Source organism: Nuphar pumila, chromosome 14 (assembly GCF_984573655.1).
Source record: "Nuphar pumila chromosome 14, dmNupPumi1.hap1.1, whole genome shotgun sequence".
NCBI lineage: Eukaryota > Viridiplantae > Streptophyta > Magnoliopsida > Nymphaeales > Nymphaeaceae > Nuphar > Nuphar pumila.
Window position 1 is genome coordinate 71,286,675 of NC_143262.1, and position 72,089 is coordinate 71,358,763.

A 72,089-nucleotide genomic window follows, 5' to 3' on the forward strand; every position below is an offset into this window, starting at 1 on the left:
CAATATTTAACTTCATGGAACAATATGAATTATTTGTAGACGGTCTTAGACAAAATGAACTTGAATAAGATGTGAAATGCTTAAGCACCTACCTTATAACTTTGGGCATGAAAATATTGACACGACCTGCAGATTTGTATACACTAACTGTATTTAAATGGACTAATAAGGAGGTTATACGGGTCATGAATTGTAACATAGAAGGACGTATGCAATATGAGAATATGCACAAATACCATATTGTATGGGAGGGCGAAGTGCATCCAAAAAGGAAAGAAGCACATGTTATATATAATGTTAACAATTGAACAATTGAATGTATGTGCAAAATATATGAATTCAAAGATATTTTATGTCGTCATGCATTAAAGGCATTTAATCAAGAGAAGATACAAGAAATACTTAAGTCATAAATAATGTGAAGATAGACGAGACAAGCAAAGATTGAACTGCTGGATACAAATAATGTCAGTCCATCTGGTGTTGATGAGAAGTGCCACATAGCCTCCTGTTACCAACAATTATGTAGGTCACTTATGCATGTTGCAGATTTGGCATCGAAAAGCGAAGAAGCCTATGTATATATGAGAAAAGTGTCAAGGGAATTACTTAAAAAAATACAGTTAATTCACCATGAATCTGTTGCAGTTCATGAAGACCAATCTAAGAAAACAGAATCGAACAACGTAGGTGAAAATCATGCTTCCCCTGACCCTTATGAGAAGTTGCATTGAAGCGTAAACATCATCTTCGATAAGTCAGGAGTAAACGTTGTAAATTATGATGAAAATATTCACCTAGCGAAGGGTATCAAAAGGAAACATGCCTCTGATCACAATCGTCGGAGGACAAAGGGTGCACTAGAATTAGTTGGCAAGAAAATGTCTAAGAAACAATCAACTCCTAAGCAATCAAGCCTCTCGCATGAACATGTATATAATACAGTATATTGCTTCCCATGTAAATTGTATTACATGCAAATTATCAATATCTAACTTGTGTAATTTCTAATATGCAGCAATACCCTACAGACGTGCACTATAACGTTGGAACCTGCAATCCTCTTGACCTATTTGAGTGGAACGATGGCATGAGTTTGACAAGTCTTTTGGTATGTAACAATTTTGGGAGGATATTTGCATTTCTTATTTAACTTAATGTAATGTCTGATATTGTTCTGTTTCATGACAGGCTCAGTTCAATTCAAAAGTGATCAACGCAACATAGGAATCGCGTGGGGATTCTTCAGCTATAAAATAGTTGTAGCATTTAACTTTCATTAATGTAAATCATTGTAATGTTTAATATTATATAATTCTTTGTTGTAATTCTATAATTCTTTAATGTAAATTGATAATTCTTTGTTGTAATTCTATAATTCTTTGTTGTAAATCGATAATTCTTTGTTGTAATTCTATAATTCTTTATTGTAATTCTACAATAGAAATCATACTATAAATATCATAAAAATCGACACGAGAAAACACATAATATCTTACAAATCGATATACAACAATTGAGCATAATATATTACAAATCGATACGGTAATTCAACATAATAGCTTACAAATCGATATTAACAAACAAAACAATATTTCACAAAAATCAGTAGAAATGATTTGTCTTATCGCGATTTACATAATGACTGATAAAAGGCAAAAAAGAGAAAGAAACAAAAAATTGACATGATGTTTATTGATAGCAATATCTTAAATCGATTTGTAAGCTATTATACTGAATTTTTGTATCGATTTATAATATATTATGCAATATGTATATCGATTTATAACATATTATGTCTTTGCTAGTATCGATTTGTAAGATATTTGTATTATGATATTGAAACATGTATGTGCGGCATTTACATTATTGCGCGATTGCGGTGGCGATTTGCATATTCAAAACGTTGTTCATTAAATCGATGTCACGTGAATCGCTATCGTCAACACACATATACAATAAGTCATTTCTTTTATTGGCACGATAAATAACAACTCGATGCATAGTATAGTGTGATGCAACTGACGATCATGACAGATAACATGAAGAATGATGTGCATGTAGATTTAATTTTGTATGATTGACAGAAAGAAATCCTTTTGCCTTATAAGTGCATGTAGTTTTCACTCTCCTCCTCATTCTTCTATTGCTTTTCCTTTTCTTTGTCATCCTTCTCCCCTGCGATATAGCCGTTACAGACAGAAAATAAAATATTATGGCTTTTCTCCCCTGCCAATTCAAAATTTTAAATCGATGTCTTGTTCTCAACAGGCAACTGAAAAATGATGTCACCCGTCGTCTCAGTGGAGAAATTTTAAATCGATAACTTATCTTACAAATTGATATAGAAATTCCTATTGATAGCTTAGAAATCGATATTAAGAATCTGCATACAAATCGATATTAAGAATCAAAGCAATAACTTAAATCGATATAATATCCTATAAATTTATAGCAGACATCGTGTTAAGGAAGCAATATCTGCAAATCGATGATAAAATATCATAGAAATCAAGAGGGAAATTCCTATTAATAACTTAGAAATTGATATTAAGAATAAGCATATAAATCGATATTAATAATCAATTTTTAGTTTATTATGCAATATTATATTAATTTATAAGATGTTATGTGTTTACTAGTATCGATTTGCAACAGATTTGTATTATTATTTTGAAACATGTGCCTGCAAAATTTACATTGTTGCGATTTGCGTGCTTGAGGTGGCGATTTGCGTATTCAACACACGTGTGTCAGGTGCATAATTTTGGTTTTTGGATCAATGTGAATTTTGTACACAGTCTTACAAAATTTGTATACACAGTCTACAAAATCTGTTACAAATGTTTGTACATAAAAAATTTGTCATGTTCGGGAAATTGAATGTTGAACCAAAAATATCTATATCTCTCTCTCTCAGCAGTAGAACGTAACCCTCTTAACGTTATCCTTGAGAACAGGTAGATGTTTAAAACGACTTCCTCTTACTTCTGGGGGCCTCACGTCCTTCGTTGCTTTCTAAATAATCTTGCAGTTTGGGGTTTTTTATTTTTCGTAATTAGAAAATCCATCAATTTTTTGCATAGTTCTGTGCGGAATCCAGGTATATCATCCTAAAAAAAAATGAAATTCAACCAATATAGAAACCCTTACACTAATGATATAGGACAATAAAACATGTTTAAGTGTACAGCATACAACGGTGAATTTTGGTTCTCGTCCATAGTATATTGCTTCAATATACTTCATTACAAAAATATCATAATCGACGTCATTATTTTGTAAAGGAGCATCATTTGCGACGTGAAGCCTCCATGGGCCAATGTCGACACCCAACATGTCTCTGAAAAATCCAACCTGTGGTTTATACAAAAGCAAGTAAATTTTGAGTTACGGTACATGATACAATAATCTTATAGATAAAAACTTACCAAATGCATAATGTCATGGTCTATACCAATGTTATAGTCCAAGGAGTTGTATAACCATATTTTTTGTTTGAGTACATCCAACACGTATAAGACTCAATGCTTTTCCAATTACCACAATATAGAAATCAATATCTGCAAATTGATTATAAAATATCTTACAAAATTCATATGAAAATTTATATTGATAGCATAAAAATCGATGTTAAGAATCAACATATAAATCGATATAAAGAATCAAAACAATATCTTAAATCGATATTAGCATTCAGCATAGAAATCAATATTACGAATAAGAACAATATCTTAAATCGATATGAAAATTCCTATTGATAGTTTAAAAATAGATATTAAGAAACAGCACATGAATTGATATTAAGAATCAAAATAATATCTTAAATCGATATTAAGAATCAACATAGAAATCAATATTAAGATTCAGAACAATATCTTAAATCAATTTGAAAATTCGTATTGATATCTTAAAAATTGATATTTAGAATCAAAATAATACTTAAATTGATATTAAGAATCAAAACAACATCTTAAATCGATATGAAAATTCCTATTAATATCTTAAAAATCGATATTTAGAATCAAACAATATCTTAAGTCGATATTAAGAATCAAAACAATATCTTAAATCAATATTAAGAATCAAAACATCTTAAATTGATATGGAAATTCCAATTGATATCTTAAAATTCGATATTTAGAATCAAAACAATATCTTAAGTCGATATTAAGAATCAACATATAAATTAATATTAAGAACCAAAACAATATCTTAAATCGATATTAGGAATCAACATAGAAATCAATATTAAGAATCAGAACAATATCTTAAATCGATATGAAAATTCCTATTGATAGCTTAAAAATCGATATTAAGAATCAAAACAATAACTTAAATCAATTTAGAAATTCCTATTGATATCTTAAAAATAGATATTTAGAATCAACATAGAAATCGATATTAAGAATCAAAACAATATCTTAAATTGATATGCAAATTCTTATTGATAGCTTAAAATTGATATTAAGAATCAAAACAAGATCTTAAATACATTTAACATCTTACAAATCGATATGGTCACAAACCTTTTCACTTGACCAAAAGTCTATCATTTGGTCATCATTACCCCAGTATTGTAGTTCGTCTAGAAATCCAGCCACGTATGGCATTCAGCGGATAATACTTTGTTGAACGAAATAGTAATAATAGTAACTTTAAAACATAAAGGTACATTAGTAAATCAAAAAAGAAAATAAACATATAAGATAACCGATATACTATAAAATAGGGAGTGATGACATAGACCGACATGGTTGTTCCCTTGCTTTGAATATACATGATGAAATCGTGTATAGTCTGTTTACAACAAATATGCACTTGTTAATATATATACCCATGGCATACATAAATGTATAACTAATAGTGGTTTCATATGTACAAAATTACTGATAGTATTTTCTTCTGCAAATTCATCTTGCATCCGGTCGATGTTCTCTTCGAGCACTTTACTGAGTTTTCTGGCACCTTGTTTTATGGATATTGCACTGAAATTAACTGAATATTCAGTAAACAAACTGTAGCATTATATTCAGTAAATGAACTATAAACGACATAAAAAAAAGATGAAGCAGGTTAAAGGAATCGAAGGTACCCTTTTTTTGGATGTTTGATTGAATCGCATCATCCTTCTTTGACATCGATACAACTTTTGCGCTGAATGAGGTTAAAGCAAACATTGGTTTTTCTGTTTGTTGCTCATGAAGCAGGTTATAGGAAAGGCTCTGGTTTTTCTTTAAATAAAATGTCGCTTGTTTCATGCTCTTAAAGGAAACGTCTTGTGTTCCTTGCGGAACACACTACTGAAGTTATGTGACACTTCATTCATTTATTCTTCACATCATTTCACATTCCACCAATTTTTAAAAATCATGCCCAAAGAATATTAACAAATAAATAAATTATATTGTGCATTAATTAAAAGACATCCTTTCATTTGTTAGTATCATCAAAACGATGTTAGTACGTGTAAATGAATGACACATCAGTACCGTGTCAGATGACGTTTCCCTAAACTCTAGACCCTAAAGCCTAAACTAATCTTATGCGACGTCCCTTGCACTTAAAGAAAACACTATAAATAATAAATCTTAAACCAGTAATCGCATAACGATTGAGCAAACCTAAGTACGAATCGTGGTAATTTCATAATCACTATACCTAGTAATCGCTATTACATGAATCACTATACAAAATAAACTCAAAACTAGTAATCACTATACAATTTAGCAAACATAAGTACAAATCATGGTAACTTCATAATCGTTATACCTATTAATAGCTATACTAAGTAATCGCTATCACAAGAAATGCTATAAATAATAAACCCTAAACCAGTAATCACTATACGATTTAGCAAGTGTAAGTACAAATCATGGTAATTTCATAATCACTATACTGAGTAATCACCATATTAAGTAATCGCTATCACAGGAAACACTATACGTAATAAACCTTAAACCAGTAATCGCTATACAATTTAGCAAATGTAAGTACAAATCAAGGTAACTTCATAGTCGTTATACTCAGTAATCGCTATTACAGGAATCACTATACATAATAAACTCAAAACTAGTAATTGCTATACGATTTAGCAAACGTAAATATAAATCATGGTAACTTTATAATCGTTATATATAGTAATCACTATACAGAGTAATCACTATCATAGGAATCACGATACATAATAAACCCTAAGCCAGTAATTGCTATATGATTTAGCAAACGTAAGTACAAATCATGAAAGAATTATATAATTACAAACCTAAGTTTATGTAGTCTTGTCAAATTTTCAGTGGCACTTCTGTGTTACACTTATTAAGGAAAGAATTATATAATTACAATAAAGAATGATAGAATTACAATATAGAATTATCGGGATACACAAATCACATAATATGTTTATTCACTAGCACTTGACAACTCGGATAGACATAAAAATCGTCTCTTTCTTTGCCTTGGTGGAGTCTCTATATTCGGTGGCCTCTTCGTTCCCTTGATCTTATTAAACCCACTGGTAATCATCTCAATCAGTGACTCAATTTGTCTCCCGAAATGTTGCACGTCCTTCCGTAACTCCTTATTCTCTCTCTTCAGCATCACTAACCTTTTGTCGAACAATACATTTTCCTTTGGGAGTTGTGTTTGCTCCTTATTGTGTACTACAACAGAGGGAATCATAGTATCTGCCAAAGGGACACGATGGACATTACGTCTATGCTGGAAGACGACATACCTCGGGATAAGAGTGTCCTTACTTTCAGGTTGCTTCTACTCAATCTGTCGATTTCGACACATGGGTTGTCAATATTGTTTGAAATAATTGGGGTCATATTTTCGTTCTTTATAATCATATGGTATGGCACAAACACCTCATTTCTTTCAGCTATCCAATTATTTTCTGAAGCGTTTGTGCCAATTCACGTTCCATGCCCCCTCACTATTCATCTTCCTTCTCAATAGCACAAGCACTTTTGGTATCGATTGTCCCAAGCCAGCTTGTAGGAGTACTTGACTACCATGATGCAACTCGACTTCAAATTTGCTAAAGAGTCAAATATCGCAGACAGACAATAATCGCTATACATAGTAATCGTTATTGGAGTAATCCCTATTGCAATAATTGCTATACAGAGTAATCGCTATACATAGTAATCACTATCACAGTAATAGCTATACAAAGTAATCACTATTCATAATAATCGCTATACATAATAATACCTACCACAGTAAATCGCGACATTCAGTAGCGATTAACGTACCTTGGTCACATTTTTTTCATCTTCATCCCCTCCCTTCCTATGATTTTGTACTTCTTCCTTTCTTCGCTCTTTCACGTCCATCTTCTATTTTTTCCTTTCCCTTTCCTTCTCTTCCTCCTCCTGCTTTTTCCTTTCCCTTTTCTTCTCTTCCTCCTCCTGCTTCTTCCTTTCTCTTTCCTTCTCTTTCTCGTCCTCCTTCTCCTTCTTTTGTTTTTCCTTCTCTTTCTCATCCTCCTTCTCCTTCCTTTGTTTTTCCTTCTCTTTCTCGTCCTTCGTCTCCTTCCTTTGCTTGTTCTTCTCTTCGTTGTCCTCCTTCTCCTTTCTTTGTCTTTCCTTCTCTTCCTCGTCCTCCTTCTCTTTTCTTTGCCTTTTATTCTCTTCCTCATCCTGAATCTGCTTTATTTGCCTTTCATCTTCCTTCTTCTTCAATTGTCTTTGCTTCTCTTTCTCCTCATCCTTCTTTTTCAACTGTCTTTGCTTCTCTTTCTCCTCCTTATTCTTCTTCAATTACCTTCGCTTCTCTTCCTCCTTCTCTTTATTATTCATTTGCTTTTCCTTCTCCTCATCCTTTATTTTGCCTTCACTTCTCTTTCTCTTCTTTATTTTTCCTTTGCTTTTCCCTCTCCTCCTCCTCCTCCTTCTTTTGCCTTCGCTTATCTTCCTCCTTCTCCTTATTTTTTCATTGCTTTTCCCTCTCCTCCTCCTGCTCCTTTTGCCTTCGCTTCTCTTCCTCCTTCTTCTTATTCTTTATTTGCTTTTTCCTATCCTCCACCACCTCCTTTTTTTGCCTTGATTTCCTTTGCTTTTTTTTCATTATCCGTCTCATTCCTTTTCTTTTGCGTCTCTTTGTCATCCTTCTTTTTCTTTTTCATTTGTACTTCTTCCTCATCATTCTTTGTTGGATTACCATCTTCAATATCTGATGAATTAGGCTCTGCTCTATACTTTACCAGCAATTGCTTCCTTTCTTTATCATTCTCAAACATCATTATTTTGTAGTATGCTTTTAATTGCTCATACAAAGCATATTGTTTGACGATTTTGTCAAGAGATTTCCCCTCTAACGCCGAAGTGTTTCTTCTCTTACGAATGTAAGCCATTGATAACCTGCACAACACAAACACGCACCAAGACGATAAAGGGTGATCCGGCTAAGGAAGATGAAGTGTTAGATTTTTTGTGCAATGTTTAGGGGAAAATATTGCAAGGAGCTCCTTTTATAGCAGAGGAGTTTAATGCTTATGGGACCCACCAAAGATTTTATAATAAAATTACATATACCTTTAAGCGGTTTATATTTTAAGCAGTTTACGCAATGACATCTTTATCGACCACAAAGATTTGCCTTTGTTACAAAAATATTGTCATAATATAACGCAAATCGATGATTAAATATCATACAAATTGATATGAAAATTCCTATTAATAGCTTACAAATTGATATACAGAATCAAGATAGAAATCGATATTAAGAATCAAAACAATATCTTAAAACGATATCAAGATTCAACATAGAAATCGATATTAAGATTCAGAACACTATCTTAAATTGATTTGAAAATTCATATTGATATCTTAAAAATCGATATTTAGAATCAAAACAATATCTTAAATTGATATTAAGAATCAAAACAACATCTTAAATCGATATGAAAATTCCTATTGGTATCTTAAAAATTGATATTCAGAATCAAACAATATCTTAAATCGATATTAAGAATCAAAACAATATCTTAAATCGATATTAAAAATCAGCATAGAAATCGATATTAAGATTCAGAACAATATCTTAAATTGATTTGAAAATTCATATTGATATCTTAAAAATCGATATTTATAATCAAAACAATATCTTAAATCGTTATTAAGAATTAAAACAATATCTTAAATCGATATGACAATTCCTATTGATATATTAAAAATCGTTGTAATGTTAGGTCAATTTGCCTTTGTTACAAAAATATTGTCATAGTATAACACAAATCGATAATCAAATATCATACAAATCAATATGAAAATTCTTGTTGATAGCTTATAAATCGATATACAGAATCAGCATATAAATCAAGGGTTTGGGGTTAGGATTAAAGTTTAGGGTTTATAGTTGAGGTTCAGGTTTTAGGGTTTTAGGGTTTAGGGCTTAGGGTTAGGGTTTTAGGGTTTAGGGTTTGGGGTTTAGGGTTAGGGTTAGGGTTTTAGGGTTTGGAGTTTAGGGTTAGGGTTAGGGTTTAGGTTTAGGTTTAGGTTTATGGTTTAGAGTTTAGGGTTTAGGGTTTAGGGTTTAGGATTAGGATTTAGGTTTAGGGTTTCGGGTTTAGGGTTTAGGTTAGGGTCTAGGTTTATGATTTAAGGTTTAGGGTTAAAGGGTTTAGGTTTAGGGTTTAGTAATATATTAAGGGTTTAGAGTTTAGCGTTAGGGTTTAGTAAGATATTAAGGGTTTAGGGTTTAAGTTTCGGTTTAAGGTTATGGTTTAGGATTTAGGTTCAGGGTTTAGGGTTTAGGGTTTAGTAATATATTATGGGTTTAGGGTCAGGGTTTAGTAAGATATTAAGGGTTTAGGGTATAGGGTTAGGTATAATAATATATTATGGGATATATGTACCGATTTGTAAAATATTAAGTACTTTCCAGTGTCAATTTGTTAGATATTATGGTATGTAATTGAAAAATGTGCATGAGGAATTTACATTGTAGTGACATGAGGTGGTCATTTGCGTGTTCAAATCGTTTCTCATTTAGCGATTTCTATGAAAATCGCTTCAAATCTTCATACCTGTAATTAAATAGTTGTCACGTGAATCACTATCTTCAACAAGTATAAATCGCTATTTCATCAAATGTATAAATCATTCTTACTTTAAACATATAAATCAATGCTTCAAACGTACAAATCAATGTAGAAATCACACCCTTCATAAGTACATATCGTTGTAACGTTTGGGCTTCAACAATAAACGTTGTTCCACATCCCGCTCATTGTTAAAAATCGATATGCCTTGTGAGACCTGAATTCTGATTGACAATTTATGCGATTTACGCAATGACATATATGTCGACCACAACAATTTGCCTTTGTATAGAAAATATTAGAATAGTATAACACAATTTGCTGTTGTAGTAACATATTATCGATTCACGAGATATTGTTTTGTTTGCTAATATCGATTTGTAAGATATTATACTGAATTTTCCTATCAATTTGTAATATATTATGCGATATGTATATTGATTTGTAACATCTTATGTGTTTGCTAGTGTCGATTTGTAAGATATTTATATTATGATATTGAAACGTATGTGTGTGGCATTTACATTGTTGCGCGATTGCGGTGGCGATTTGCGTATTCAAATCGTTGTTCATTTAGTAATTAAAATTGAAATCGCTTCACAACGTCGTAGTTGTTATTAAATTGCTGTCACATGAATCACTATGGTCAACACACATATAGGATAAGTTATTTCTTTTATTGACACGGTAAATAACAGCTCAATGCATAGTATAGTGCGATGCAACTGACGATCATGACAGATAACATGAAGAATGATGTGCGTGTAGATTTAATTTTGCATGATCGGCAGGAAGAAATCTTTTTGCCTCATAAGTGCGCATAGTTTTCATTCACCTCCTTCTTCTTTTGCTTTTCCTTCTCTTCGTCATCCTTAGTTCTTTCTCATCTTTCTTCGTTTGCTTTTCATCTTCAATATCTCATGGATCAGGCTCCGCATAATAAATATCCAATAATTTGTTTTTGTCTTTTTTATTCTCAATGTTTATTATATTTTGGTACTTTACATAACCCTCATATATATCAGATTGGCGAATGATTTCTCCAAGAGCCATCCCCTACAACGATGAAGGCTTTCTTGTCTTACGAATTATAGTCATTGCTAACCTGCACAACACATAAATTTAACTGCATCATTATATGTTACAACCACCTCTCCAAGTATATATTATTATAAATTATCACATTCGTTACATAATCACCAACATTACAAGTCATCTCAATATTTGGCTTCATAAGTAAACATCGTAGTACAGTTTAACAAAATTTAAGTATAATTTGAGGTAACTTCATAATTACACATCGCTACTACATCAAATGTATAAATCGTTGTTGCTTCAAACGTAAAAATTATTGTAAAAATCGCACTCTTCATAAGTACATATCGTTGTAACATTTTGGTTTCGTAAGTAAACATCGTAGTACGATTTAACAAACTTAAGTATAAATTGTGGTAACTTCATAAATCATAAATATACTTGTCTATTGCTTCAAACGTATAAATCGTTGCTACATCGAACGTACAAATCGCTGCTTCAAACGTACAAATCATTGTAGAAATTGAACCCTTTACAAGTACATATCGTTGTAAATCATAAATCGCTACTGCATTAAATGTATAAATTGTGGTTGCTTTAAATGTATAAATCATGAATCATAAATCGTAAATCGTTACTGCTTGAAACATATAAATCGTTGCTGTATCGAACAAATCGCTACTGCATTAAATATATAAATCATTATTAAATTCAAACTTACAAATCGTTGTAGAAATTTAACCCTCATATCGTTGTAATGTTTGACCTTCATAAGAACAAATCGTGCTAATTATTTTTCGACGCATAGAAGGTGGATATGTACAAATCAATTTGTTTCAGTATGAAAATAAGTGTTATTTAGCATGAATAGTATAATCAGTTATAAGATTTAGCATTCAGATTTACAAATCGATTTGTTTACATAACAAAACCTTACACAAAACTCACCGAAAGGACACAAGTTTTGCTAATCCGACAATAAAGGAGAAACACCTAGAAGGTAGATGCAGCCGATGGTGGCAACGATGCACCTACTACGCTCTGACGGTAGTAGATGATGAAAAGGGGTGCTCCGACGATAGCAGACAACGACAAAGGGTGATCTCGCTGCAACAGACGACGTCAAAGGCTGCATCGTCAAAGGGAGCTCCTGTTACAACATATGGTGCATCGTCAAAGGGTGAGCCATAACATTTAGGGTGACATATTGCGAGGAACTCCTGTTAAAGCAGAATAGTTTACTCATTTGGGCGAAAATGATGATGATTTTAACCCTTTCTTCTTGCAACAAGATATTTTTATCCATTAATGGAAACATCATTTCATGACGCTATTGGTGAAAAATGGCACTTAAGTCTTTGCAAACAAACCAGACTCTAATGTTAAGTGATGACACACGGGAAACGAGCCCCATCTGCTTACAAAAGTGACGCTCATTCATACCCGGCAACACGCACCTGCCTATGTGTTCCGGGGGAACATATAACCTTGCTTTTGTTCCCGTCCATTCGTGCTCGTTAAAGAGAGAATGAGGATCCGCAAGAAATCAAGCTGGGAGAGAGAGAGAGAGTGTGGCGGGAAATTCGAAAGAGGAGAAATTTGAAAAAGAAGTGAGCGTTCCCGCCCGGCTATTTCTCTCTCTCTCTCAGTGTGTGTGTGCCATTTTTCTGTTTTTCTTGGCTCCGGTTTCAGAGTGCTGGAAGAAATTCGGCAGAGGAGGGTTTCCGATCTCCGGTAGCGAGGATGTACGTCGTGAAGAGGGACGGGCGGAAGGAGGCCGTGCACTTCGACAAGATCACCGCGCGCCTGAAGAAGCTTAGCTATGGCCTCGGCGAGAAACACTGCGACCCTGTTTGCGTCGCCCAGAAGGTCTGTGCCGGCGTCTACACCGGCGTCACCACCAGCCAGCTTGATGAGTTGGCTGCCGAGACCGCCGCCGCCATGACCACCAATCACCCCGATTATGCCTCTGTAAATCTCTCCATCTCTCTCTGTCTCTCTCTCGAATTTCCTCTATTTTGCATATTCTTCAATCTTTCTAGGTCTTGATCTGACGGTTTTTTTTTTTTTTTGGTATTGGTTATATGAAGCTTGCGGCCAGGATTGCTGTTTCAAATCTGCATAAGAACACGAAGAAGTCCTTTTCCGAGTCGTGAGTCTTGCATTTTTTTCTTCCGTTATTTTCAAAATTCTGATTGTGATTCCTTCGGTTGTATCGGTTTGAATTTGTGGTGGGTGGCTTAGGATCAAGGAGTTGTACAATCACGTAAATCAAGGATCAGGACAAAGTTCTCCATTGATTGCCGACGATGTGTATGAGATCATTATGAAGGTTGGTTGGTTGAAAATGCGTATTTTCCCTTTCCTGGATTGTACTTGCTTTTTGCTTAAATTGATGCCTACTCATCATGATTTTTCTTTTTATTAAATTGGTAGGAGTACACTAATTTATCTACCATTATTGTTATGCAAAAAGAGAAAAAAAGGTTTCCGTTAAAATTTATTATCCATTTCTCATTAGTTCATGGGTTTCAAATTTTGGAAACATGGGGTTCTTTCTAATTATGAATACATAGCTTATGCAAATAATGCATTTTTGGAGAACCCATAACGTTTTGTTCTGGAATCATTGAAATTGGTGGGCTATGGAGTAGTGATTTAGTTCCAATAGGGCTAAAATATGCTAGAATTGGCTGATCCTTTTGATTTGTAAGTGGGAAATGGTAGGGTTAGTTAATTGTTCGGTTGTGAAGTGGTTTGGTTTGCTGTATTGTCTCTTGGGTGAGGCCTCAGCTTGATCAGATGATAGACATAGCAAGTTATTTACTGATAGTTGGATTGAGGACGTGCACTAGAAAACATGTTTTTAGCTGCTTGTGCTCGTGCGTCTTACAGTGGCGTTAGTGGTTTGGTTTGTCTTGTTGCAATGACATAGAGCTTCTGCATATTGATTGGCATTTAGATTTTTAGCATCACACATTCTAGTCCTGAGGCAACTGAAATGGATTGAGCACTGCACATTGGTAATCAAATGTTGCATTCAGATTATGCTCTTATAGTTGCAGAATCAATCTTTCTGCATGATCCTGGGTATCATCTATATTATCATTCCTATGGCATCATTTGTATTTTAACACACTCCATTGTGGATTTTTATTAAGATTGTTTGTGAAAAATGAAGTTTTTGAGGACTTCCTTTTGATAATTGGACTCCTCCGGTGATTTTTTCTGGATAAAGAGAATTGAAGATTGTTCTCAATGCTAGTCATGATTTTCTATAATTCATGAAGTCAAAATACAGGCTTGTACATTTATCCTTATTGTAAAAATAACCTTTTTTGGTTGTTTATTGATAAATTGAAATGATATAAATAGCAGCAAAGTGGTTTTCCTAACTGTCTTTTGTATTGTTCTTGTTTCAGAATGCTTCTCTTTTGGACAGCGAAATCATATATGATAGAGACTTTGACTATGATTACTTCGGCTTTAAAACTCTGGAGAGATCATACCTCCTTAGAGTTGCAGGGAAGGTTGTTGAGAGGCCACAACATATGCTGATGAGGGTTGCTGTTGGCATCCACAAAGATGACACTGAATCACTTCTGAAAACATACCATTTGATGTCGCAGTGCTGGTTCACTCATGCCTCTCCCACACTTTTCAATGCTGGGACGCCAAGGCCCCAAGTATGTCATTGCAAAATTTACTTGGCTAATGAACAAATCATCCCAGCTACTTTATTTTGTTTTGTCTTCTGGGCTCTCAATCTTTAAGCTCATGATCCTCTTCATAATCATAATGGACTCTTATTTGTCAGTTGAGTAGCTGCTTTCTTGTCTGCATGAAAGATGATAGCATTGAAGGCATCTATGATACACTGAAGGAATGTGCTGTTATTAGCAAATCTGCTGGGGGAGTTGGTGTTTCTGTTCACAATATTCGTGCTATGAGCAGTTATATACGTGGCACAAACGGTACTTCAAATGGCATAATTCCTATGCTGAGGGTGTTTAATGACACTGCCCGTTATGTTGATCAAGGGGGAGGCAAAAGGAAAGGTGAATGTTTTCTACTTCTCTTTGTTGGCATTGTTCTTATAGGTGTTGAATGGTTTCAGAACTTGACGAGGCATACTGAAGTTTCTTCATGAAGTTTTTGTAAGGAAATAGATGGCAATACAAAAAACAAGTGATAACACTTGAAGGTCCAATAATGGACAAGAAATCACAAGCACATAAACTGCAAATACACAAACCCATTAAGGAGAAGTCACAAGCACATAAAGTGCAAATACATAAACCCACTAAGGGAAAATGCCAAAAGGCAAAAAAGAATTAATATTATTGAGAAGAGGTGAGAGAACAACTACATAATGTGAGGGGAGCACCCTTTTATATACAAAGCAAGAGAGAGAGAGAGAGAGAGAGAGAGAGAGAGAGAGAGAGAGAGAGAGAGAGAGAGAGAGAGAGAGAGAGAGAGAGAGAGAGAGAGCATTGGTGCTCCTCACAAAAGAGTCTTTGAGGATTCCTAACGGTCATATTTTTCACCGTTGGGGACCCCAACGACTTCCTCTGTGGGATCCCCAATGATCCAAAAAGAGAAAAAAGAAATGGAAAAAATAAAATAAAAAAAGAAAAAACCTAAAATAAGTTATTTTCAAAATAACATATATTACATGTAAAAAGTCAAAAATACCCCTATTGGATATTTTGGATAAAACATAATATATATATGTGTATATATATATACATATATATAAATAACATGTTCCTCAGACTTTATGGGGGAGAGAAGGGAAAGTTTGGAAATACTAAAGGAATGACTCCAAGTCTTCAAGAGTCTTTAATGGAAATCACCATCTTTATAACATATCAGAGAATTTTGCAAATGTCAGCCTTCAACTGTCTTTAATGGTGATCATTCCCAAGCACCTTCATTGATTGTCTCTATGATGTATCAAAGCTACTCTTCTATCACATCTTAAGAACCTTTAGAACATACAGAGAGCTCCAAGTGTACAAGAAAAATATCCTTGCCGAATAGTTATAAAGTTTTAAAACCAATATATTTAAAACAAGAATAGACTTTTTCAAACAAGTCGTTGGGTCCCCAACAAAGATAAATTCAATCATAAAATCAACTCATTTTTTAAGAAATCATAACATTGATTATAAGAAGATTTGATTATTTAAAGAACATATGATTCATTAAGAAGAGATAAACAATCATGCATAAAAAATGTCTTAAGCATTTCAATCAAGCACCATGTGAAAATGTCTTCAAACTTTAAAAAGAATCAAGTCCGAAAAATGACTTGATTAACCCACAACAATCTTAATGGAAGATATGTGCACAAAGATATAAGATACCACACACAAAGGAGCACAAATGCACAAAGGTATGAAAAAGAATATTTATTTAGAGAGCTTAAAAGCTTTAGAAAGAGCTAATTAATTTCATGTATACAATTATGTGAACCAAGCTATTATACATATATGCATCATGCAATTAAAGCATTTTTAATGCGTATGAAACAACAATAAAAGAATAACTATTTTTATCAATAAAATGCACATAACAAGCATGAAAAGAATAAAGTACCTTCAGTTGTGAACCAACGTCAATACACAAGTGTTTATATAAAGGACATACTCACAAAACCCTCAAAGGGGTACAAAATAAGACTTATAATATAGAGTATGCGAAAATGCTTGGAGTTTTTATCTATAAACATCTTTTATAAAAAAAAAGGTTTAGAAATTTCAAAGAGAGATTTTAAAAATCTCATATAACAAAAAAAAAGGATATTTGCATATTGACACCGATTTGTGAAAAGTATAAAAATTAAATTCTCACAAATATCAAGTGATATTTTGCAAACTTTAACAGTACAATGCAAAATGCATGAAATTATTTTAACAATCATTTTTTATAGGAGAGAAGATGAATTTAGATAAATTACGAATAGATTAAAAATTCTCAAACATCTGAATGAATTTTTCAAATTAGAACATCATTTAACCATCACAAACAATGACCTCCTAGTCCTTCAAATCTCAAATATCAAGTGTATCAACGACTAGATCGAGAACATAAATAACATGCCACTAAAGCACACACAAAGGTGTCTAAAAACACCTCTTGTCTTGTATCAACGACTAAAACAAGAGCATAAAGTCAACAATGGGCTAAAAATCACTCACTAAAGTGTGAACACACATCTCTTGTCTACATATAATGACACTTAAAAACAAGTGTATCAGTGACTAGAACAAGAGTACAAAGCCAACAATAAGTTAAAAAATCACACACGAATGTATGAATAAACATCTCTTGTCTAAATATAATGACACTTAGATAAGAAGCATAAAAGAAGAAGACACCTCAGGTAAGAAGGTTTGTAATAGAAACACATTAATGCAATCAATATTAATTTTAACCATATTTTGAAATATCGTGGTTTCAAAAAAATAGATAGCCATCACATAATTGTCAGTTATAATAAAACTACAAGTTGACAATCTAAAATGACATAGAATGATGTGCACACAACTCACCCCAACAAACATCTCTGATTTAACAATAATAAGGCCAAGAATATTGATGCATCATATAAAAGTCTATGATGAAAACACAAATGCTATAAGAAGGCAATAAATACTCACGAAAATCATTTTTCAAACAAGTGAGTTCAAATACCGATTTTAAAAACACAGTTTCAAATCAAATTCAATAATGGTAAATGAAAAACTTGGACTCATGCTCATGCAATTATAAGTATTGTTAACATAAGCAAGCTATATAAAGAGATAACTCAATCTAGTTTATAAAAAAAACTGATTTGAAAATATAGAGTTCCAAGTTTAAAACTTTAATAATGAAGATGAAATCTTAGAATGAATGCAGTGCAATCATATGTCCAACAATATGTCCAATGACAATTTTTACGATCTTTAATAAGCAAATAAGAATCATGCTTATTATAAGCAATTCTTCAAAAATGAATTCATGAATGCATTAATTAAGAAATAAGTGCACCAAGGCATATCACATACAAATGATCCAATGACTCTCAAAGAGAAGATAAAAAACAATATATATATATATATATATATATTATCTAGAAAGAAGCTATTTAGATTTAAATCACAAGTCTACTATGCGACAATCAATGTCATTAAAGAGAACCAAAGCATATATAGAGATTCTCTATCATACAAAAAACCAAGTGCTTACATTCTCACAAAGAGATTAGAAGAACTCATGTATATGCAATAATCTAAGTAACTTAAAGCCATATATCTCGTACAAACGACATGCATATGAACAAATTTAAGCATATATGCAAGTGATGGATTTAAGGCACTAAAGGCATCATATAAAAATTTATATTTTAAGTATACAATGAGTCAAGAGTTTTAAACATGAACACGCATGTCCAACAAGTATGCAACACAATATTTAAATCATATGCAAGGCATGCAAGATAATTCCATGAGATACCTAATATCATCACTATTGTTATACACACAAGTTTATTTTGAAATATTACACTCAAGTTCAAGTAAAATTATACTTTGTGAAATACATCATTATTTTGAAATATCAAATTATTTTAAGATATGTATTTATACAAACATGATTGACTTTTATAATCATAATTTGTTCAAACGAACCAACTAAGGCTAACAATACATGCTCAAACATACATGTATATATATATATTAAAGTAAGTTTTTGGGAAATTTAAGACTCAAACATGATTTAAAGACATACATATATCTAGTTTGCTAAAAAAATAACAAAAAATGATAAGAAAACAAGTTCAATGATGATTAAAATACCATTTAAAGATTTCAAAACATACACATGATTTCAAAACATACATTTGTTTTTATTTTATTTTATTTTTAAAATAACATAGAAATATATGTGTGTGTATGTGTTTGTGTGTGTGTGTATATATATAACAATAAAGAAAATAAGTGTTTTTCATGTGTAATGCATGAACTAAATAACACAAGAAATACTTAAAAAATGTAAGATACATACCGAGTAAATATTTTTCTTGAATCCAATCCAAGGAGAAGAGAAGAAAGAAGAGATAATGAATACTCCACCACCGATCTTTTACGCGATTACAATCTTACAAGGGCTTGAATAAAAATTGCAAGAGAGCTTCACCTCTTTTTTAAATTTTGAATAGCACGTTTTCCATTGTATTGAAAAACAAATTTAGTTTGATCTCAACTTCGCTCTGATACCATGTAAGGAAATAGGCGAAAATACAGAAAACAAGTGATAACACTTGAAGGTCCAATAATAGACAAGAAATTACAAGCACATAAAGTGCAAATACACAAACCCACTAAAGGAAAATCACAAGTACATAAAGTGCAAATACACAAACCCACTAAGGGGAAATCACAAGCACATGAAGTGCAAATACACAAATCCACTAAGGGGAAATGCTAAAAGGCAAAAAAGAATTAATATTATTGAGAAGAGGTGAGAGAACTACGTAATGTCAAGGGGAGCACCCCTTTATATATAAAGCAAAAAGAGAGAGAGGGAGCATTGAGGCTCCCCACAAAGGAGTCGTTGGGGAGCCCCAATGATTCCTTTTTTGGGGTTCCCATGTAATGAAAATAACGGAAGCACCAATAATCCAAAAGGTCTCTTAGAAAGAGTCAAACCAAGAGCCAAGAACACAAGCACGTAGAATCCACAAATAACCGACTAAGGGGTGAAGTGCTTAAAAGGCAAAAGGACATTATTGAAGAGAGAGACAAAGTGGGCTGAAAAAGCCCATTTTACAAGTGAGAGAGCTCTTCTATTTGTAGAGGAGCCAACATATTAAAGAGGGACCACAAAGGGGCTCCCTTCTCGTCGTTGGGAGCCCCAACGATCATAAATGTGATCGTTGGGGCCCCAATGACTAGATGGGTGGGCCCCCTTAGAGGTCCAAATACAATAAAAAAAAAGAAAAGAAAAAAGAAAAAAAGAAAAAAGAAAAAAAGAAAAAAGAAAAAAGAAAAAAGAAAAAGTACAATGTAATTTACCAAAATACCCCTATCGGGTATTTGGATGGAAAAAGAAATATATGTATATATACATATATATATATACATACATATTTTAACACGCATCCTTAAACTTTATGAGGAGAAGACCAAAAGTTTGCCAAGAAGAAACATAAAACACAGAGTCAGAAGCGCTTTGGTGAAGAAGTTTGCCAACTGATATTCTGAAGTAACATATGGTAGTGTGATGGTTCCTCTAAGAAATTCATTTCGAACGTAGTGACAATCCATTTCAACATGCTTGGTACGCTCGTGGAAAGTATGATTGCTTGCGATGTAGATCACGCTCTTGTTATCACAACATATCTTGGTGGAAGAAGAAATGAGGATGCCCATGTCACAGGGGAGACTTCTAAGCCACACAATTTCCATAGTTGTCATCGCCATGGCTCGATATTCAGCTTCAGTGGATGATAGAGAAACTTTTTGCTACTTCTTACATCTTCACGAAATGAGGGAATCTCCTAAAAAAATGCAAAAACCAGTAGTTGAGATTCGATCATTGGGATTTCCCCCCAATCAACATCAGTATAAGCAGTTAATTCAAGATATGAAGAAGATGATAAGAAAATCCCTTTGGAGATGGAGTTCTTGTTGTTTCTATTATGTGTCTATGCTTTCTTTCCGCAAGACCATTTTGTTGCGGAGTGTTAGGACAAGAACGTTGATAAAAAAATCTATTTTCTCTCAAATATTTTTGACACTCATTGGACATGTATTCTCCTCCCGAGTCAGATCTAAGAATGAGCATGTTTCCTAAAAATTGATTTTTAACCATTGCATGAAATTCTTTAAAAAAGGAGAAAACCTCAGATTTTTGGTTTAGGAAGTAAATTAATGTAAATCGAGTAAAATTGTCAATAAAAACAATGTAATATGAGAAACTTCCTTTAGATACAACAGGAGAGGGATCCCATACATTAGAATGAACAAGTTCAAGCGGCAGTGTGAGAACGTAATTTCTTTGAGGAAATGGAATGGCTTTATATTTCCCAAAAATGCAATCTTTACAAGTCATGTGTTTGTCTTTACAAGTATTGTCCAAAAAAGGAAAAAGCGACATCTTCAAAAAGTTCGGATGACCAAGTCTCTTATGCCAAACCTCAATATTTTTGACATTTACAAAATTACAAAATCACTTGGATGGAAGAGTCAAAAAATCTATAAAATAAAGATCGTCCCTCCTATAGCCTTGCCCAATCAGCTTCCCTGACTGGAGATCCTGCACAGTGCAATCTTTAGGTGAGAAAGAGACTTGGCAACCATGATCGGTAATTTGGGAGATCGAAAAGAGGTTTAAGTTAACTTTTGGAACAACTCTTACTTTAGGAACAATTTTTTTTTGAGAGGATTTCAAGTCAAGTGTTCCAATACTTTCAATTTTTAAAGGAGTCCCATCGGCCGTTGAAACATACGAAGATGTAGGGTTGGAAAAGACATTTGAAAGAGATTTTTTGTGAGATGTCATGTGAAAAGAAGCATCGGAGTCTAGTATCCACATACCTTGAGGTGATGATGAATAGGCTTTGGCGGCTCTAGAAGTTGATGTTGAAGAAGTCTTGAGAAGATGTTGGAGGGCCTCAAAAATTTGGCAAAGAGTTTCTTTGATATCTCCTCTATTATTATTTTCTTCTTCCTTGGAGTGTTTTCTCCAATCGCAGCCACCTTTCCTTTAAGCTGAGGACAAACCGGCTTAATATGTCCCGGTTCATTACAATAGTGACAAATTACTCCCTTTATATACCCATTGTTTTTTGAAAAATGAGGTGGTCTATAAGCTTTTACATTGGTTTCTGGCCTAATGACGACCAAAATTTCAACATTTGTAAGACTTATGCCAAGACGAGTTTTCTCTTGGCATACTTCGACAAGAGGATCTTCAATAGGTAAGGCTTTACTTCTATGAAGAAGATGTGCCCTAACTTGTTCAAATTCGGGCCTAAGCCCATGAAGAAATTGAAGAAATTGTTTTTTTTTTAATGTGTTCTCTTCTAAGCTCAATATCTTCCAGAGCTATCCACTTGGACTCAAGAAGAGCGAGTTTATCCCAAAGAGGGGTTAAAACATTAAAATATTAACGAACACTTATGTCCGCTTGTCTAGTAGATCTAATATTTTCTTAACAAAAAAATTGTCTAGCTAGATCTTTTTGGGTATACATACCCTTAAGGAAGGACCATGCTTCATTGGCTCTCTAAACTTAACAATGTTGACACAATTCTTAATATCAACATTGTTCATAAACCATGCCAAAATTTTGGCATGTTTACTTTCCCAATCTTCTACCTTGGATTGATGCTCATTAATGGCTTTGATGCGGTCATCACCATCTAGAGCTTTCTCAACACTTTCTTCAATTTTTGTGAGCTTTAAGGTGGGTTCAAGAGTGGTGCCCATCACAAAGCCCCACAACTTCTTATCTCTTGGATGATTTTCCATTGCCGAAGCTCACATGAGATAGTTTGCGCCACTGAGTTTGAAGGAGAGCTCAACTCTTGATTCATGCTCCATTGATGACAGGAAGGATAGAAAATGAATAACCCCAAAGATCTTTCAAGAATATTGAAAAACCAATGGCTCTGATACCATGTAATGAAAATAATGGAAGCACCAATAATCCAAAAGGTCTCTTATAAAGAGTCAAACCAAGAGCCAAGAACACAAGCACCTAGAATGCACAAATAACCCACTAAGGGGTGAAGTGCCTAAAAGGCAAAAGGATATTATTGAAGAGAGAGACAAAGTGGGTTGAAAAAGCCTATTTTACAAGTGAGAGAGCTCCTCTATTTATAGAGGAGCCAACATATTGAAGAGAGACCACAAAGGGGCTCCCTTCTAGTCGTTGGGAGCCCCAATGGTCATAAATGTGATCGTTGGGGCCCCAACGAGCAGATGGGTGGCCCCCCTTAGAGGTCCAAATACAATAAAACAAAAAAAAAGAAAGGAAAAAAGAAAAAGATAAAAAAAGGAAAAAGAAAAAAGAAAAACCTTAAAAAAAGTATAATGTAATTTATCAAAATACCCCTATCGGGTATTTGGATGAAAAAAGAGATATATGTATATATATACTTATATAATATATATATATATACATATTTTAACAACCCAATGATCCAAAAAGGGAGAAAAGAAAAGGGAAAAAATAAAGAAAAAGAAAAAGAAAAAGAAAAAACCTAAAATAAGTTATTTTTTATAACAATTTATATTACATGTGAAAAGTCAAAAATACCCCTATTGGGTATTTTGGATAAAACAGAAAATACACACACACACACACACATATATATATAAATATAAGAGTTTTGTCTGTTGAGTAGGCTCTTCAAATTTAAGTGATCTATATTATTTTTGCAGGGGCTTTTGCTGTATTTTTGGAGCCATGGCATGCTGATGTTTTTGAGTTTCTTGACCTCAGAAAGAACCATGGGAAGGTATTTGCTGATGTTTTCCTAAGATGTCCATATCATAGTTTATTTCCTTCTATCCTTCTATGTGTTTTGTGATATTTAAGTTTGGATACTCTGATTGCACTTCTGATTCTTGTGAATTTGCCTCAGTTTTTGAAGATTTGGAATTCAGTTAAAAAAAATGGAAGTGCTAGATTGCTAGCCCTTTGCTTGAATTGCATTTATGCAAGCTTAAGCTTGAATGAAGCTCTTGAACTCGATGCTTGAGCACGAAAACTTTTGAGTTTGTTTGGGTGGAGTTTGTGTCACTTAACACTAAAGAGAAAAGATAATGTCACAAAATGACTAGGAAATGCACAAGCACACAAGCAATAGTCCACTAATGGGCAAGAATACAACAAGCCACAAACTGGCGATAAACAAACAAAAACTGAGAAAGAGAGCTAAAATTATAGGAAATTTTATAGAGAAAAGCTTCAAGAAGCTCAAGGAATACATGGGGCAAGGACCTTTATTTATACACAAATGTGACCCAAGGAGGGGATCCCATAGAGTCGTAGGAGCGCCTCCAATGGTTATATTTATGACCGTTGGAGGGGTCCAACGACTCTATGGTGGACTCCTCTTATGATGTGAAAAAGCAAAAATAGAAAAAGGAAAAATAAAAAAAGAAAATGAAGAAAAAAGGAAAAGGCATATTCTAAATGAATATGCGTGTTATAAGTGAAATGACTATTTTACCCCTAGTGGGTATTACAATATATATTTTATCCCCCTCAAACACACTGTGAGATCATCGAGAGTTTGATGAGGAGAAAGTAGAAGTGAGGCGATGGCAATGCTTTGGTGAAGAAGTTCGCTAGCTGGTACTTTGAAGTAACATAGGGTAGTTGAATGGTACTTCGTAAGAATTCATTTTGAACATAGTGGCAATCCATCTCTATGCGCTTTGTTCATTCATGGAAGATGTGGTTGCTAGCAATGTAAATAACACTCTTGTCGCAACACGAATTCGAAGGAGTAGAAAAAATGATGCTCATATCTGTGAGTAAACTTCTCAACCAGACAAGTTTAGTGGTAGTGGTCGCCATCGCTCTGTATTCAGCTTCTGTTTAAGAAAGAGAAACTTTCTGTTGTTTCTTACATCTTCAAGAAATTAATGACTTTTCAAGAAAAACACAATAACATGTTGTAGAAATACGATCATTGGGTTACCCTCAATCAGAGTCAGTATAAGCAAGTAAATTAGGAGATAAAGAGGAGGATAAGAATAGTCCGTTTGTTATGATTCTCTTTAAATATCTGATAATTCTCATAATAGCTGCCATGTGAATTGAAGTAGGAGCAGTCTGAAATTGGCTTGCACTGTGAACAACATGAGTAATATCTGGCCTAGTAATAGACAAATATGTTAGCGAACCAATCAGCTGACGACTAAGTCACACAAACTTGGCTAAAAGGTCGACGCACCGGGGGTGAGTTCATCCATATTTTGGACTCGGTCAACTTTGACTGAGTCTATTTTTGTCCATTTATTAAAATTAATTTGGACTCGGGTCGTGTCCGGACTCCACCCGAATCTAAGACGGTATCGGGGTCGGGGCCTGACCCTTAAGAGGCTATGCAAGGGGAGGCGCAGACGACAGACCCCTCTCCGCCGATCGCTCCCTCTCCCCCACCCGTCCCTCGCTCCTCGTCCCCTTCAAGCTCGCCGGTGTCCTAGACCCCAGCGATCATAGCCGTCGGTGGCGTCGGCCACCGACGACCCCAACCACTGGTCCTCTCAGGTATATGCCTCCTCCCTCTTCTGTTCTTCCTCTTCCTCCGGCAGGGGGCAGAGTGCCTTGCATCAGATCTGTTTTCCATTAGGGGGCTCCGCCCCCTGCCTCAATTTGTTTTTTCATTTTTGGCAGGGGGCTCTGCCCCCTACCATCGTTTGGTTTTTTGGCGGCGGTGGGGGGGGGGGGGCAGAGGCCCCTGCCTTAGATCTGTTTTCCGGTAGGGGGCTCCGCCCCCTGCCTCAATTTGTTTTTTCGACAGGGGGCGGAGCCCCCTACCTCTGTTTGGTTTTCCGATAGGGGGATCCGCCCCCTGCTGAGGCCGGGGGCAGAGCCCCTTGCCTTAGTCGCAGTTTTTCGGCAGGGGGCGGAGCCCTCTGCCTCTGTTATTTTCTGTCAGGCACACAATGAGAGGGGTGGAGCTCCTGTTATTATTTTTTTAAGTGTTTATTAACTTTATTTACATATTTTGGTGCGTATTACATACGATTTTGTGTTCAGTTTTCAGTTTCACTTTTCTTTTCAGTTTTCAGATATAATGGCGAGTTCTATTGATAGTGTCAATACAGTTGGTTCAAGTTCTAACTCTGAATTAAAAGTTTCTCAACCACTTTGAAGGCTTGTGACAAAAGGGATAAAAGCTAGTGGTGGTGAAAATGTGCATTTTCTTTGTAATCTATGTAAAACTGCTTTCACGAGTTCTTATACGCATGTGAAAGCACATCTTTTGCATATTCATGGTCAAGGAATTAGGCCATGTTCTAGGATTGACAAAGACTTGTTAAAGCAATTAAAGAAAGAACAAGAGGAAGCTGAAAACAAGAAATTTGTAGAGATGAGAAGCGCTTCGATTAATTTGCCTTTTGCTATTGTTAGTGATGAACAAGAACTTTTGAAGAAAAGAAAGATGAAATGCAATAAAACAATACAAGGGTCATTAAAAAACATGACAAGAGCAGAAATTGATAAAAAGATTGGTCGATTCTTTTACTTAGGCTCAATTCCTTTTAATCTAGCTAGAAGTCCATACTGGAAAGATATGATTACATCTTTGGCTAATTGTAATTTGAGTGGTTATGTGCCTCCTAGTCCAGGAAAACTAAGAACAGTCATTCTTGCAGAAGAAAAAAATAGAATCGAAGACTTGTTAGAGACACAAAAATTTGCATGAAAACGACATGGAGTGTCTATTGTTTATGATGGGTGGACTGATATACAAAGGCGACCACTCATAAACTTCATTGCTTACTCACTTAATGGGCCAATTTTTTTGAAGACTGTTGATGCATCTGGGGAGTATAAAGATGCTAAATATTTAAAGAGATTATTTGTCGAAGTGAGTGAAGAAAATATGGTGCAAATCATTACTGACAACGCTCCAGTTTGCAGTCGTGCAGGAATGAATTTGGCAAGTGAAGATACGTATTCACATATTTTTTGGACTCCTTGTGCAGCACACAGTTTAAATTTGACACTTAAGAGTATATGCAATCCATCAAAAGATGATGCGCATGCACGCGAAATGTATTTATGGATTGAGAAAATAGAACATGATGTTCGAAATATTAGAAATTTTGTTGTAAACCATCATCATGCCCTTTTTATATTTAATAGGCATTCTGATCTCAAGTTACTGAAAGTTGCTGAATTTCCTTTTGCTTCTCTCATTGTTATGATGAAAAGAATTAAGCAACTCAAAAATGCATTGATGATGATGGTGACTGATCAAGATTGGGATTTTTATCGTACTGAAGATGATGTTAAGGCTCAAGCTATCAAAAAATGCATTTGTGATGTTTTTTGGTAGGATAAAATTACATATTTTGTTGAATTTACAGAGCCTATTTGGGAAATGTTGAGAGAAGTTGACAGAGATGTACCCATGCTTCATAGAATTTATGAAATATGAGATAATATGATTGAAAAAGTTCAAAGTATCATTTTCAAACATGAGAAGAAAGATGTTGCACTTGATTCAGAATTTTACAATCATGTACATTCAGTTTCAGTGAGAAGATGAGATAAAAACAATACACCTTTGCATTGCATGACACATTCTCTCAATCCAAAATATTATGCAAAAAAATGGTTGATAGAAAGTCTTGGTCGTATTTCTCCAAATGAAGATCCTGAGATATCAAGGAATAAAATGATATGTTTGGGAAGACTTTTTAATGATCCTCACATGTTTAAGGTTGTAAATAGTGAGTTTTGAAAAGTTCTCTACTGAGAGATTTGATTCTTTAGTAGCACTTATGGCAATGAACGAGGAAGATCCCCTTAATTGGTGGGCAACATATGGATCAGAGACACCAAATCTGCAACGTCTTGCAATGAAATTGTTATCTCAACCTGCTATATCATCGTGTTATGAAAAAAATTGGAGTACATATACTCAAATTCACAACATTAAAAGAAACTGTGGAGAAATCCAATATTGCACATGAACAGAGAGAGAGAGAGAGAGAGAGAGAGAGAGAGAGAGAGAGAGAGAGAGAGAGAGAGAGAGAGAGAGAGAGGGAAAAATCATGAACATTTAGGGCTAAACACCTCTTGTTTAAGTAGAGGTTAGCCTAAAAGACAAATTACAAGTAGGTCTCTCATTATATGAAAAATTCTAAAGAACCATCTTTTAAGAGTAAATAAATAACTTTAAGGATAAAACACTTGAAAATAACTAATGGTCGACTAGTCTTAACACTCCCCTTCAAGCTGGAGCATAGATATCAATCATGTTCAGCTTGCTGCAACATTTTGAGAAACTGGACCTAGCAAGAGGCTTTGTAAACATATCTGCAACTTGATCCTCCGAGTTTAGATGTTTGGTAGAGATATGACTAGATTGAACCATATCTCTTACATAGTGGCAATCAACTTCAATATGTTTTGTCCTCTCATGAAACACATGATTATTTGCTATACACGTAGCTGCCTTGTTATCACACATCATCACCATAGGAGATGAAACCTTCACTTGAAGATCATTTAGTACATTTCGAGCCCACATCAATTCAGCTGCTGTTTGGGCCATAGCCTTATATTCTGATTCGACACTCGACCTAGCAACCACAGTTTGTTTCTTACTTCTCCATGAAATTAAGTTACCTCCCATAAACACAGAATCCTGTGGTAGATTTCCTATCCTCAACAGATCTAGCATAATCGGCATCAGAGTAAGCAACTATCTCCAGGGTTCCCCCTTTCTTGAATAATAACCCTTTTCCAGGGGAAGATTTTAAGTACCTGAGAATCATCATTGCAGCATTCCAGTGTACTTCATTCGGTTTTTCCATAAATTGGCTAACCTTGCTTACTGCTAAAGCAATATCAGGTCTAGTCACTGTCACATATAGTAACTTCCCTACTAGAGAGCGATAACTTTTGCTATCCACGAGTTTTTACCCTTCTTCCAACAACTGAACTTTGTGATCCATGGGAATATTTGCTGGTTTGGCTCCCAACATTCCTGTCTCTTTTAATAAATCAAGAACATACTTACGTTGAGACAGAACCAAGCCTTCACTGCTTCTGACAACTTCTATACCCAGAAAATATCTAAGAGGACCAAGGTCTTTTGTAACAAAATATTTTTGAAGATGAGCCTTTGTAGCTGTAATATCGTTCATATCATCTCCTGTAAGGATGATGTCATCCACATATACCACCATAACAACTAGACCTGAGTTAGTTTTCTTAATAAATAATGTGTGGTTTGACGCTGACCGCTTAAAGCCAAACTTTGACATCACGTCAAACAACTTTTGAAACCATGCACGAGGACTTTGTTTCAGACCATATATCGCCTTTTTTAACCTGCACACCTTCTGACACTCCCCCTCAACCTCGAACCAAGGAGGTTGCTGCATGTATACTATTTCTGACAAATCCCCATATAGAAATGCATTTTTCACATCTAGTTGACACAGGCGCCATCCATGGTGAACAACTACAGAGAGAACTAGACGGATGGTACCCATCCGTGCGACAGGAGAGAAAGTTTCAAAGAAATCAGCACCATATGTCTGAGTATATCCTTTTGCTACTAATCTGGTCTTGTATCTTTCAATAGAACCATCTGAGTTGTACTTAATTGTATATACCCATCTACATCCAACAATGTCTGCATCCAATGGGGGATTAACCAGGTCCCACGTCTGTTGAGACAATAAGACATCCATTTCCTCTTGCATTGCCTGCTTCCATCTACTATCAAGCTCTGCCTGTTGATAGTTCAAAGGAATAGTTTAAGCAGATAAGGCGGAAATAAAAGCTTTCATTTGACTTCCAATTCTGGCATCGGACACAAAATGAGATATAGGATATAAGGTATATTGTCGCGTCCCCTTACGTAGAGCTATTGGCCTGTTATCATCAACATGAAGATCATTGTGATCCAGAACACTTACCTCAGGAGAAGAAGAAGGAGAAGGCTCAGGAGGAGGTGGAGCTCTACGCACATATACCAATGGGGGATTATGAAACCGTGAGGAAGGTAGGGTGGGACCCGGTAATGGAGGTACAAATTCCAAAGGGAAAGGAGGAACATGAAGGGGAAATGAGTCATTTAGATCAACTTGCATCTGAGATCAAGTATGAGAATAATATGGAACAGACTCCAGGAAAGATACATCCGCACTGACATACTCTTGATGAGAAATTGGGTCATAACATCGATACCCGTTTTGGTTTTTTGGATAACCTATAAAAATACATTTAGTTGCTTGAGCAACTAGTTTATCACAGTCAGGTCCAAGTCTGTGCACAAAGCAAATACACCCAAATACTTTGGGCGAGAAAGAGAAAAGAGGAGCATTGGGATTCAGGATGTGCAAAAGAAATTTATCTTCCACGGATGATGAAGGCATACGGTTGATCAAATAACAGGCTGTGATAACAACATCCCCCCAATAGGAAGTAGGAACATTGGATTGAATCATAAGGGTACGTGCTACATCAAGAAGGTGCCTGCGTTTTCGCTCAACCACCCCATTTTGTTGGGAAGTATAGGCACAGGAGGTTTGAGGTTGAATGCTATGGTCTTGATAAAATTGCAACAAGGCTTTTGTTTTGAACTCAAGCGTATTATCAGTGCGGATAATCTTAACAACAGATTCAAACTGAGTTTTTATTTGAAGAATCAACGACTTAATAATACTAGGAACTTCAAATCTTTCTTTTATTAGGAACACCCAAGACAACTTAGAAAAATCATCAACAATAACAAGATAATATCGACACTGAGTCCTAGTAGGAATTAGGGATGACAGTGGGGCGGGGCGGGGCGGGGGACAAGGTTTCCACCCCCGCCCCGCCTCAAAATTTTATCCTCCACCCCCGCCCCGCCTCCGCGGCGGGGATGGATTTTATCCTCCACCCCGCCTCCATCCCCGTTTCATACCCTTCATCCTCGGTCCAAACAGGGATGAGGCGGGGCGGGGATATTGCGGGGAAAAGTGGTCGGGGCGGGGTTGGGGGCGGGGATTAGGCGGGGACGGGGCACGGCGGGGAAAAGTGCACGTCCACCCCCGCCCCGCCTTCGCGGCGGGGATGGATTTTATCCTCCACCTCCGCCTCCATCCCCGTTTCATACCCTTCATCCTCGGTCCAAACGGGGCGAGGCGGGGCCCCCCTTTCCCCCGGTCCACTGCCATCCCTAGTAGGAATCTTACTAGGACCCCATACATCCGCATGAAGAAGTTCAAAGACCTTATTACTGGACTGTCTCTGACTAGAAGGGAACGAACTCCGATGATGCTTGCCCAACTGACATGCTTCACACTGAAATGACGTAGTAGACGGAATTTGAGGATGACATGACAAAACTTTGACAATGATGGATGATCGAGACGACGATGCCACTGAACAGGACTCGAGGAATAGTCGATTGCAGCAAAACTGTTTCCCACTGGATGATGTAAGTAGTAGACTCCATTTTCTTCATAGCCTCCACCAATTTTCTTCCCTGTTAGCAAATCCTGAAAATGACAACCAACATGATCAAATATCACTCTACAATTTAGTTCTTTTGTAAGACAACTCACTGAAAGTAAACTTTGAGGAAATGAAGGAGCATGAAGGACATTTTTCAACTGTAAGGAAGAAGATATAGAAACATTTTCCTGACCAACCACCGGCGAAGAGCTCCCATCTGCTAATGAGACTCCCTGATGAGCAGTAATATCTTTTAGATATGAAAAATAATGAGAATTTCCATACAGATGTCTCGATGTACCTGAGTCAATAATCCACTTACTATCATTGAGATGAAGATGGTCCCCTGTTGCGTAGGCCACACCAGCTACATGAGAAGAGGAGCTTGAAGGACGGTGAGCTACCAGTTCTTCATATTCTGTACGACTAATGGAGATGCAGTCACAGGGAGAAGAGGCTTCATTTGCATTTGCTACCTCTAGTTTTGTAACATTAGCTTTTGGAACATTAGGCCTTGATGCAGGAAAGGCAGACCGTCAATGTTTATCCCAGCAACGGTCTTCGAAGTGTCCTGATTTTCCACAAAATGTGCATTGAAGTTTACCTCTACCTCCCACACCTCTTCCACGACCTCGTCCTCTAATGTTCAGAGTATTTCCACGACCATAAGCAGAAGGAACAACTAAGGCAGATGTCTGGGATATAGGATGAGATTGTGGGAGAGAAAAAACAAGTCTGCTTAAGCGACTGTATGCATCGGCTAGAGTAGGTACATCAGATCCAGTTAACATTTGGACTTTAGCAATCGAGAATTCTGAAGATAACCCTGTGAGGAACCGAGCAACCATAGTCTGTTCTTGATGATCCTTTTGCTTTGAACAACACAGAGGCCTGTGAGCATTAAGCCTTTTAAAGGTAGCTTTAACGGATAAATAGTACCGGGCCAAGGTCTGATCTCCCTGCTGCAAATTATATATCTCTTGTTCAACTTGCAGAATACGACTCACATTTGTTTCTTGAGAGTAAGTATCTTGAAGATTATCCCACATATGTTTAGCTGTATTATAATAAATTAGACCATCTGCAATATGAGGTTCAACACTATTCATGATCCATGACATAACAATGTCATTATCTTTATCCCAAGTAAACATATTTTCCCACTTTATCATTTAGTTCAGTTTTCAACAAAATATGTTTTCTACGATGTCCATATACCGACATCATAAAAGTTCTGGACCACTTGGCATAGTTGGTTTCATTTAATTTCACCAAAGACCCATAAGAAAAAGGATTTATAAAAGCCTTATATTCCCCAATAGATTCATTCTTAGAATCAAACTTCGGAGCTTCAACTATAATGAAGAATGCATATGTAGGAAATGATAACACTGCTGTAATATACGAAAAAAATAAAAATAAAAAAAAACTTTTCAGATTGAATCTGAATATGTCACGAACCCACAATCAGTTCGACACACTGCATAAGCTACGACAACATAGGGTATTTTGAAGAATCACGACATCAGATCTGAACCAGTCCAAACAACTCTACAGGAGCAAAGCAAAAACCTCCACGTCATCTCTGACCACGACCAAAAAATCTGTGTATTTAATCATAACTCTGTTAGAAGCACATTTTCGATGAAGATTGCTCACAGTACAGGATTCACGACATATAAAAAAATGGAACTATGCGATACACCATTCACTGCAATCCTAGATCAATCGAAAGGTTCCAACAAAATAATTATTTTTTCCATTCAGATCCAAGATTAACAGCATAGGATTTTCTTCAGATTCACGACTGAGGGCAAGTTCAATTGATAAATTCTTTTCAGATCAGAAAATACTAAGTTCACAACCTTTGCACATCACAGTTGACGATACACAATCCAGATGACAGGCAACTCACCGATCTCTATGGATCTGTTACAGATCTGTGTCCCACATTTGACGATACACGATCTAGTTGATAGAGAACTTACCGAGCTCTATGGATCTGATTACAGATCTGTGTCTTGACTGTTGTCAGACATCAGATCTGTTATCAGATCTATGCCACTCAAATTAAAAGAGGGAGAGCACACACCTTTTTTTTTAATTTTTTTTGGCGCAGATCGAACTTGTGCTCACGCTCCCAAGACCTTCAGCTCTGATACCATGTGGAGAAATCCAATACTGCATAGGAAGAGAGAGAGAGAGAGAGAGCGAGAGAGAGAGAGAGAGAGAGAGAGAGAGAGAGAGAGAGAGAGAGAGAGAGAGAGAGAGAGAGAGAGAGAGAGAGAGAGAGAGAGAGAGAGAGAGAGGGAAAATTGTGAACATTTAGGGCTAAACACCTCTTGTTTAAATAGAGGTTAGCCTAAAAGACAAATTACAAGTAGGTCCCTCATTATACGAAAAATTCTAAAGAACCATCTTTTAAGAGTAAATAAATAACTCTAAGGATAAAACACTTGAAAATAACTAATGGTCGGCTAGTCTTAACAGAAACAAACTCACTAGTAAAAGAGCAGAGGATTTGGTTTATGTTCACTCTAATCTACAATTAATTTCTCGCCGTACCAAAGATGAGTATAAGTATTTTTTTCTTTTGTATTCAAAGTTCGTATTTAAATATTTGTATTCAAAGTTTGAAGTTAGATACTAAGTTAGTCATATTTTGATGCAGTTGTTGACCATTCAAGTATTGGGATGTAAATCCTGAAGATTTTGACTTGGCGGAAGAACATGATTTGCATGCTCTCAACATGGACTACCTCGATCCTGTTTTTCCCTCTAATTCAGGCGATGAGGCAGATTTATGATAAGTTTTGTTGTTATCACACTCACAAGCTTCTTTATGTGTTATATTTTGGTAAGTTTGTGTTGTTACTTCAATAGAATTATTTTTTTATTTTTACTTTAAAATTTACAATCTTATTATTGTTATATATATATATATATAATTGTGTCCCTGTGTCCAATTTTTTTGAAATTGCTCAGCACCCGTACCTGCACCTGCACCCGCACCCGCACACATGTGACATAGGCTAACGATAATGAGTGTGATTTGCTAAAGGATTTCCATTATTGGCTCTCATCGTGGAGTTGATTACTTCTGGAGTCTTCACTTTATTTTCGTCAGTTAATCCAGACCGAGCAATAATGTCTGATGCAAGTTTCATCTGAGATAGAACATACCCCTTAGGAGAATATGTATCTTTAATCCATAAAAAATACCTTAGAAAATTATGGTCATACATATCAAAATTTTCTTTGAGAATATTTTTAATAAGCTCAATGCTTTCTTTATCATTTTCAGTGATGATCATATCATCTACATATAACAATAAGATAGTTATGTGATCTCCTGTAGTCTTAACAAATAAAGCAGTATCAGTATAACAAGAGGAAAAACCATTAGCAAGAACAATTTTGCTAAAAAGATCATACCAAGCTTTTGGATCTTGTTTGAGACCATAAAGAACTTTGTTAAGTTTGAGAACGTTTCTTTTACAAACCTAAAGACTCGGCGGAGGATCCGTAAACATTTCTTCACAAAGATTTTCATTTAAAAAAATAATTTTAACATCAAGTTGATAGATATGCCATTGTTTAATAGATGTTAAAGCGATCAAGGTTCATACACTAGTCATCCTAGCTACCAGGGCAAAAGTTTCTTCATAATCAATTCCATATTCTTAGGCGTATCCTTTAGCAACTAACCTAGCTTTGTATTTTTCTAATGTTCCATTGCTCTTAGTTTTGACCTTATACACCCATCTACATCCGATAGCCTTTTTCCTTAATGGTTGTCTTATAATGGTTCATGTGTTGTCCTTCTTAAGAGCTAGTTCTAGTCTCATAGCATCAATCAAATGTGGATGTTGCTTAGCCTCTTTAAAATTGGAAGGCTCGTGATAGAAATGTATTATCATTAGACAAGTTCTATATGTTGGAGAAAAAGAGTCCTATAACACAAATTTTTGAGGAGGTCTACTATTCCTAGAGGATCGCCTAAGTTGGGTTTCTTCAACTTGATCGTCTAAGGAGATGTCTTGAGAGTATCTATCGAAAGCACTTTGATGTTTATTCTCCTCATGCCGAGTATAAACATGAATATCATTAGAATCTTCATTGTGAGAATCAACAATTGTATCTGACGATTCATCATTTTGATGTAAATTATCATTACAAGTATGATCACAAATTAAATCACTTTTAGACTTAGTTCTAGGTAATAAGTCAAATAGAAAAGAGTAATCAATTTCTTCTTTAGATTTTTGAATTTCAAAGCCATTTTGTTCTTCAAGAAAGGTTACGTTTCTTGAGACATAAAGTTTATTATTTTGTACATTATAATACCTATAACCTTTTTGATTTTCACTATAGCTGATAAAAGCACATTGAAGAGCTTTTAGTGATAATTTATCTTGTTTTTGAAAAAGAACAAAGCACTCAACAAAAAACTTTCAATCTTTTAAAATTTGAAGACATTTTAAACAATTTCTCAAAAGGGGAAATGTTTTTTAAAGAAGAGGAAGGCATACGATTTATGAGATAAGTTGCGGTAAGAATAGCTTCGACCCAAAAATTTTTTGGAACATTTTTAGAAACAAGAAGAGTCCTTGTTGTTTCAATGGGATGCCTATGTTTCTTCTCGGCAAGACCATTTTGTTGAGGAGTTTTTGGACAAGATCTTTGATGTACAATGCCGTTTAGTTTAAGATAGTTTTGAAATTCTTTTGACATGTATTCTCTTTTGAAATCGGATCTAAAAATAGTTATGTTGTTTTGAAATTGATTTTGAATAAGAACGTGAAATTCTTTAAAATTAGAGAAGACATCAGATTTGTTTTTAATAAAATACACGTATGTGTATCTAGTAAAATCATCAATAAAGACAACATAATAGGAATAACCTTCTTTAGACATAACAGGTGCCGATCCCCATACATCGGAATGCATTAGTTCAAATGGTCTTTTGGAAACAAAATTGCTATGTGAATACAGAAGCTAATGCATTTTCCCATGAATACAATCATTGCAATCAAATGTTTTTTTATTACAAAAATTTTCTAAAAATAGAAAAAGATACAACTTGAAAATACTATGATGAACAAGCCTTTTGTGCCAATTCTCAATATCTTTAGATTGAACATGATTACAAAAAGATTTGTATGACAAAGACAAAAAATTTATGTAATATAGATCTCCTCTTCTATGGCCTTGCCTAATCTGCTTCTCGGACCAGAGATCCTGTACATAGCAATGAGTTGGTGAAAAAGAAACACTACATCCAAAATTGGTGATTTGAGAGATCAAAAAGAGATTTAAATTGAGTTTTGGAATGATTCTAATTTTTGAAATATAAATTTCTTTGTTTTGACCATAAACTTTTCAAGGTTTCTCATTCCTTCAATATCTAATGATGTTCCATCGGCCATTGAAACAAAAGATTTAAAAATATTGAGACTTGGTTTTGACAAAAGAGATGCATTCAGAGTCAGGTGGAAAGAAGCACCTGAATTAATAATCCAGGATTACATATCTGAAATTGATGAGATAGCAGCATTCGAGGTGGAAGGAGTGGAAGAATTGATTCTCATGAATTGTTGGAGAGTTTTGGTAAGTTGTGCAATGGAGTGTTTTATATCTCAATCTTTCTTTGATTCTTCACTTGAATTGCTTGGATACTGTAACACCCCAAAATTTCAAACTTGCAAACCTTTAAAAAAAAAACAGAAAAGAGACTAAAAAGGAATCTTTTCATCTTAGAGATGGTTTACGAAATCAGCGGAAGACTATACTTTTGTTAATTTCAGAAAGGCAAGCTGACAACTTTGGGCGCGTTAGCTAAAAGAACCAAAACGCACAACCCATGCTACTTGCAAACACTTGGAAAAACCACTTTCATTTAAGAAGTTCTCCAAATAGTACAAAATTCGGATATCCCAAGGAAAATCCGTTACAAAACCCCAAACAACAGGACGCGAGTTAAGAGCAGGAAGAAGAGCGTCTTGAAGCCATCTTGCCATCCTGCCATCACCTGTGGTGTACCTAATCATCACTTGTACCCATAGAATGGGTTAGTTTCGCGAAAAACTAGTAGGTACACAAGAGAGACTACAAAGAACTGAATTATGTAAATTTAATTCAGTAGGTTACACAGTTTAAAGCAGATATGCAGTTAAACAGGTAAGCAATGCACGCAGATAACTAGTGCAAACGCATAAGTAGTGCAAGCGAGTCAGTAGTGCAAGCGAATTAGTAGTGCAAGCGAATCAGTAGTGCAAGTGAATCAGTAGTGCAAGCGAATTAGTAGTGCAAGCGAGTCAGTAGTGAAAGCGAGTCAAACGACCCTACGACCAGTGTGAACAGACCTTATGTTTCGATAATTACTAACCTGCGGGTACGCGCAGGCAAAATATAGAAACAACTGAAACTAGTTCGGGCGTCTGTTATTCTATGTATTTTCAATAAGCCAAATAGCTAGTTGAGTCCGCTCCAAAGGGACGACTTTAGCCGAGAGAGGAATCCTTAAAGGAGGCAGTGCCACGGATGCATCCAACTTCTGCAGAAGTGTTGAGCTAACTATTGTAGCCCCTTTCCCCTAACTCCAATGGAGCGGACGACTTTAGCCGAGAGAGGAATCCTCAAAGGAGGCAGTGCCACGGATGCATCCAACTTCTGCAGAAGTGTTAGCTAACTATTGTAGCCCCTTTCCCCTAACTCCAATGACTGGGGAGGCCGGATCGTTGCCCGTAGGGTGGTTGTTAACAACCTGTCCATTGGAGTTTGTACCGCTCTGTCATCTCCCTTGACAGACACATAGAAGCGAATAGGTACGTTAGGGGTTGCTTAACTAACGACCCATTCTATCTAAGCGGGATGAGAAACATTGTTCAAGTAAGGTTTTTTGGGGCATTGATCAAGGTTGCGCTTCATTTTATGATCTAAGTAGGCTATCACCTGCGCGGTGATAACTTATTCAGATCATAAAATGAATCGCAACCTTTATCAATGCCACAAAAAAACTTACTTGAACAACCTTTCTCAGCCCGCTTAGCTTGACATTCGAACAATACCCTCAAATCACTATGCTGCGATGCCACAAATCGCTATTCAACGATAACCACAAATCGCCGTTCAGTGATGTCAGGAATCAACTTCCAGCGGAAGCTACAAATCGCTATCTCTCGATTTAAGCAAACCCAACAACGGACCGCAAGTCGTTAATGACAAATCGCTATAAACTCTTAACAAATCCGACATTGTTGACTTCGGGTCATGCAAAGACGCATGACAACTACATTAATAGCCCACACGGGATTCCTGCGTTCCATACCTATCTGTCGAATGCATCAGAGCCTGTCATGAAAGAGAAAATATAAGACACTGTATTAAGTTTCATAACAAAAGCATACCTCCTCACAACATTGATTACATACCAAAAGACTTGTAAAACTCAAGCGATCGTTGCCGGAAATCTGGTCGGGAGGAATGTAGGTTTCAACGTTTGCTGGTACTTCTGTAGGGTATTGCTGCATGTTGGACATTACACGAGTTAGATATTGACAAGCTTCACGTAATGGGAAGCAATATAATGTCTTACATACCTGTTCATTCGAAGGGCTTTGTTGTTTTTTATTACAGGTTGGTTGTTTCTTAGTCCTTTTCTTGCCAACCAAGTCTTTAAACCACTCGAGCATCTTGCCTGTGAAGGCGATTGTGAGGCCATTTATGTGATTACAACATTGTGCATTTAGCACTGATCGAGGTCGCACGACCGTCTCATCCGATCATCACAGTACTAGACGTGTCGTGCACGACTAGAAGTACTCTAGGATGAAGGGGGTATGCTCCTCAATAGAAGCTTCAACAGGAGTGTTTCACAAAGATGTAAAGTTTATCTACTTTACTTTATCCTTTGAAACAACAGTACCTTATGCCAACATTATACATGTGATTTTCTCGAGTCACATCCGCTATTAGGGTATCTACATGTCTTGCATGACTCGATACCGGCCTCGATAGACGGGATACGGGTTTCTTAACAGAACACCCGCTAAGAAGTTCGCTCGCTCCCGACTAAACTCTTGTCGCAAGAGGGAGAGTGGTAAATGCCCCTTGCATCCTCCACGAGGATGCCTTTAAGGCATACGCAAAGAGTAAGAACCTGCACGCAATCTGCAATAGCAAGGCAATACCAACACATATGCAAAAACCAGAGCCTAGGCGCAGAGTGCGACGGCAAGGTAACAACAATAAGCAGAAGTGCAACGCTAAATCTCGACGCGATGCGTGACGGCAAGTAAAAACTGATAGAAGGTAAAGAGCAAGGATGGCGAAACCACATCCTTGAGTGAAGTACATACTCGTATAAATATATATATATATTTGTATATATATATATATATTCATTTAATGGTCGTTTTTAGTTTAATTGAACTTAATTCAATTATCCAAGTCTTCTATGTAATTTTTCCCTACCTTGGAGGGTTACGAGCTTGCTGACGTCTGCGGACGTACACGATTGACGGCTCGGGTCGCGGAGCGCGAGTGAGATCCGTCGTAGTCGCAAATATGCGATATTAACATGCAAACCCAGGCAAAAGCAAAAGCAAGGCAAAGACTCGACTTTCGATACATAGGGCTGGAACCAACCTGTTAAAATGTATCTTATATATATATATTTTGTATATTACATCAATACCCGATAGGGGTATTTTTGTAATTTCACTAGTTGTTTTTAGAAAACAACTATTTTCATATTTTGTTAAAATGTATTTTTTCTTTTTTCTTTTTTTCATTTATTTTTTATATCACAAAAGGAGCTCCAACCATAGAGTCGTTGGAGCCCCCAACGGTCACAAATGTGACCGTTGGGGGCTCCCAACCACTCCATGGGAGCCCCCTTTTGGGCTCTCCTTTTGAGGCATTTTGCCTCCCCTTCTCTCCTCTCCCTTTTGTATAAATAGGGGTGATCCCCTTGTATATTTTTCATTCTAGAGAGCTCTCTCTCTTCTCAATAAGAGGCTTTTTATATTGTTGCCTTCTTTAAGGCTTGTGCTTGTATTGTCCCTTTGTGGACTTGTGATATTGTCTCTTTTTCATTGTTGTAAGTGCTTGTATGCACTCTTTATATTTCCGCAATATCTCATTACATGGTATCAGAGCCACTCGATTCTTGAAGGAAAAGTGTGGTTCGTGTATTTCATATTTAGTAGGTATCTTCTCACTTCTTGGCATCATCATGGAGACAAAGATTGACCTATCTTTCAAGCTCAATGGAAAGAATTATATGATGTGGGCATCGACAATGAAAAATAATCTCAAAGGAAAGAAGCTTTGGGGCTTTGTCATGGGTACCGTTCCGGAACCTAAGCTTATGCTCACAAAGATGGAAGAAGGTCAAGAAAAGGCTCTTGAAGGAGATGCTCGCCTCAAGGCCATTGAAAGTCATCAAAAGGAAGTGGAAGATTGGGAAAACAATCACGCAAAAATCCTTGCGTGGTTTATGAACAATGTGGAGCTTAAGGTATGTGCTAATATAGCTAAATTTCGTAGAGCCAATGAGGCTTGGTCCTTTATGAAGGGTATGTATACCCAAAAGGATCTTGCAAGGGCTTATTTCTTGCAAGAAAAGATTAGAACCACCAAGCAAGGTGATTCTAGCATTCAAGACAATTATAGTGCTTTAAACCCACTATGGGATGAATTGGCTCTCTTGGAGCCAAAATGGGTTTCTATGGAAGATATTGATTTAAGGCAAAAACAAATGGAACAAGAACGATTGTTCCAATTTGTTTTTGGGCTACGTCCCAAATTTGAGCAAGTGAGATCTTCACTTCTCCATAGATCTATTTTTCCTCCTATTGAGGATGCTATTGCCGAAATCATTCAAGAGGAGACAAGGCTTGGCATGAGTAAGCATGTCGATGAAGTCCTTGCCGTATCAAAACCGGGTAATAATGTTAGAACCTATAAGCCTCCTCATTTTGGGAAACAAGGAAACTACAATGGAGGAAGAAAAATGATTGTTTGCCATTATTGCAATGAGCCGGGTCACATTAGACCCACTTGTCCAAAGCTTATTGGAACCTTCAAGCCTAAAGTGGCTTCTCTTGAGGAAACCACCACCAAAGAAGATGAAAGCAAGAACAATGACATCAAAGAAACTCTTGGACAAATATCTATGGCTCTCCAACAAATGCTAAAGGTTTCTTCCTCCATATCGGGTGCGGCTATTGCTTCATCATCTTCACCCGGTACGTATTCTTGGATTCTTGACTCCGGAGCTTCCTTTCATATGACCCCTCATGAAAATGCACTTGTTGATGTTTGCACCAATTCAAAGGACTCTTGTGTTTCTACGGCTGATGGAACCTTTTTAAAAATTTCAAGTATTGGCTCTTTTAAAGATTCACAAAATTTTTGTGTTCCAAAAGTAAGAGTTGTTCCCAAACTAAATTTAAACCTATTTTCGGTTTCTCAAATTGCCGACCATGGATGTGAAATATCTTTCTCATCTAATGGTTGCTTTGTGCAGGATCTCCGGTCCGGGAAGCGGATTGGGCAAGGCCATAGAAAGGGAGACCTCTATTATATGGACCATCTTGATCTCCCTACAAACTTTTTTTGTTCTTATGTCCAAGAGAAAAGCATGAAAACTTGGCATAAAAGACTTGGTCATCCAAGTTATTCTAAAATGTATCTCTTTCCTTTTGGAAACAAATTTTGTAAGGAAAAAGAAATTAATTGCAAAGATTGCATTTTTGGAAAAATGAAATCTACTCCATTTCCAACTAGAACTTTTCTTTCATCAAGGCCTTTTGAATTGGTGCATTCGGATGTGTGGGGGCCCTCTCCGGTTATGTCTAAAGGGGGTTATTCATATTATGTTACGTTTATTGATGACTTTACTCGGTATGTTTGGATTTATTTCCTTAGTCATAAATCAGAAGTATTTGCTTTCTTTAAAGATTTTCATAGAAAAGTTCAAAATCAATTTCAAAGTAACATATCCATGTTAAGATCCGATTCCGGTGGCGAGTACTTATCTCATGAATTCCAAAACTATTTAACCCAAAATGGCATTTGCCATCAAAAGTCATGTCCTAGGACTCTCCAACAAAATGGCCTAGCGGAAAGGAAACATAGGCACATTATAGAAACCGCTAGAACATTACTAATTTCTAGAAATATTCCAAAGAAGTTTTGGGCCGAAGCCGTTCTAACCTCAACCTATCTAATCAATAGAATGCCCTCTTCTAAGTTAAAAAATGTTTCTCCCTATGAAAAACTCTTTAAATTTTCACCCGATTTCAATCGTCTTCGTATTTTTGGTTGCAAATGTTTTGTCCTATTACATAAAAGAGATAAGTTATCTCCAAAAGCAATTGAATGTGTTTTTTTAGGATATGGTGAAAATAAAAAAGGGTATAGATGTTATGATTTTAAGAATGATAAACTATATATTTCAAAAGATGTAACATTTCTAGAAGAAGAAAACGGTTTTGATAAACTAGAAGAAACAAATGAAATTGACTATATATTCTTATATGATCTTATTGATGACATACAAGAAGATTTTCTTGAAAACATTGATCATTCTCATGAGGTATCCCCTCTTGACATAACTCCCTCAAATGATAGTGATTTGAATATAAATGTTCATGATAGTGATACCAATATAAATGTTTACTCAAGAAGAAATCAAGAAAATCCTATTAGTGCACTCGAAAAATACTCTCAAATTTCGGAATCCATTGAGGAACCACAAGTTAGGCATTCTTCTAGAATATAAATACCCCCAAATAGGTTTGTATCCTATGATTCCTTAACTCCCAACTATCGGGCATGTTTGATAACCCTACATTCTTATTTTGAACCAATACACTATAATCAAGCTAAATCGATACCTCATTGGGTTGAAGCAATGCAAGTTGAACTTAATGCATTAAAAAAGGCCAATACATGGGAAATAGTTACTCTACCCTCACACAAAAAACCTATTGGTTGTCGTTGGGTCTTCAAAGTTAAAACAAAAAGCGATGGCTCTTTAGAACGATATAAAGCTAGATTAGTGGCTAAGAGATACTCCCAAGAATATGGCATTGATTACGAAGAAACATTCGCTCCCGTAGCTCGAATGACTAGTGTCAGGACCTTAATAGCTGTTGCATCAACCAAAAAATGGCCTATTTATCTACTTGACGTAAAAAATGCCTTTTTAAATGGAAGTTTAAGTGAAGAAGTTTATATGGACCCGCCACCCGGAATAAATATTAAGCAAGGTCAAACTCTTCGGCTTTTGAAGGCATTGTATGGCCTTAAACAAGCGCCTAAGGCTTGGTATGATCGTTTCAGTGATATCATGATAAAGTTAGGATTTCACTCTTGTTATACTGACACTGCTCTTTTTGTTAAACATGCAGGTTCTAGTATCGTAATTTTGTTGCTTTATGTTGATGATATGATTATCACTGGGAATGATCAAAATAGTATTATTGATGTTAAAAATATGTTAAAAAATAATTTTGATATGTCTGACTTAGGATTTCTCAGATATTTTCTTGGAATTGAAGTTGCATATTCTCCTAGAGGATATATTTTGTCACAGATGAAGCTTGCTGCGGATATATGTTCTAAGTATGGGATTTCTGATGATAAGAAAGTAGAGACTCCCGAGGTTATTAATGCCAAATTGCGGTTGGAGGATGGAGTTCTTTTGGAAGATCCCACACCTTACAGACAACTCATTGAGTCTCTTACCTATTTAACCATCACCAGACCAGATATCACTCATGCGGTTCACTCTGTTAGCCAATTTCAACATGCTCCTACAACTGTGCATATGAGTGCCGTTCTTCGAATCATCCGCTACATTCGGAATACCATCAATAAAGGGCTATTTCTATTCTCCTCTTCTTCCTTGAATCTTCTTGCTTATACTGATGTAGATTGGGGAGGTAATCCCAATGATCGAGTCTCAACTACTGGTTTTTGTGTTTTTTAGGAGACTCTTTGATTGCCTGGCGATGCAAGAAGCAACAGAAAGTTTCACTATCATCCACTGAAGCTGAGTACCGGGCTATGGCAACCACGACAATGGAACTTGTATGGCTTCGCAGTTTGCTTAAAGACATGAGAGTTGATATTACCGAAGCCTCAAAGCTATGTTGCGACAACAAGAGTGCCATCTATATTGCGAGCAATCATACTTTTCATGAGCGTACAAAACATATCGAAATGGATTGCCACTATGTTCGTAACGAATTCTTGCAAGGAACTATTGCTCTTCCCTATGTCACTTCAGAATATCAGTTGGCGGACTTCTTCACTAAAGCTCTTCCGGCTCCTCGCTTCATGTTTCTTCTTGGCAAACTTTCCGTCATTTCCCCGTAAAGTTTGAGGGGGGGTGTTAAAATGTATCTTATATATATATATTACATCAATACTTGATAGGGGTATTTTTGTAATTTCACTAGTTGTTTTAGAAAACAACTATTTTCAGATTTTGTTAAAATGTATTTTTTCTTTTTTCTTTTTTTCATTTATTTTTTATATCACAAAAGGGGCTCCAACCATAGAGTCGTTGGAGCCCCCAACGGTCACAAATGTGACCGTTGGGGGGCTCCCAACGACTCCATGGGAGCCCCCTTTTGGGCTCTCCTTTTGAGGCATTTTGCCTCCCCTTCTCTCCTCTCCCTTTTGTATAAATAGGGGTGATCCCCTTGTATATTTTTCATTCTAGAGAGCTCTCTCTCTTCTCAATAAGAGGCTTTTTATATTGTTGCCTTCTTTAAGGCTTGTGCTTGTATTGTCCCTTTGTGGACTTGTGATATTGTCTCTTTTTCATTGTTGTAAGTGCTTGTATGCACTCTTTATATTTCCGCAATATCTCATTACACAACCGTCCCAAATGACTCGAAAAATAGGGCAGGGCCAAATGAGCCTTGCCGCCTAAAGAGGGATGTAGTCAATGCGAGCAGATGACTCACGTTTACTAGGAATTCCTCGTTAGAGACCAACAATTGTAATGATCTGTCCCCATCACGATGTAGCTTCCAAAGATTTCCCGGGCCTGTCGGCCAAGAGTATAGGCCCGCGCGCAAAGGGCAGGGGGCCATCGGCCCCTACTGGCAAACAAAAAGGCAGGGGCCGATGGCCCCTGCTGGCAAACAGCAAGGCAGGGGCCGATGGCCCCTACTGGCAAACAACAAGGCAGGGGCCGATGGCCCCTGCTGGCAAACAAAAAGGCAGGGGCCATCGGCCCTTGCTGGCACAACAAAAAGGCAGGGGCCATCGGCCCCTACTGGCACATCAAAAAGGCAGGGGCCATCGGCCCCTGCTGGTGCAACAAAAAGGCAAGGGCCATCAGCCCCTGCTTGCACATCAAAAAGGCAGGGGCCATCGGCCCCTGCTGGCACATCAAGAAGGGGGCAGGGAGGAGGGGCTTGGCCCCTCCCCTGCCGTAGCAGAGAACAGGGAGGAGGGGGCTCGGCCCCTCCCCTATCGTAACGAAAGCAAGGAGGGGGGGTGTCGTGCTCCACCCCTGCTAAAAGGGGGCACAGGGAGGGGGTTTGACCCCTCCCGTGGCCACACAGAGAAGTGAGGGAGAGAGAGAGAGAGAAGAAACTGAGAGGGAAAAGAGGGGAAAAGGTGGCGTACCAGAGGGTTTTCGGAGGAAGCTCGCCGAAAAGGAGCTCGCCGAAAAGAAAGGAGGGGTCGCCGATGTCGGTGGCGGCGGGCTGTCGAGAGTCGCCGGCGTCGATGGCGGTGGATGAGCGAGAGAGAGAGTCGGGAAGAGACGAGAGGGCGAGAGGCGGTGAGGGGGTTTCGTAACCCTCCTCCCGCATGCCTCGCTGTCTTAAAAGACAGCGAGAGGCGGTGGTTTGGGTCGGGTCCGGATCCGGCCCGAACCAAAACAATTTTTTTGTTACAGATACTCTCCAACGAAAGCCACCTTTCTTTTGAGCTTAGGACAATCCGATAAAAAATGACCCAATTCATTACAATGGTGACAAACGATTTTTCTTTCACCACCATTGTTATTTTTTCAAAAAATGAGGCGGTTTATATGTCATCATATTGTTTCCCGGTCTTTATACCACATGGACCTCATCAATATCCTTTTTTAAAGCCAAGCGAGTTTCTTCTTGCCATAAGTTGGCTAAAATTTCATTAAGAGGGGTACAAGCTCTATGAAAAAAGGACCCTCTTAATTGTTCAAATTCGGGACGATGCCCATGAATAAATTGAAAAAACCTTTCTCTTTTCATTTGCTCTTGCCTTATAGTAATAACACTTCCCATTGTGGTTCGAGAAGGGCAAGTTCATCCCATAATGATGATAGAGCACTATAGTGGTCTCTAATGCTCATGTATACTTGCTTAGTTTCTCTTATTTTTTCTTGCAAAAAGAAATGCCTAGTAAGGTCTTTTTAAGTGTACATACCTTTCATAAAAAACCAAGTTTCATTTGCTTTCTTGAATTTTGCAAGATTGACGCATATTTTGAGCTCCACATTGTTCATAAACTATGCCAATATCTTGGCATGCTCACTTTCCCAATCTTACATTTTAGATTGGTATTCTTGAATAGCTTTGGCCTTCTCTTCTTCATTTTCCTCCTTTGTAAGCTTTAATTGTGGTTCCAGAATGGTTCCACATACATAACCCTAAAGTCTTTTACCTTTGAGATTGTTTTCCATGGCAGTCGCTCACATCCTATAATTTGTTCCATTCAATTTGAATGAAAGATCGATCTTTGAGTCTTTGTCGGCCATCTTGTTAAGCTTTGACCCCTCATGCAGTGGCCCTATCAGTTGTCTCATGTTAATAGGTGTTGTCACTGTTGCGATTCTGTAGGAAGAGAACAGAGCACGTGATCTTTTTTATGCTCTTTGGGTACCTGATCTCTTTATGAAGAGGGTACAGAACAACGAAATGTGGTCACTTTTTTGTCCGAATGAGGCTCCAGGTCTATCTGATTGCTGGGGTGAAGAATTTGAAACACTATATGCCAAATATGAAAGAGAGGTAAGCAATCTAGCTTACAGTTTTTCAACAGTTATGCTATTGTGCGTGCTTGTTTAGTATTTGATCATCATGTGACTTTGATTTTGATATAGGGAAGAGGAAAGAAGGTTGTGCTAGCACAAAAGCTCTGGTTTGCTATTCTAGAATCCCAAATTGAGACTGGGACACCGTATATGCTTTTCAAGGTTGTTAATTAATTTGATTTTACTGTGCACCCTAAATACCTTGCTGGTATTGTTTATTATTGTTGTTATTATATAGCTGGCTATCTTTTGCAGGACATATGCAATAAAAAAAGCAATCAGCAGAATCTTGGTACCATAAAGTCTTCTAATCTCTGTGCTGAAATAATTGAGTATTCAAGTCCAACAGAAACTGCTGTTTGTAACCTGGCATCAATTGCTCTCCCTCGATATGTCAGGGAAAAGGTGCATTCATATGTCAATAGCATATTCTAGTTATGCATTATGTTTGCTATCTGGTTTGCTTGAAGTTTTCTTATGATGCAGGGTGTGCCACTAGATTCCCATCCGTCCAAGCTGGTTGGGAGCAGGGGTTCACAGAATCGATATTTTGATTTTGACAAGCTTGCTGAGGTTTGTATCTCAGTAGATGGTTTAGGTTTCTTGGTTGGTTGTTTACTATTGAAGTAGACATATTTTGTCTTTTTGTCAAACAGGTTACTGCTATAGTTACGTCAAACTTGAACAAGATAATTGATGTCAACTTTTATCCTGTTGAAACTGCAAAAAGATCAAACATGCGACACCGGCCTATAGGCATAGGAGTTCAGGGCCTTGCTGATACGTTCATCTTGTTGGGAATGTCATTCGATTCACCAGAGGTAAAAATAGTCTGAGATTGATTCTAAAGTAATTGTGCATTTGTTACTTTTAGTTGGGTTTAAATCTGTGACTATGTACCATGTAGGCCCGTCAGCTGAACAAGGACATTTTTGAAACAATTTACTATCATGCCTTAAAGGCTTCTTGTGAGCTCGCTGCAAAAGAAGGCCCTTATGAGACGTATCATGGTAGTCCAGTGAGCCAGGTATATGTCTTTATAAAGCCCTTCCGTGATATGGCTAGTCTTTCTAGTTTACTCCTTTACAACCTGTACCTATTGACTATCATTACTTTCATGCCTGTGAGAATAAGCATTTTGTCATGAAGCATGTACCAAAATTCAGATATAAGATTCTCTTGTATGCATTAAGTATGAATTCTGTAATTAAAACTCTTGATCACCAATGTTGTCTTCATTTCAATTAGGTTATAGAATGCTGTTTGCCATTGGTTTCTCTTTCTATTATAAGGTTTTAGCAAGCTTGGTTAACTTACAATCAACCTTGTGTATCTTCAAGGTTGCTTTGTTGTATGCAATTTAAATTTCATAGACTCCACCAGAAGCATCTGGTTAACGCTATTGAGTGTATTGTTTCTTATATATCTTATTATGATGCATGCCAGTTAGTTAATTGCTTGAATATCTATTATACTTTTGGACATTCTTCTTCTTCATTTTACTGTGGGTGGCTGCTTTGCTCAGGGAATTTTGCAGCCTGACATGTGGGGAGTGACTTCATCCAGTCGTTGGGATTGGCCTGCTCTAAGAGAAATGATTGCCAAGAATGGTATAAGGAACTCCCTTCTGGTTGCTCCAATGCCCACAGCATCTACCAGCCAGATTCTTGGAAATAATGAATGTTTTGAACCATATACATCTAATATCTACAGTCGACGGGTTCTAAGGTGTGCATTTTTGAGCAGTTTGATTTTTTCTGCCTGCTAAATCTGAAGATTATTATCTAATAAATTATTATTTGTTCTTCAGTGGCGAATTTGTGGTAGTGAACAAGCACCTTCTTCATGACTTGACTGAGATGGGTCTTTGGTCTGCTGCTTTAAAAAACAAGATAATATACGAGAATGGTTCTATTCATAAAATCCCTGAGATTCCAGCTGATCTCAGATCTATTTACAAGTACATAAATGCACACCTTTCTTCTATTTCATTGAGCCATTAGTTTGAAAAGTGATCTTTTATATTTTTCTTTATCAGAACTGTTTGGGAGATCAAGCAAAGAACTCTGGTGGACATGGCTGCTGACCGTGGATGCTACATAGATCAGAGTCAGAGTCTGAACATCCACATGGACCAACCCAATTTTGGGAAGCTCACTTCTTTGCATTTCTATGCTTGGTCCAAGGTAAGAGTTGTCCATCTTTCAATCTCTTGATCTGATAAGTCATGGGCATCCACTAGTTGGCTGGCTTGGTTCTTATGGGTTTAGTTTTGTCCATATTTAATTTACTGCATTTTGGTTGGTGTGCCTCAAATATCTTGAATCATAACTTAGTTTAATTTACTTTGAACTGTAATTTGATAGGTTGGTGCACCTCAAATATCATGAGATTTGAACTGTAATTTGATATTTGAATGTTCCCTGATTTCAAGGAATGCTGGGGACCTGTGGTGTTGCAATCTTCATTTGCAGCTCTAGGTGGTGGGGCTGTCCCACCCTTCCCAACCATTAAAGCTCTTACGAGTTTGAGCGGGGGAGGGGGGGGGGGGTTCAAACCTTAATGTTTTTTGTTGTCAAACTAGGTCTAATTGCTCCAAATTTATGGGGTCTTTCTTTTCATAAACAAAACACATCGGAAGTACACATATTGAGTTCTTAATGTGTGCTTTTATTAATGTTTCAGAGGTTGAGTTTTGGATGGAATGTGGATCCTTCAACACTTAGTTCCATTTACACAAACTTTCTTTTGATTTTGCCAGGGTCTGAAAACTGGAATGTACTATCTACGCTCTCGTGCTGCAGCTGATGCAATTAAATTCACTGTGGATTCATCTATGCTCAAGGTAAAACCTTTGATCTCAGCAACACTAGTTTGTTATTAGTATTTTTCTTACATTTCCTTGTTGGCACCAATATAATGTGTACATCAGGATAAGCCAGTAACAGTGGATGATGATATTGACACCAAGATGGCACAAATGGTCTGTTCCCTAGAGAACAGAGAAGAGTGCATGTCTTGTGGGAGTTAGCTGTACTTCAATGTTGTCTTGATGCAGGCTGGGATTGGTCTCCTTGCAGAAATTCCATATAAATTTATGCACTTTGATTGATGGTAGATTCTGCAAGCGAAAGCAGATTATTGAAGTGATTGGCTGTACATATAAAATTTTTAGTTTGGTATTAACTGCTGATCAAGACAAACAAATTTGATGAGCTAGAGTGTTTGTAGCATCTGGCTATTACTGTGTTGTCCAGTTAATGCAATAAAGGGGCTAAATCTCTCTCTCTCTCTCTCATGCTTAGAATTAGGTTGCATGGATTTGGTGTCTGGTGGCTAGGGATGGCAGTGGACTGGGGCGGGGGTGGGGGACAAGGTCTCCACCCCTGCCCCATCTCAAAATCCGGACCTCCATCCCTGCACGGGTTTGGATTTTAACCTCTATCCCTGCCTCCATCTAAGTTTCATGTCCTCCATCCTCGGGAGAAAGCGTAAGTCCATCCCTGCCTCCATCCTTGCACAGGTTTTGATTTCAATCTTCATCCCTGCCTCCATCCTTGCACAGGTTTTGATTTCAATCTTCATCCCTGCCTCCATCCTCGCACAGGTTTTGATTTCAATCTTCATCCCTGCCTCCATCCCTGTTTCATATCTTCCATCCCCAGTCCAAACAGGGTGAGGTGGGGTGGGACCCCGTTTTCCCCGGTCCACTGCCATCCCTACTGGTGGCAAGGGTCTGAGACATATATAAACAACCTCCTTGGAATTTTAACTCAAACCAAATACTAGATTTATGCTCTCCTTAGATTAATTAACATAACACATTGGGCATCTTGATTATGCTTGTGGTTAAACTTCTAACTGGGATTCCATGGTTGGAAGGTGAAAGGAGATATGTCCTAGTGGCTATGACAAAGGCTGATTGGGTTATAAATTGTCATGTGTATATATTAGAATCCATAGGCTTGCCATCCTGTCTAAGGTCTCTTATGTTGAATTTGCAAATTTTAGTACCTTGTTATGCGTTTGGATGCACCTCAGTGTTCCTGATTAACACACTGGTATAGATGTTGCAATACAAAGAATGCTGCAATATCCTGTCTTATGTCATTTTTCAGGATAAGAGGAGGTGGGTGTGTGTGTGTGTGTGTGTGTGTGTGTGTGTGTGTGGAATGGAGTTTCTTTTCATTTTTTTTGTCATCTTGATGGGCAAAGCTAAGGTAGCCCCCATAGGAATCAAACCTGATATCCCCAGATTATGATTCTGCTGACTTTACATCTTGCTATCCCATTTGACCTCCCTTACATTATCTTTTATTTTTTTTAAAGAAGACCTCCCTTACATTATCAGCTTAAGGGATGAGAAATTTTTGGTCTCATAATTCAGAAAAGAACATTAACAAGGAGTTTATTTGCTTCAAAGAAGCTGGATCTGATTTTGCAAAGCAAACATGATCTTTGAAAAATGGTTCCATAAAATAACAAAGAAGGCAGATGCAACGCTGTAAATGCAATAGCTTCTTACATAGGCTAGAGTTGCCCATGCCGGATGTTCTTTGTATAGCATCAAATATCTCAACGAGGGGGGCTTAATCTTATGAGATGGTATAGGTGACTGTTTAACGATGTATTCACATTAAAGTGGATCCCTTGATGATCCAAATATCCTATTAAGAGCTTGGAGATTTTTCATTTAAAAAACTTTGATAATGGGGGCCGATCAGCATTACCATATTTATGTGCAGCTGAGAATTAAGATCATTCCTTTATTTTGAACTTCTTGGAGTGTTATGGTGGCTCTAGAAGCCAACTTTCTCCCTTTTCTGAAAAACTGCGGGAAGTCTCTCAATAAGAGTTGAAGGTTCACATTAACCACCCTCCTTTTTTTTAGGTTCTAACAGATTAAAGTAGGCTTCATTGGCTAAACACTTTTTGAAACGTGTTAGATCATAATGGATCGTCAGTTTTTTATCAGATCAAAACGAACCTGCTAAATGCAGGCACAGCTTGTTCATAATTCAGATCAAACCATATAATAGGTTGCTTGATCCATTTTATGCCAAACAACCTCATTTGCTTTTCATGGGAAAACAGATCCCAATCCCAGAAGGTTTATGTGAAAATGATATCAATGCCAACCTGCTGACGGTTAGACTGGATCCTGCCTATATGTGAGCTGTTGACAACCTTAAATGAAGTGTACCGAATCCAAACCAATTTTTAATCAGATCAACCTGAACCTATTAAACACGGATATGGGAAGGGTAGGACCCATTTTCAGCCTTATCTGAAGCAGATCTAGTCCACTTAAAACCTGACTGAGTTGATCTTGGATCTGAAGGGATGTATATGGGGGGATACAGAGATCAAGTACCCTGCATAGAGTAAGATCATTTGCTCGAAATGGCCAAAAGACCACAAGTTGTTCAAAAAGTTGGGTCATTGATTCTCATGAATTTGATTCCTTGGAAGGTTGAACTTACAAAGAAAATGGCCAAAAGAAGGCGCATAATGAGAGGCACTGGTCTTAGAAAGTGGCATGCTAGACTGGACCAGGCCAATGATTGCACTAGCCGAGTGGTTGGTCAGACTGGACTGGGTCAGTAGGTCACCGGTTGCTCTATCTGACTGCCAACGAAGATCTTGCTGGTTTCTTTGGCTTGACCTTATGGACTTGTTATCATTGTAAAATTTTAGTTTTGCAAGTCAAACTGACCTTTAAAAAAAAGTTTTTGAAAATAACTCACCTCCGTTTTAAAATGCAGGATAATTTCGAAGAATGGGACTCGCCTATCGGTACGAGATTCAACCGTTTCTGGCACCATAACCAAGGGTAATCGAACCAAGGATCAATCTGGTGCTTTGCTTTGCTCAACTTGTCTAAATCGATGTTCTAGTCCTAAATGCATAAAGAATCAGGCATGTGCTATGAATTTCAGAAAATGTAGATTGAAAACATGATGTTTGCTTAGAATAGTTGAAAAATACTTGGAAGAAAGAAATACTTTGAAAATCATGAATTGCATTTGAGAAATATTTCTAAAGAAAAGAAAATTGATTTCTGAAGAAATCTTGATTTGTTGTGAAAATCAATTTCTGAGGAAAATCTAGCAACTTTGAGAAAATCGATTTCTCTGAGATGAATTTATGAAGTAAATCATAAGAAGGGGTGTGTGGCCCTATGAAATCTTTTTCATGATGCAATCTAACCTAGATGAATGAATAAATGCAATTTGAGAAAGTATTTTCTAAAGAATTCGAGAAAATCATTTAAAAAAAGAATTTATGTGCCTTATAAAATTTTGATGAAATAAATTCTCTACATATCCCTAACTATGGCCACAAATATGTATTGAATAATATCTCATTTGGTTCTAAAAAGAGAAAATACTTGGAAAAGCTTTGAAATATGCAATGATTTCTGAAGATGCCTAAGAGTGTAGCCATTTGTGGCTTAGAAGAAGATGATAAATCTAGGTTTTGTTCATATTGTGACTATGACCACAAATACTAAACCCACCGAGTTTATCAACTCCTTAGAAGCTAGTGCACGTGCCATTCGTGCAGACTATGGTGAGTTTAAATATTCATGAATCATCATCCATCACATATTGCCATTTATATAAAAATGATAAACTATATGCAATGCAACCCTATTTTAAGCAGAAAAAGTAAATTCTTATTTCAAATTTATAATTAATTTACATCACTAATTGAATTGAAATAAAAGAAAATAAGAGAAAATACAATCTTTAATATCCCTGCAAAACTAGAAAACTTGTTAGTGAAAATATGTCAGCTTTTCTCGATTTATCCAATAATATATGAAAACTACTGGATTTATCCAGATATAAGTCTTTTTCTATGTTTCCCTGAGATAAACATAATAAAAGCTGATATAAAATTGAATAAATAATAAAGATAAACACTTTTGAAATTCTGAATTTGGAGAAAAATGATAAAAATACACCTGAAAATAAGACTATGACCTTGAAATGAGGGTTTTTAGAAAATATTTTGGTAAAACTTTGAATTTAGGGCTCAAATGGATTCAAACAAACACCAAATCGGGTGTGAAGCACCCTAGCATGATTATAAACATGATCAAACATTAAAAATATAACACTTTTTATCAAAAAATTGAAATATCATAAAAATAATGATTTTTGCCAGTGTTTTACTCAAACCAGGACTTTGTGGGCACCCTGTTTTCATGATTTAATTAAATAATATATCAAATAAATTAAAAAATCTATAAAAATCAACATAAATAGTTTTGATAACCCTAAAATTAAACTTCAATAAAAAAAATATAATTTTGATATTATTTTAATATAAAAATTAAATAAAACCCTAAAATACGCGATTTTGCCCATAGGCATGCACCTATCATAATGTCAGACCTAAATCAGGTATCAAAACACCATAGAAATTTACAAAAATTTACAAGGAAATACTAGAAAAAAAAATAAAGATTTCTCTTTTTACAGATTGGAAAAATCATCTCTGGTTAGAGAGATATCGTTTCGGTAATATATGCTCAATTATGACAAATATATAACGAGTTGAAATAAATACATCCAGTTTCGGGTACAGGAAAATATAACAATCTATATTAAAAAATTATAAATTTTTAGCAGTTGAAAGTGGATATACAGATACAAATACTCCTTTTTACGAATCATCGATCAGATCTCCGGTTAGGGATCTGCCCAAGTTGATCTAGGGTTTAAACAAGGTATAATGGGCTCTATATAACCGATTCTGATTTCTGGCAGAGAAAAAATAGCAAACAAATATATAAAAATCTGAAAAAATTTACAGGAAATACTAGACAGAATAATAAAAACACTACAACTTACATATCATTGATCGGATCTCTGACGAGAGAGATATCGCCTCGGCAAGTTGTTCCCAAATCCACATAGCGATTTCACAGTCTAAAAAGCATAGTTCGGTTTTCTATTTTTTTGACAGAGTTTTAGAACCCAAAAGAATTCGATTTTTTATAAAAATCACTGACAAATGCATGGAGCAACCCTAAAAAAACTGTATTTTTTTGACAGAAAATCAAACATAAAATAACATGATTCTCGCGTGCCCGACATTAAGATTTACAGATTATCGATAAAACATAAAATACCCTAATCTAAACATGAAAAATAATAAAGAAAAAGCTACAAATAATCCAACGAATTTAGTTTTGATGCTTGAGCATATAAAATAAATATTAATATGATGAAATAAAATAAAAAAAATCAAAGAAAGCATGGTTGGAGTTTGATTCAGCTTTCGAAAAAGGGATTCGACCCATTGAACGGGCGGATCTAATCTTTTATTTGGCATAAATATAAAAAATATGGATCTAAACTATTCTAATGGATCAAGAACATAAAATACATCATGGTACAACATTAGATCATGTTCTTGAATTTTTTTCATGGTTCTTGAATTAAAACCATGCTTGAATCCAACAAATAAAGAGCGATAATGGTGAAATCAATGAAATAAAGCAATAAAAATGATTAAAATAACAAAATAAATTAAATAAAACTTTACCTTGGGAGCTGCAATATTGGAGGAGGCTGAAGGATAACCAATGAAATATGCGATTTACCCGTTAAATGGGCTAAATCCATATTTTCAAAGGGTAAATCAATTTCAACCATGGATTCCCTGTATTTTTTTTATTTTCTTGTCATATTAATATTTAATTTATATATTTTAGCATTAAATTAAATTTTGTTATGCTGTTTATGCAATTTTTTATCTTTTTCCATGTTTATATCATAGTTTTTAGTGTTTTCTTAGATTTTCTTGTGTTTTGATTCCAGGTTTGTAGAAATTATGTTATTTTATGTTTAAATATTCATTATAAAATTCTATTTTTTTTATATTTAGTCTACAAATTTGTCAGTAAGTCTCTGTAAAAAAATCAAAGGCTTTTGGATTCAGAAACTCTCTTAGAAAAATACAAAGTCAGATCATGATTTCTTTTACTTAAAATCACTATTGATGTTTAGGTATAAGTTGCAGATGTGATATTTCTGTCATCGAAGATCTGATTCGTGATCCGTAAATTACAGTAGCTTCATATTTGAACCTATTATTTACTATAATTTTATTAGATTTTTATGTCACTGTCTGCTATTTTTCCTTTATCAAAAAGATAAATCAACTTTTTAGAACTCGTTATGCTTTATTAAAACCCTAATTCAACTTGTGTTGATCGTATCTTCCTAACCAGAGATTCGATCAATGATCTGTAATAAGGAAAATTCTTTATTTGTATGTCTGATATTCACTGTTAAATTTTAGAATTTTCTGATGTGGTTTGCTATTTTGCCCTGAATTTGAAACCGAAAACATCTGTTTTTATAGATTTTATATTCGTCATAATTGATCAAATATTGTCGAACAATCTGTAAAAAGGATAATCTCTGTTTTTCTGTCTATTAGTTCTATATAAAAGTTTATGAATTTTCATGGAGAATTGACCCCTGATTCAGGTCTGACACTGTGACAGGTACGTGCCTGCGGGTAAAAATAGCATATTTTAGGGTTTTTTTATGCAATATTCATATTGGAATAATGTCAAAATTAAAATTTTATGATTCCAGTTTAATTTTAGGGTTATAAGGAGTGCAAGTGTCAATTTGTATTGATTTTGAATCTCATTTGGTGCTTGAATCAATTATATTGCAAAACAGGGTACCCGTAGGATCCCGAAACACTGGCAAAATCATAATTTTTGTGATATTTCTAATTTTTTTGTTATAAATTCATGTTTTTAGGGTTTGTGCATGTTTCTAATCATATGATAGTGCTTCATACTCGATTTTGTGGTTATTTAACTTTATTTGATTTCAAAATCCAAAGTTTTACCAAAATATTTTTTGAAAACCATGATTTCAAGGCCATAGTCTTGTTTTCAGGGGCATTTTTGTCATTCCCCCAAATTCTGAATTTCAAAGTTACTTATCTTTATTATTATTTCAATTTTATTTCATGTTTCATTATGTTTATCCCAGGGAAATCATGAAAAAAGGCTTATATCTGGATAAATCCAGTAATTTTCAAATATTACTGGATAAATCTAGAAAAGCTAACATATCTTCACTAATAAGTTTTCTAGTTTTACAGGGACATTCAAGGCTGTATTCTCATTTATTTTCCTTTATTTTAATTCAATTAGTGATTTAATTTATAAATGAACTTGAAATAAGAATTTAAATTCCTGTTTAGAATTAGGGTTTGCACTGCATATAGTTTAAACTTTGATATATAATTGTTATGTTTGTCATTCATGCACATTTTTCAATTCCACCATGGTCTACATGAATAGCACGTGCACTAGCTTCTAGGGAGTAGACAAACTTGATTGAGTTCGTATTTATGGCCATAGTCAGAATACGAACAAAGTCCAGATTTGCCATCTTCTTTTGAGCCACAATCAACCTACACACTTAGGCTATTTTAAAAAACCATTGCATACTTCAAAGTTTTATAAATGTCTTTATTCTTTTAGAATCAAATGAGATACATTTAATCCATATTTGTGGCCATAGTTAGGGATATGAGGCAAATTTATTTCATGGAAATTCTATAAGGCACATAAAATCTTTTTTTCAAGCAATTTTCTCAAAATTTCTTCAAAAAATATCTTTGATAAATTGCATTCCTGCATCGTCTAGGTTTAGATTGCATCATGAAAGTATTTTACAAGGCCACACACCCATCCTTTTGAGGTATTTTCCAAATTCTATCTCATAAAATCGATTTTCTCAAATTTGCCCTAATTTCCCTCAAAATCGATTTTCTCAAAACCTTTGACTTTTCAAGGATGTTTCAAGTATTTCTCAATTCCAATTCATGAATTTTCAAGTTATATTTTCAATTTCCAAGTCCCGATATTCTCAATTTCAAAGTTCTATTTTAGAGAAATCAAGTTTTTTTTTTAAAGTTATTTGAAATTCCTTAGAAATCAATTTTCTTAAAACACTTGGATTTCTTCAGAAATTGATCTTCTTTTCTTCAGAAATACTCTCTCAACAAGGCTCACGATTTTCAAAGTATTACTTTTTACAAGAATTTTCCAAGTATTTCAAATCTCTGAAGCATACATCATGTTTTTCAATCTGTATTTTCAGAAATTCATAACACATGCCTGATTCTTTGTGCATTTAGGAAATAGAACATCAATTTAGACAAGTTGAGCAAAGCCAAGCACTAGATTGATCCTTGGTTCAATTACCTCTGGTAAAGGCGTCAGGAATGGTTGAACCTCGTACCGACAGACGAGTCCCATTCTTCAAAATTATCCCGCATTTTAAAACAAAGGCGAGTTATTTTAAAAAACTTTTCAAAGGTCAGTTTGACTTGCAAAAGTAAAATTTTGCAATGATAACAGGTTTAGCGACCGAGATGGGACATGTCTTCGTCTGATCAATCTTCTGCTTCGCTCTAGTCTACTTGTCAAAATCGTGTTCTACAAATGTGAGCTTTTATTTCATGATATCATGTGAACCTAGGAGCCTAGATTCAAACCCAGCAAACATGAATTTCATGTAGACTTAGGCATGGTTTGGTAGGACTGATTAAGGAGGCATTATTCATGCTCACTTAGACTTAGGTCAAATACAATCCTCCTCAATCTAAGATCTGATTGAAAACAATGTTTGCTTCTTAAAGTTTTTTAAAATTCTACTTCTATAGGTTTTAGAGCCCTCTGCTTTTTTGCATGTGATCATATTTCTAAAACAACCCCACCTATCTTAACCCAGTTTTCACGTTGCTAGGCTTTCTTCCAGAACCATAGTTCGGGACAAAGCCTCACAACTGGGCCACCTATTTGGGTTAAAACTCCCCTGCCACGTACCAAGGGTCATTGTCCAAAGTATATCGGCAGATGCTCAAGGATGTTGGAAAACACAAGCCTAAAATTGGAGAAATTGATTTTATGCCACATACATCGGGTCTCGGCTCGAGTATATCGGCATAGCATGATTGGACACAAATGATCTGAGCCTTAGAGTTAGGATTTGAGTCCTACAACTATTTTAAAATTTGTGCATCTAGAGTCAACTTTTAGGGAATGCTGTATGTGCATACTCGTCTGTGCTTCTTAATTTTCAAGACCCTGGATGATTTTTCCAAAACCTCTATTTTTCTCAAAAACTCCAGGCGATTTCCATCCTTCCATTCCTCTGGATCTCAAATTTCCAACTTGATTTTTATCCTGCCTGCAATTTTCTTTAAAAACCATGTGGTTTTTCCCTCAAATCCTTATCCTTCTTCTATATTTTCCAGTCTACCCCGATGGCATCTAGTTAGCTTGATTTAGTCTTTCCTGAAGGCCACATCTCCTATGAGGTGGGGCAAGATCTCCTAGATTATCGAACTCTGAACACCAGACCTTTCACCCCCCAGTGGTACTATTCTTGGCTCAAGAACTTCTCTCGTATATTCCCAGACCATCTGAGTGATTGCGGATTGGAACTGGCATCAACAGTGGGAGAACAGACTATCAATGCCAATCTGATTCAAGCCTTAGCAGAGTGGTGGAATCCACATACATGTACCTTCTGGTTTCCGTAGGGAGAAATGACTCTACTATTGGATGAAATCTCAGATATTATGGGTCTATCTGAGCCAGCTGGTCAGCCCAATGACCCTATAGAGCAACAATTTCCGATCAATGTCAAGGGATTAGATCCTCGAGATGCTTTAACCCGCATGACTGGACGCAGATCTTGGCCATTGGTCGAGGCATATGAAAATAAGTACGTAGACCTGTTCGAGCTTTATCAACAACACATGACATTTTTAGAAGTCGACTCCTTATCTCGAGCAGCGAGAGAAAGGATTCAGCATGCAATGATCTTGTATATAGTAGGACTAAACTTCTTTCAGGATGGACAAAACTACGTTGATATCAGAATAGTACAACTTCTGCGAAGATGGGGAAGTCAGCAGACCAATCGTCTCTCAATTGCTATGGCCGCACTCACCTTCTTATACCGCGGATTGACCCGCTTCATGCTTAAAGATTCTATCTTAGTAGAAGGGCGTGTCTACGCACTACAGTCTTGGTTCATCCGACATGTACCAACTCGAGCCAACTCATTCAGATATAACAGCAAGAAGCTATTACCCATTGCGCGGTACAGGTTCGCGATCGAGAATCTCCATGAAGAAGAAATTGTGTGGGACTACTTCGACCGTCATGAGTCACTCCCTCAGTACACCTATGCATATGACAAGCGATTCAAGTTACTCGGACCTTTCTTCTCAGTTTATTATTAGCCAGAGCGATGTGTTAGACAGTTCTCACAGAGACAAAAGCACATTGAAGCTTGATTATTGTCAGACATTGTGCCAGAATTCGATCTGAAGTCTGCTTAGTGGTCCGGGATATACCATTCTGCCAAATATAGTTGGGATTCTTTTGTAACTCTTACTATTTTTCCTGGTCCTCGAGTGTCTTCTGATTATAAGGAGTGGTGGCAAATTATTTATCCGCCCCCTCTTTCTCAAGCTTATTATTAATAAAATTATTCTCTTTTGACAATTCTCATTCTTTATGGTTTGACGACCTCACCTAGGTAATAAGGCATATTTTAGTTGTTAATTTCTTTTTATAGAGAATATCGATGCAATTGTCGTAATTCCAGCGATGACCCAATCTCTGGTAATGGGGTATCCTTCAAGATTGTCAACCTAACCCTTGTCAAATGCTTTCCCATCTATTTTCATCCCCAAAGCTATTCTTCAAAGCTAACAATCCCTTTTGTTCTGCAAAGAGTACTTGCCATCTTATATGGTTCAGACAAGGTTCGACAGGAAAACTGCATCCGTCCAACATATCAGTTACTCTTCAGCCTCCGAGCAAGAAATGTCGTCTCGACGATCTCCCAGGGGTCAAAGTCAGTAGGGCAATGATGATATTGATCCCCAGATATATGATTTGTTTCAAAAAATGATGAAAATGTTGACTGAAGAAACAAAGACCAGTTCAGGAAAGACTTAGAATAAGAAAAAGGCCAAGGGCCGAACAATGAAAAAGAATGTGAAGATCTCCAAAAGGCAGAGTCATCACAAGAAAACATCTGATGAAGCAGAATCAGTAGGTGACACTAATGAGGAATATGAAATTCAGCAGGCATTTAAAAAGTCGACTCAAGGGCAGGGGTCGGCTTATAAATCCAAGAATCAATCCATCAATAATTCTGACCAACCATAACTCAGGGATGTGGTTAAGATGGTTAAAGACCTGCAGGCTCGCGACAAGGGCAAGAAAGCCTTCACGAGCGAAGACTTCTATGATTGTTTGGATGCGGATGACAATCTCAACAATCTCCCCAAGAAATTTATCAAATTCGATGGTTCTGGTGACCCGAAGGCAAATCTGGCCATGTTCTTCGCTGAATGCGCAAAATTCAAGCACGACAATCAAGCTCTTTTCCTTTGTTTCTCTCGCAGTCTGGAGGGAACAACTGCAAAATGGTATTCAGAGCACGTGAATCTGATCGAACTAAAAGAATTTGACAAGGTGGTGAATCTGTTCATCGAACAATTTCTTTTCAATGCAGAAGCACTTCCGACCCTCAATCACCTCTGCGGCCTCAAGCAGAGAGAAAATGAGAAGGCCAGAGACTTTATTCATCGATGGAGGTCAGCCTGCAACAAGATGATAGACCCCATATCAGAAGGGCATGCATTATCACTAATTCTGAGTAATTTTCTGCAGCCCTTGAAAGGCCTTATTTCTACTGCACCATCGAGAACATTCATTGAGCTGACAGAGCAAGCTGAATGGCTTGAGCTGAGCATGGAGAACAGAGTCTATGAGGGCTTCACTTTTACCAATAATAGCTATTAGAATGAGCAGAAAAAGAAATCTCATTTCACCCATTCTGTCAGAAACAACAATTGGAATCATGGCAAGGGGCAGAACAAAGACTTCTATTATGGTGCAGGGGGTTCAAATCCCCACAAGAATGATCAGAAAGGCAAGACAGATCCTCCATACAACAAACCACTTTAGCTAGAGCAGGGACCAAAACCCTATGAAAATGTGAAACATGAAGGGTGGAGCTATGACAGAAAATTTACTCCGCTGGACCAATCGATCGAGACTGTGCTCGAGTATATGTTGACCAAGGACATGGTCAAATTGCCCATAATGGTCGATCCCCCTGTCCCATGGGAAAGTTCAAAGATCAATTTTGTAAGTTTCACAGAACAATGAGGCACAACACTGAAAACTGCTTTGTTCTCAAGAACATTATCTAGGACCTTATCGACAAAAATCTTCTCATAGAGGGTACTGAAGATAAAAATATGAAAATTCTGAGACAACCATTTCTCTATCATTCTGCGGCAGTTATCTCAGAGAAATCATTTCAGCCGCAGGATCATATCAAGCCATGTTCCAGCAGAGACATGCAAGTTCAGCATCAGGTCCTCGTACTTCAGAAGGCTCAATCCAATGCTCAGAAGATGGACCTTATTTCAGCCTTCGGCAAGATGAAAGTATCTGCCAAGCCTGCTAAGGCATCCCTCGAGGTTGCCAGAGGAATTCTCGGATTTTTCAGGCATTTCATCAAGCCCGCTCCAGAGAAAAGTGAGACATCTTCACCGAAACCAATAACTGCCCTATCTAATGTCTCAATTCTTGACTTAGCACAGGCTTCATCCAAGCATCAATAGGTATTAGACAATTTGTTGTGGAAAATCAAAGTGAAGCTGAGTACTACTCCTGAAGATATGACCCAGATCGTCAACCAGGCCATGACTAATGCTCCGATCACTTTTTCAGATAAGGATCTGCTGAAACCTCATGCATTTCACAATAATGATCTGTACGTTGTGATTCGAACAAGAGGAATGACTGTTCCTGATGTGTTGATAGATGGAGGGAGCAACCTCAATATATGCCCAGAAATGATAGCTAAAGCTTTGAGCATAAAGGAAGAAGAGTACATCCCTAACCCAATCACCATCTATTGGTTCGACAATCATGGCCATACAACAAAGATTTTTTTTTTTTGGAAATCTTCATTGATTACTCGGTCCATTCAATCCTCTTCCATGTGGTCAATGTGCTACCAACGTATAATCTATTGTTGGGGCGAACATTGATCCACAATACAAATGCAGTACCATCAACTCTTCACCAATGTATCAAGTAGTCGAAAGGTGGTATGATCACTACTGTCTTGGGAAAAGATCTAGAACAGAGTCTTTCGCAATCCATGATTCCTAGACCTACTTTTACTGCCAACATCCCTAGCATCAAAGAAATTGATGAAGTTAACTTTGGGGAAGGTCTACACATACTACAAATGGCAGAATCACTGAAGCATACTGTAGCCATGACTCGATGGCGAGGACCGCAATTCTTCAATATTGGTGGTCGACTGGATTACAACACTGTTAAAGAGCATTCTCTGTTCCCACAATTTATGAAAGCCAAGAAGGGGTTCAATCTATTATTAAAGCATGGTTATCATCCCTTTAGAGGCTTGGGGAAGAATGAAGATGGTCGACTTGAGCCAGTAATCCCGAGCATCATCCTCGCAGGGCAGGATTGGGTTTCAATGGCAAAAGATCTCAAAAGAATACTGTCTTTGCCAAGGGAGCATATTAGAAGCATTCGCTGCCTTTTCATTTCTATTCCTTTATTTTCACATCGGGATGATATCCCATTTTATTTCAATCATTGTTATTTGATCAATTCAGTTTTTCAATAAAGTTGCAAGTTTTTCCTCATCTATCTAGATGCCATCTGTCTTCTTGCTTCTTGTTATCAAATCTTCGTGAATTTGTCATCATTTTATTTTCTTATTTTTCCAATTACTTTCTTAACAAAAGCAATTTGTTTTATGATGGGCAATCTTTCTGAATAAAATTCATTCTACAATTTTCAGAATGTCTTCCCGATCAATCAAGAAGTTCTCCCTCAATCCAAACGCCTTTCCAAAACCAGTAGTGATCCACCGAGTTAAGGCAAGAGCAGAATGTAGTCAGGCTATAAAGCAGTCAAAAGAGTCCACAAAATTTGATTCAACTCTTCAAGAATTACCTAAGTTTACAACGATTCAGAAACAAGACAAGCCATCATCTTTAGTTTAAGATCCGACTGAGGACATCAATATTGGATCGGAAGATAATCCAAAAATTCTTAAGATCGAGAGTAGTCTGAGCCTGGAAGAGAAAGAAAGGCTCACCAATTTTCTCAAGCAGCATGAAGAAGTATTTGCCTGGACTTATGAAGACATGTCGGGCTTGGATACCAAGTTAGTCGAGCATCTCCTCATCCTGAAACCGGATGTCAAGCCAGTTAAGTAGAAATTGAGAAAGATGGATCCCCGAGTGGAGCAACAGGTCAAGGAAGGACTTGAGGATTTGCTCAAAGCTGGATTCATTCGAACTATTAATTATCCAGATTGGTTAGCAAATCTTGTTGTTGTTCCCAAGAAGAATGGTAAAGTTCGAATTTGCATCGATTTCAGAGACCTTAACAAAGCTACTCCAAAGGATGATTATCCACTTCCAAACATCGATCTCCTGATCGATAGCACAACTAGTCATGCCATGTTTTCCTTCATGGATGGATATTTCGGATACAATCAGATCAAGTTGGCGGCTCGTGACCAATCCAAGACATCTTTCACTACTCCTTGGGGCACCTTCTGTTATACCGTCATGCCATTTGGGCTCAAGAATGCTCGAGCAACCTATCGGCGTGCAATGACTGCCATCTTCCATGACCAGATGTACAAAATCATGGACGCGTATGTTGATAACATTCTGGTGAAGTCCAAAGAAGAAGATGATCATATTGGTGCTCTCGATCAAGTCTTCAAGCGACTCATTCTTTATAAGCTAAGACTCAATCCTCAAAAGTGTGTCTTCGGAGTTGAATCAGACAAGTTGTTAGGCTTTTTGGTCAGCAAAAAGGGGATAGAAGTGGATCTCGCTAAGGCAAAGGCCATCATTGACATGCCGCCCCCGACTACTCTCAAAGAATTGCGTAGCCTTCCAGAACACATGCAATCAATTCGACAATTTATATCTAATCTGGCCATAAGATGTGAGCCTTTTAACCACTTACTCATAAAAGGAGTAAAGTTCGAATGGGGACCAGAAAGTCAGCAATTGTTCAAACGTATCAGAAGTATCTTATCAATCCTCCTATCTTGAAGCCGCCAGAAACGGAGAAACCCCTTTTGCTATATGTTTCAGTTAATCAAGTCGCCTGTGGCGGATTCTTAACACAATATGAAGAAGGCAACCTGATTAAGCATGCCATCTATTATGTGAGTAAAACATTTATTGACTATGAAAAGAAATATTCTCAAATAGAGAAGACATGTATAGCTTTGGTTTGGATGTGTCAGAAGTTGCGACACTACTTGTTAGCATCATAAGTCAAGATTTTGTCAAAATTGAATCCTCTCAAGTATATTCTCGAGCAACCTTTTCTTAGTGGACAAATTACCAAGTAGCAAGTTTTGTTGATGCAATATAACTTGGAGTATGTCTCTCAGAAGTCAATTAAAGGCCAAGCCATTGCTGAGCAATTAACCGATTTTCCTTCATCAGAAGATGTGAAGGTAGAGGATGATTTCCCTGATGAACGCATCCATAACATTCAACAGTCTCCGATTTGGGGTTTATTCTTCGACGGTTTCAAGAACATGGCCGACATAGGGATTGGGATCTTATTGATCATACCCGAGAAGGTGATGATCCCTTTTTCTCTCAAACTCGATTTCTAATGCACTCATAACATGGCTGAGTACGAAGCTTTAATACAAGGTCTGAGGATTCTGCAAGACTTCAATGTTAAGAGAGTGCATGCTTTTGGCGACTCATTGCTCATCGTCAGCCAAGTTAAAGCCGAATGGCAGGTCAAAGATCAAAAGTTACTTCCTTATCAAAAGATCGTTGTAGCACTCATCCACAATTTTGATGAATTTCAGCTTTTTCACATCAAAAGAGAATTTAATAAAATAGCAAACGACTTTGCTAGCCTAGGCTCTATTATGACTTTAAGAAACAGTGAATCCTATCGTTCTTTTGAAATTGGAAGACTTGAGAAACCTGCCTTCATATCAACAGATCAAATGAACTAGGTTGAGCAGAAGAAGAAGCTTTGGTCTCATGACATCAAGAATTTCATAAAAATTGGTGAATTTTCCCCAGAACTCTCAAACAAAGAGCAACGAGCAATTCAGCGCATGTCTGCCCGATATTTCATTCTTGCCGATGTTCTTTGATCATGCATATATTTTAGGGATATTTCATATAAAAATATGCATGATTTCATGAGAAAATGATTTAAAAACCCAATTTTATGTTAGTTTCGAGTAAATGTGCTAAAATGATTTAAAAATAGAAAATGCATGAAAAATAATTTTATTTTACATTTTAATGCCTATTTTAGTTTTTGTCATAGTTGTAGTTGTTTAGGTTTTGAAAATCATAAAAAAATTAGATTTAAAATAGACTTAGTTTTATAATTTCTAGAACATAGTCATTTTGAGTTGTTTTGTAAATAACTTTTTGAAGAGAGGTTTTTGAAATGCAATTTTAAAAAAAAGAGGGACTTATGGAGAAAAGTTCAAATCTTTAAAAATGATACGTAGAGGGAAGAGAGGCTTGTCTTCTCTCTTATGCCTTTGCCCTCTTTTCTAACCCTTCCCCTCCACCACTTCTTGCCCTTCCTTCCTCTTCTCCCTTGATCTCGCTTCTTCTTCAATCCGGTGGAGGCATCCATCTACGGTAATGGCATATAGGAGGATTCCACTTCTCTTCTAGCCCTTCTTGTTCGGTAAGTTCTTCTTCTTCTCCTTCCTCTTCTTCTCCTTTTCTAATTCCAGTTTTCAATTTTTTTAATTAGTCAAATGTAAGCATGAGCATCTGAATTTTCAGCATATTTTCTTTTCATTCATAGATTCATTGTGAGCATTATTTCTATTTCCATTTGTTTTAGTTTACTGTTTGTTTGTTTTCAAATTTCTTTTCTCTACAGCATAGCAGTGTGCGTACAGTGAAATATCAGAAAATTGATAGCTGTGAAATCACCATTTCCTGGTTGTGTGGATCTAAAATTCGGAGAAAACAACATACTCAATTCATCAGATCTGTTGTGGATTCATCAGATTTGAACATTTTCTTAAAAAATTGATCGATCGATCACTGTGTTTTCAGAATATTATTTTCAAAATTAATTGAATTTGATTTCCAGCATTGTTCATAGAACTGGATCAAATCCAGCCGATCATAATATCTTTGTTATTTGATTGATCGTTGGAATCCCTTGATGTAGCCGGATTCACATCACATTTATTGTGAAAATGTGAAAGAGGCACTTTCATTTGAGTTGCCGTGAAATTCATTTCACGTCTGTTGAAGAGTTCCGGTGGGCTGTTGAGAGTTTCGGTGGAAGATATTGAGATTTCCGGTGGAAGATATTGAGAGTTTCGGTGGAGGATATTAAGATTTCATTTGAGTTACCTGAACCACGGATCGATCGGATGTTGTGAAACAGGAGGATCCGCCAGAAGTTTTGGTGGCTCAGCTCCCTGAACCACAGATCGATCGGATGTTGTGAAACAGGAGGATTCGCCGGAAGTTCTGGTGGCTCAGCTCCCTGAAACACAGATCGATCAGATGTTGTGAAACAGGAGGATTCACCAGAAGTTCTGGTGGCTCAGCTCCCTGAAACACGGTGGGAACCGAAATCACCTGTGTGAGGTTGTGGATTTTGATTCAATCCTGAAAATTCCCTTCTACGATAATGTGTTTTTAAATATATATATATATATATATATATATATATATATATATATATATAATTTTCAGAGTTTGTGTTTAAAACACAATTTTCCTAATTGCTTGTTTTTTCCCTTATTCTCACGGCAAAGAATTGTTTTGAAATAAGTGTTTTCCAGCAAATGTAGTTGTTTCCTAATCTTTGGTGCCTATTGTTTGAAGGTTGTTTGATTAATCTTTGGCATTAGTTAACTCTCTGTTTTGGATCACACTAGTGATTTCTGATTTTTGAACATATGCTACTAGTTGATTAGTTAATACATTTACTTAGTTGTGTTGAAATTAGGCTTAATTAGTTGATTTGAAATAATTAGCAATGATAAGTACTTTATAATTAGAATATCTAGCCAATTAGTAATTAGTTTACTTAGAAAAAAAATTTGATGTTAGTTAGTTTGTAATACTACTTTTAGTCTTAGAATTAATTAGTTAATTGTCATTAGTTTAATATGGTCTTAATTGTCATTAGTTTCATTTCATGATATCTTTCATAATTTTTTTTAGTGTACTTTGTTTCATATAATTTCTATTTCTATCTCTGGTACTGCTCGTGTTCATTTGATTTATGCAGGATAGCACCAAACTGGAGTGGAAGTGATTACTTGACACGAGGAAGCACAAGAATAGAATATTTTTGCTTTTATTTTTAGAATTAAGAATTTGACTAGGTTTGTAAATATTGCACTTTACGGCCTCTGCGAAGGGTATTCATTTGTTGTAATAGTTAGTTGTTTTTATTTTTCTTGAACATTTTTACATTTCAATAATTCGACAATAAAGATTAGTTTAGATTTGTGTGTTTGAATACGATATATTCCCGTTCCCTGAGTTCGACCCGGTCTCATCCAATAGTGAGAACCGGTTTTTATTATTTGATGTCTGGTTTTCACATGTTTTACATTTAAAAATCTTTTCAAAATTACAACGATTTAAAAAAAAAAGACATCATTCTTTATCACCGTGGGTTCAATGTTGAGTATTTCGGGTGCTTAGATGAAGACGAAGCCAAAGAGGTTGTTTGAGAAACGCACGAGGGCGTTTGTGGTGGCCACGTCGGCTACCAAACTCTCGTTAAGCAGATCTTTCAGACTTAGTATTATTGGAAAACCATGCAGCAAGACTGCTATCGTTTTGTGAAGAAATGTGTGCAATGCCAGATGCACACACCTTCTATTCTTGCACCAGCAACATATTTGCAATATGTCGCCTCTCCATGGCTATTTTCTATGTGGGTTTTTGATGTCTTAGGTCCCATCACTCCTTCTTCAAATGGTCACAAATATTTTCTTGCCGCAATGAAATATTTTACCAAATGAGTGGAAGGTGTCACTCTACGCACAATAGAAGGTCGACACATGGTATCATTCATCTACAAGAATATCTTTTGCCATTTTGGCATACCGCACAATATCATATTAGACAATGGTAGTCATTTCAAGAACGAAAGAATAAAGATATTCTGTTCGAAATTCAAAATTCATCATCATTTCTCGACTCCATATTATTTTCAAGGGAATGGTCAAGCAGAGGCCACCAATAAAATTCTGATTCGAATCTTGGCGAGAACGTTGGAAACAAACCATGATTGACATGACAAGATCCATGATGCATTGTGGGCATATCGGACCACCATTCGTACTCCAACTAATGATACTTCATCAGAACTTGTCTATGAAACTGAAGTAGTACTACCTCTACATGTTCAGAAGCCTGCTCTGAAGTTCGCATCACTTCTGGAGTTACCACTCGATCAGTATCAGCAAAAAAGATTGGTACAACTTGATCTACTCGATGAGAGAAGGCTCAAAGCAGCGGAGCGTGTATCGTCAGAGGGTAACCAGACAATATGCTAAATGTGTCGTTGAAAGGAAATTCTGAGTCAACGATCTAGTGCTCAGATCAACATCTTATCACAAGCACCACCCAGGTGTTAAATGGTCACCAAATTGGGAAGGACCCTATGTTGTCAAGGAGGCCTTACCCCGCAATTCATATCGGCTCATCAATGCCGATGGTGTAGAATTATCAGATCCCATCAATGCTCAACATTTGAAGAAATTCTATATTTAAATCCTTTATTTTATCCTTTGTAATTCCTCAATATATTTTCTTCAATAATGATCAACGTCTTCTTTCCCAGTTAAACAGGGGCATTTATTTTCAAAATCTCGTCTAAAAATATTTTGTATGTAGACAGGATAAAACAAATCTCTCATTTTGCACGCATGTGCATCCATTTGCATCATTTTGCATTCATTTGCATCAGGGTGCACTCATTCATATTCATTTACATTAATCTGCATTAATCTATATCAATTTACATCAATCCACTACCCATTCAGGATAAAGGATAATCTTGAGACCCCGACGAACATTCTCGTCACAATTCCCAAATATTTTGAGAGCGCCGGTCTCTTTCCCAAAAATTCAAGTCTCGATTGAAAAATAATGTTGATTTTCAAAATCGAGTTTTTACACTGGTTCATTTTCGAAATCCAGTGTTCGTGCTGGTATAATTTTAAAATCCAATGCTTATATTGATATATTTTCAAAACCCGGTACTCATACTGGTATTCTTTCAAAATTTATCACTTGTGTTAGTGTCTCGCTGATTAGTCGCGTTAGTTGACCCCTTAGGTTCAGTCTTCATGCTAACCTTTCATTAAAACTCAAATTCTATACTAATTTCGACCTTCGGGTCACCCAATTTCTGATTCTCAATTTCGACCTTCGGGTCGCCCAATTTCCAATTTCCAAGTTCCAATTTCCAATTTCCAATTTCTAATTTCTAATTTTTAATTTCCAATTTCTAATTTCTAATTTCCAATTTCCAATTTCCAATTTCCAATTTCCAATTTTGACCTTTAGGTCACTCAATATCAATCTCAATCATTTTCTCTTGCGAGAGACCCTTTTTACAGGGAGAGTTCGAGGGAGCTCGTTCTTTTCGCATGCTATCCTTTGTTCACTTAGCCTCTTTTCAGGGAGAGTTTGAAGAGACTCGTGTCTTTGTGAACCGTTTGCAAAGCAATTTCCAATTTCACACAAGGAACCCTTATTTTAGAGAGAGCTTCGACGGAAGCCCGCTTGCCTTGTGGCCCCCTTAATTTCCATACTAGGAAATTTCATCATGAAGGACCCTCTTTTCAGGAAGAGTGTGATGGACTCGTTCCTTCATGACCAATTTACCGACCTCACCATTACCGACCCCCTTTCCATAAGAGAAGTCTAATGTTAGGAAGTTTTGACAAAAGCTTAATTTCTCTTCGAAAGTTTGTTTTGCAAATACCTCCTGTTCAGAGAAGAGAGGAGTATTTTCTATTTTCCATTTTGAATATTCTCCTTTGGTGAAAGGAGAAGAGAATTTTGTCACGGATGCGTTGAGTCGTGCTTCAAATGCTCGCTTTCACACAAAATTTCAAAAACATTTTGTCAATTTGTCGTCAAATACTTGTTGATTTCAAAATCTTTATTGCATAAAATCTTTACCTCAAAATACCTTCAGCATTACTTCTAAAAAAGTGAAACTTTTGCGAAGAAGGATTCAAAATTCAAAAAGCTTTCTCTTGGCCAACCAAAAGGATGAAGAATAAATCCATGATATGGCCAACAAAGAAAATTCAATGTTGTTACAAAGCCATAAGTGATTGATAATGATCGAAGCTATGACACATTTTAAAGATTATTCTTGTGAAGACAAGGCAGTCAAAATATCCTGGATAAGAAAGAAAAATCTACTCAATTCCCATATCTCCTCAGTCATTCAAGCTGTAATCAAATATCTGCAAAAGGGATTTCTCAATCATCATCAAGTTGAAGGCTGGTGGATGAGTTAGACCCCCGGGGCCAAAGAAGATTTAGATCATCTCCAAGATGAAGGAGTTTGTGATAGATCCTTCCAGAAAGAGT

At 36.4% G+C, this 72,089-nt stretch overlaps 1 protein-coding gene across 1 annotated transcript; it reads left to right on the plus strand.

The window, feature by feature from the left end:
• The first annotated feature begins 12,774 nt into the window (after positions 1 to 12,774).
• Positions 12,775 to 50,621, plus strand: LOC149816949 (ribonucleoside-diphosphate reductase large subunit). Its single transcript, XM_089988184.1, has 17 exons — positions 12,775 to 13,057; positions 13,177 to 13,238; positions 13,331 to 13,418; positions 14,509 to 14,772; positions 14,904 to 15,144; positions 23,524 to 23,600; positions 47,143 to 47,313; positions 47,406 to 47,498; positions 47,592 to 47,741; positions 47,823 to 47,909; positions 47,993 to 48,157; positions 48,244 to 48,363; positions 48,862 to 49,064; positions 49,147 to 49,296; positions 49,375 to 49,522; positions 50,098 to 50,181; positions 50,269 to 50,621. The coding sequence occupies exons 1-17, from the start codon at positions 12,830 to 12,832 to the stop codon at positions 50,365 to 50,367; spliced, it is 2,430 nt and encodes an 809-aa protein (XP_089844310.1). The 5' UTR covers positions 12,775 to 12,829; the 3' UTR covers positions 50,368 to 50,621.
• Positions 50,622 to 72,089: the final 21,468 nt, after the last annotated feature.

Bases quoted from the DNA above. Each gene is read 5' to 3' on its own strand.
- LOC149816949 (XM_089988184.1), top strand. From the start codon at position 12,830: ATGTACGTCGTGAAGAGGGACGGGCGGAAGGAGGCCGTGCACTTCGAC. The intron at 13,058-13,176 runs GTAAATCTCTCC...GGTTATATGAAG, and splicing joins ATCACCCCGATTATGCCTCT to CTTGCGGCCAGGATTGCTGT. The intron at 49,297-49,374 runs GTACATAAATGC...TTTCTTTATCAG, and splicing joins GATCTCAGATCTATTTACAA to AACTGTTTGGGAGATCAAGC.